Below are 72,089 nucleotides of genomic sequence, written 5' to 3' on the forward strand. Positions count from 1 at the left end.
CACAGTACACAGTACACAGTACACAGTACACACCCCCCCTTTTCACTCAATCAAACCCAACCCCCCCCCAAAAAAAAAAGAGATTTTGGCACTTTATATATAGTACATTTACAATGGGCCACTTGCCAAAATGGACAAAGTGGACTTTCTAATTTTGCTGATTACAACCTCTGTATAGAGTACAAATTTGGACTATTACAATATAGCTCAAAATTACATCAATTGTGAAGCATTACAATGAAAAACAAGACCTATCTCTAAAAATTATACTTTTGTCCAAATAAGACTACAATTTGACTACAGATTTGAAAACTAGATGAAAAAATATTCACTTTAAAAAAAATAGAACCTGAAAAGGAGTTCAGATGAGCCCATACGATGCGTTTGGAGTTGCAAAACACAGGATTAGGCAGGCACCCTCACGAAAAATTATGATTTATGACCAATCCAAGCACCAAAACCATAAAAAAACTACACCACTGAAAAATTTAAATTTTTTAACCTAAAAAAAAAAAAAATTGTACCTGATTTGGAGTCTGTATGACCAAGATATGGCTGTTTGAAGTCAGGCTGCCAAATAAAAAATGCATCTGAAGAGGGGTCTGCAGAGGAAACCACTATGTTAAATTTGGCGTCCAAATGGCCATCTCATCAATTGAAGAATGCCTTGGTATGACGGTTAAACGACCATCAAATTTAGGCTATGAGACTGATGACGTCAGTGTCTGCTTGAGCCGATGATAATGTCACTATGTACGGCTGATGATGTGTTCTGGTAGGGATCCATACAGATAGTACAAATTTTGCAGACATGGCACGTTGCGTGGCGGCTAACTCAACAGGTGACTAGGATCCACTGTGGCAGTTGACTGTATAGGGGTACCCAGTTTGAGGTGTCCGCGTGTGTGCTATCTACTGTGCAGAGTCCTATCTGTGTGCCACATGTTGTGGCCTAATGAGGCCATGTGTCAATGTAAATTCAGGGGTGGCGTGGGCCTTACACGTCGAATTCATGCTGAAAGACGAAATAGCGATGGTCAAAATCTACTATTTGTGCCAGAGACTTTATGCAATATAGTCCCACATGGATAGTGCGCTGGGTTCTGAGGGTATTTAAAAGCCAATGCGTAGACATTTGAAAGCAAAAGCCATGGAGTTCCCAGTGGTTGGGAAGAGGTCTCCACAGGGTAGGTGTGGTTGTGCTGGTGGATTGTGGTCGCCAGTTATGCTATGTAGCCATAAATTTGTTGCCGACTGCAAGGTAGTTGCTAGTGTAGGCTTTGTGGAGCTGAAAAATACTGTGGCCCTCAAAAACCTGCGAAAGAAAAAGAGAATATTCCTTGCGAAATATTCAGCGGGCAGGCTTCAAGCTTGCGTGCAAAAAAAAAAAATCTCTGCCTTTCTCTGTACGCCCAATTGGGCAGAAAATAATTTCAAAAAAAAATATTTTGAAAAATACAGACAAATTGTAAAAAATTAATAGATCTGAAAATCAATTAATCAGATTGAAAAAGACCATACCCAGATTTGTAGATCGGGCCTTCGAGTTCCGATTTGCAAATTTTTTTTGCCTCCCGGTTGACTATGGCCTAAAATAGGCACATTTATAGTCAATCTTCGCTCCGAACACAATGGCGAGGTTCGCTTTAGCTCTAAACGCTCCCAATTGCAGCTAATGCTCTGGATTTGAATCGGGTCTCTTAGAGAGATGAAGCAACAAGGTCTCCAGTGGCTATGTGACGAGTATCTCCCTCAGCTCTGATACAATGTAAGAATCTTCCTTAGGGCAAAATTTACCCAAGACCAAGGAACTCAAAACACAAGCACAAATTAGACTAGAGTATGATCAGAATAATTGTATAGTATTCAATTCTATGTACAAGTACACTAGGAGTGCCTCAATATAAAGGCCTCTGAGATGCCACAGAATCAGCATCATGATAAGTCCAACAACCAGGCACATGTCCACCAAATATGGGTTATCCTCCATTATGCACGAAAGTAAGTGCGATGATGTGAGGATAAGCCTACAAAGGTGAAACACACACATCAGTGTTGTAGACAGCATGTGCTAAATTAGGAGTGCGAAAAACTGTGTTGTCTACATAACAACTCAGTGAATGATGCAAACTCCTGTGGTGTAGACACCATGTGCATAATTAGAGTTGCATACTTCTATGTTGTCTACATGACAACTGTAGAAGATGCACAAACTCCTCAGTGTCTCATAAAGAGAAATAATAAAATAATGCAAAATAATAAAATAATGCACTAACCTAAGTAAACTTAAGTAAAGTGTAAATAGTAAATATCTATTTACACCAACAATATTATATACAATATGAAAATCAAAGAGTACCAAGAGACACACTAATGTACTATGGTGAATATATAAATTTATCTTAATAAACTCATAGCTATCATGGTGAAAGTATTATGTGTATGCTAGTGCAATTAATCTAGTTAGATACTTGAAACCATGCAACTTTCTGAAGGTAGACAAAAAATATAGGAAAATATTGAATTGAGAAGTAATAGTAGTGGAATACATCCAAAGGATCTTAGAAGATAAAGAGAATGAAAACTTACCTTGGAGATACATATGAGCTACCATATACTCATTTTACTAAAAGTCATTTTAGGATTATTTCAAGATTCTTAGTCATAATCAAAAGTATCATTTGAGAACATATAGCTCATTATATACATTTACAAGATGTAGATTGCATATTTTAATTCATCAAACTCTTTGTTAAAGTGACTGTATCTAAAGCAATCGATGTTTAAAAAAAATCTAATCATTGTAAATGCAAAATACATGTGAAAAGAACATAAATATACACCTTCACCATCACAATATTATACACTTAAACTAAATCATTACATCAAAAAATTTACATGAATAAAGCTAATCTTAATATTAATAATAATTTAATAATTTAATAGTAATTTTTCATCAATTGAAAAAGACTATTATTTACTTCTTTTATGTATAGATACTAAAATTTTCATCTTAACAGATGATGTCAAGATAGTACCTTGAACGAGTCTCAATCTATATCTCTTAAGAGATGATGTCAAAATAGTACCTCAAATGAGCCTAAGTCCATATTATTTATATCTCTTAAGAGATGATGTCAAAATAGTACTTCAAATGAGCCTAAGTCCATATTATTTACATCTCTTAAGAGATGATGTAAAATAGTACCTTAAATGAACCTAAGTCCATATTATTTATATCTCTTACTCCGATAAATTCCAGCCTAAAGATTTATGCTCATATATTAAATAGCTACACAACTTTATGAGATTTCACCTCAACTATTAATCTTAAATAATGTGGTTAATAATAATATATTCCAACTTTGAAGATGGTTCATATTTTACTATTAATTACTAACCTTTTGTAGAAAAGGCACACCATTTTCTTTGCTTGGTAGGAAGTTATCCATCAGAATAAGCTTGTTCAACAAAATCAGGAATCACTTTCCCTTTGTTCATCTTACATGCATTTGGATTATTAGAGGGAAAAAACATTGAATATCAAAATTTGTACCTTCTCCATGTAATGTGTGGACGTCTCTCTCGTACCTAAAAAAGAATGCATAATTCCACTGTATTTGGCAACGATGATAAATTCTTTGGGAAGCCATTTTGCTCAGAGAGATCTGAGTGATGGTGATGGGAGGATTAGAAAAAGAAACATAACAACATGAGCTAGAAAAAAGAAGAAAAGAAAGAAAAATTAAGGTGTTTGTTGCAGCAGAAGAAATACAACCACTTGTGTTGTTTTCACATAGGTAGGTTGGGATGGAGATCTGCCTTCCTTTAATGGTTGAGAAATCGCCTTCAAACATGGCTGATGCTTATATAACTATAAAAAAGTGGCTGCCTGCTACAGCACGCTTAGAAGGACTCATTTTCATTCTTTTAGAGAGTTAGTTTAGCAGACCCAACAACCCTTCAAGCCTCTACTTCACAGAGCTTAGAACAAATCATAAGAATTGATCTTGTTTTATATATATATATATATATATATATAGTAGGATGTGAAATTTCTATTGAATATTTGACTATTTGTTACTTGAAAATTAAACTATAATTAAATGAGACTGAAAACTTTGCGTATAACTGACACAACCACAATTGTTTTTAGTAAATAGAAAATTATTAAAGCATTGGTCTATTCTTTTGTCAATTTCATAATCTACTTTGATCTTGGGAATATTACTATTGATTATTTGGTCGTTAATCTATTAATCAATATTGGGAATACAGAATAAAGAAAACTAATGGGTCTAAATGAAAAGCTTTGACTAGAACTACATACTGTCATTAAGTACTGATACAATCACAATTTTTTAATAAATTGAGAACTAGCAAACAAATTAGTGTCTTGAACATTGGCTTTTTTGTTGTGACTTTTGATTTCTTTTGATTTCAATATTCGCTTTGATCTTGTAAACATTATTAAAATGATGTATTCATTCTATCAAAATTAGTTCAACTCTTCAGATAGAAGGGAAACAATAGAAATGATATACAGCTCAGTAGAAGAAAACTTTCTGTCTGTCCAAGAAAACCACCTATAATCATAATAACAATCTCTCTCAGACACCATAATGGCTGAAGAGCGAGGTCAAGTTAAAGAAAACAATGGCCATGGAAAAGGAGAAGTAATTGTGGGCAGTTTTCTGAACTTCGGGAGTATCAGAAATGGACATATGGTTGACAATCATGGTAGAAAGGAGGGCAAAATAAAGAAGGTGCAATATATTTAGTAATCTCATTTGTAATTTTTTTGTAGTATTTTAGTATTTTCTTTATTTCTAAAAATATATGATTTGCATGATAAGTTTGTAGAAGTTTTTGAATGTAAGACTTCTATATAATAAACAAGGCAATTATAAGTCATTCATCATCAGTTAATCTGATGTTTCATCATCACGATCAAGAAATTCTTACAATCTCTTGAACAGATGAAACAATTTTTATATTTCTTTTCAGAAAGAAGAATCAATTTCTGTTTCAGCTGAGAGAAGAGCAATGGCATGTGTCAAATTGGAGAGAAAATTGAAAGAAATTTCAATGGAGGATGAAGAAACTTTGGTGGATATTGAGGAGTTTCTTTACTGTTATTCTCTTCTTACATCTCCTCTATTCATCGACATTGTTGACAGGTTTTTGGCGGAGCTTTTTGTTTAGTCTTTGTACTGGTAGATTCCTCGCATGATGTTTGATCTTTTTCCATGCAATCCAAAAAACAACTAAATCAATGTGAGCTATTAGAGCAAATGTTAGGCTAGACTATAATTAAAATGTCTATTGTTAATTGATTTTACATTGGGTCGCTGTCAACAATGTATTTGGTTTGAATTAATGGAGTGTGGAAATGTACAATGTAAGAGTAGACTTCAGGGGCATGATCGTGCACTTATTAGCTGTATCCAGTGAGAAATTTAATACGTTGTGGTATGGGAATAAAAAGTAGATTTTGGATTGATGAGGTGTAAAATTAGATCTATAAGTGTTTTTAGGCAATAGTGGGGTTTTTTTTCCCACAAAAGATTATAACAATTTGAATAACTATATATTTAAATTATCGTATATCTAGGAGTTTGAATCTTGGTAGACGACTTGTATACAATATACCCTCATTCTTATGAATTGTTCTCAATAATTAGACATCAATTTATATGACAGATTATTGCAATTTGAATAAGTATATATTTAAATCAAATGTGTACATCTAGGAGTTTGAATCTTTGTAGACGACTTGTATACAATATACCTTCATCCTCATGAATTGTTCTCAACTAGCTGGACTATAACCTTTTATTTTGAATAGTGATAGTCAATAGAATACATGTATATAAGCTTATAAACACCTCGATAAATAAATGACATCATTGGATATGTATATTTTGAAATAAATGTTAAATTTGAAAAAGAAATGTCAGGAGAGATCTACTTAGTCGTCTGATAAAATAGTGAATGTTTTAGATAAAGACTTTAGATTGTGATAAGTTCATACTTTGTCTTAGTTCATATTACCACAAAACTAAAATTCATATCTTCTTCACTCCAGAAATGCTTATGTACTTTATTCTATTTTATTATTGATCTTGCTACTAGTTTCTCAATAGAAAATTCAAAGCACATGCTTAATAATCTTATCACTATTGAACCATAATCTTATCTAGTCTTCATTATAGCCTGCCACTTGTTAGTTCATTGGTCCACTCATCTTGGCTTTTGTTATGCTTGTTACAACTTAATGTTTATGCCTTCCCCATTATTCACATCTAGGTGCAATCTCATTCTGCCAAATTAATAAAGCATAATCTCAATTGTTCTCCCTACTTTTGTAGTTTGACCATAGTCCAATGTTCATTTGATCATCTTGTCACTCTATTCCCATCCAATCTCTCTTGACATGCTTAATAGACTTTATCAATGATGACATCTTTTCTACATGCAAAATACTCCTATTATTTCACATGTGCAACTGCGACAACCAAGATATGATTGGCATTGTACATGGTCCAATCATGTGTAGTGCTACATGACATATGCGTGATATTCATATGAAGCCTAAGTGATCTTGTTTGTGGTGCTTAATTATTACATGATAGTTGTAATGACTGAGTTGAAATGAAAAACCATTTCCCACCATATTTCACCATTAATATGGTAAAAACAATCATAGCAATATAGACATTCCTCTTTTATGAAAACAAATCATTTTATGCCATATCTCTAATTTCAATCGCACCTTGCTCATTGATATCATGCATAAATTTCAATGACCTTTTGAGTCCTATGTGAGCCACATAACTCATTTTTATTTAAATAGCACACTGAAGTCCTCTAGCATCTAAAATTTATAGTGTTTATTTTTCTTTATGTACCATGTACCCATTATTAATTAAATTTTATGGATGACAAGAATTGTTTATCTCCAAGTTCTAAAATTTTAAGTGTACCCTTAGATCACATGGTCAAATTTAACCTATTACATAGGTCGTACTAAGGGTTTTCTTTGGCCATGAATATTGTAATGGGTTTACCTACACATACATTTTTCAAAAGGTTTAATTATACCTTTAACACATGGTAAATTCTTAACTTTTACACATACCACTATTAAGGATTCTTCATCTCATGATAATGCACTAAATTCTAATATATATACTAGTCTCCAAACATTATACTCTAACCATCTCTCTCTCTCTCTCTCACACACACACACACACACACACACATCTCATATTGCTATATCAATCTCTACACTCAAAGCCCTAATCTCTCAAACCCAAACCGTAATCCCTAAATCCTATACTAGTATCTTAACACTATATCATAAGTCCTAATCTCTTCACCATCTCCCCCAATTCTCTCTCTCAACCCTAAAACCATTTTGCTTATCTCATTCTTCTACTTTATCACTCTCTATTCTTAAATCCCTAATCCCTCAACCCTAATACCTAAAACTTTTACTAGTCTCTAAACATTATATCATAATCCCTATTACCTTAACCACCTCTCTCTCTCTCTCTCTCTCTCTCTCTCTCTCTCTCTCTCTCTCTCTCTCTCTCTCTCTCTCTCTCTCTCTCTCTCTCTCTCTCTCTCTCCTTATCCCCTTTATCTCTCTCTAAACCCTAAAAACTAGTTCATAAACCCTAAATCCTAAGTCTTAATCCTTAAACCATGTACCTTAAGCCCCATAATAGTATCTAGACCTTAAATCCAAAGCCCTAATCCATTAGGAGGAGATACACAAGGTTCGGGAACAAGGGATCACTATAGGTTTTAAGACTTATAGATTAGTGTTTGGGGAGTGGTGGAGAGAGAAAAATTGAGAGATGCAAAAAGAGAGATACTTAAAGGAAGAGAGGGGAGAGATGATGAGACATCTAGTTTCTTCAAATATTATGTCTATTTGTTTGGTAAAAACCAATTTATAGCATTTGGTCATAGATTTTGGCTAGTTAATCAAATTTTGAAACAAATTAGATTCTTAGAAACTAGACCCCATTTCACATACCATATAATAGGTATGTGTAGGATCATGGTGGGCCAAACTTTATAAACCCTTAAGTGGCAATGTAAAATCAACAAATCAAGTTTATGACAACTTAACATACAATTTTGAACTAGTTATGAAGTTTAAATTAAAAAGTTGTAACAATTGATAGAATTTGTAGGAAATTGAATGTAGTTTTTGAGCTATTAGGTCTTATCCAAAAATAATGTAATTTGATTAGTCAAAAAGAAATATTTTAATGCAGTAGTACAAAACTTTAGGGATTAACATAAGAGGTGGGTGCATTTCTAACCACACTAATCACAATCAAATAATAATATGTCTATAAGATTATAGATATAAGAAGTGGAATCATGCCTGCATGTGACTCATATTTTTGCAAATTTTTATTCAAAGAAAATACTTAATTATGAATTTTATGCTACAAAGTTTTTAGAAAAAGGCTTGTGTCTAACTAGCCTAACTATTTCAAAAAATTACTAAATTTAATTTTGTTTCCATTGTAGTAGATGAAACATAGAATGTGACACATCTTTAAGATTTCAAAAATATTTTAAGATTTAAAACTTATATCTATTTTTTAATCAATATTTCAAACAACACTATCTTTGTTTAAAAATAAGTAATAATTACTTATCGAACTCATATTTTGATAGCAATTATATCATTGGAAAGTTGATAACATCCTCAAGAAACCCTTTTCATTTTAGAAAATTTGAAAAGATTAAAAATTATTAGATACCTCCTCGAAGCCTAGAAATCACCCAAATGCTGCAAAATCACATTTTTAGAGTTGACCATATAGGCTTGGTGATTATCAAGCCTAATTAGATACCTAATGCATCAGGTATTCGAAATATATGATACTTGATACCTTAGTGCCCAAACTTGTGAAAAGGAGAGACATGGAATTGGAGTGTGTGGATTCAAATTTAATGTGAGGTCTAGATCCTCTTATGCATGAACCTTGTGATTTTAATTCTATTGGTCAATTTTGTGTCTCTTTGATTGTTATAAATGAGACAAATCAACATTACTATATAGTCTTTTAATTCTCTTTAATTACAAAATATAGAGTTTATATGATATTTTATATTACATTACATTACATTATGTTGAATATTATATTACATAATATAATATAATATAATATAACATTATATTATATAACTTATATTATCATGGAATTGGTCGAAAGGGGTCATGGGGTATCCTATGACCCTTTTCAACCCATTGCATGATAATGTATGTTCGTAGTGGTCCTAGGACCCCTAGGGGCTCATAATGGGTCAAAACCTTTTCACCCATTCTATGATAACATATGTCCTTACATGTCGTATGAACCCTAGGGACATATTACATTTATAATTGGTTAAAAGGGGTCATAGTGCATCCTACAACACCTTTCAACTAACTCTATGATAACATATGACCCTAGGGGTCCACCCTATGACCCCTTTTGACCCTTAGAACCTCATTGGTCAAAAAGGGTCATAGGGTATCATATGGCCCCTTTTGACCTATTCCAGGATAATAAATGCTCCTAGTGGTCCTACGACCCCTAAGAATTCATATGTTATTATGGAATGGGCCGAAAAGGGTCATAGGGTATGACCCCTTTCAACCCATTCTATGATAACATATGTCCATAGTGGTCCTATGACTCTTACAAGTTTATATGTTTTCTTCAAATGGGTCAAAAGGGGCCATGAGATACCCTATGACCCCTAGGAGTTCAAGAGTTGCCATCAAATGTGTCAAAAGGGACCATAGGGTATCATATGACCCCTTTTGACACATTCTATGATAACATATGTCCCAGGTTCATACGTGTATGCACCCAAAAATTGTCGCCTAGACTATGGGCCCCCATTATTCAATTTATCAATTTATCAAATTTTCTGAATCAATGGTTTGTAATATTTTATTAAATCAATTCAAATCAATTTCCTTGATCAAATTCAATTTATTCCATTTCTAAGATTGATCATCTTACTACAAGTCTTATTTAATTAAAAGAAAATCTTCTCTTTTAATTAAATAAAAATTATGAACTTCTTCTCTTGCGCGAGTTATGAATTTCTTTTTATTTTTCATAAAAAGCCATTTTTGATTGCAAATCAGCGTATTTTTTGGAAAAATTTATATTTTAAGAAAGATTTTTGAATTCTAAGGGGGGTTCTTTCTTTGTGTTTTGAATTTTGAGGCCGTATTAAGGATCAAAAACTCGATTTGATGAATCTGGCCTATTTTGAAAAATTGGTTCCCTAGGGTACAAATGAAGAGATTTTTTTGAATTTCTTACATTTTTGGAAAGCTCTTTAGTTTTTAGCAGGGGTCTCTTCTTTTCATTTCTATTTTTGGGTTTGAAATCATAGCAAAAAAAAAAGGTCTAATCATGTTGACTAGGTTATTCGTATTTTTTTTTGCAGGGATTTTCGTGTTTTTTTGGTTTTTTCTGCTAACTGCTCACTGTTTTGGGTTTTTCTGTGTTTTCTAATTTTTTTGGAACATCATAGCAGCAAGTTGTGATTTCATTGGAAAAACGTGCTAAAGTTGTTAAAAATAGGTAAGATCTACTAAGCGCGTTGCAAGGACTTCAGGTATTCTTCTTTGGCTAATAACACTTTGATTTGGAACCTTAAAATGAACCTCTCATGTGTCTAGCTTGTGTGTTTTGCTTATGCTTTTATTTTTCAAACACATGCATAATTGATACTAGGTTGTAATCTCCATTGATTTTTATTTAGCAAGCTTGATTATTAGTGATAGATTTAGATAGCTATATTGGGTTATTGGACTCGCTAAATCCGTTGGCCCCTCATTCCACCCCGTGGTTGCAAGATCAACGCCACATTAAAGGGGAGGGGTCTACAGGATAGAAGCGTTAAGTGCTCCACTTGGCAACCCTCTTGTGCTTTCTAGAACTCACTAATCTTTGAGTTGTGGACTCATTTTGGCTTGTGTGAGGGGTTAAGTGTTCCACATCTTTGGACTCACCTTGCATTAGTTAAAGCGTTAAGTGTACCACCTTGTGCTTTTTGATTATTCGTGGATAGATTTTCTTTTGGGGAATTAACATCTATACACACATAGTAATTAGGCCCCATGAATAATATTCATGGATCTTGAGGGAGTGAGTTCCTAGTGAAACTCCTCTCAAAGACGGATTCCTTGTAGGTGGGGAGGATACTTTGAGAATCTCTTAGATAGATGGATCTTCAAATTGGTGATTGAGGCATCCTTTCTCTAGAGAGGTTGATAGATCACTAGGGGTTGATATCATAGATCTTGAGATAATCTTAGTTAGCGTGTCGGATTAATCTGCTTGCTTTGATTGGGCTAAAAGTGAAAAGGTGTCAAAACCTTGGATCTAAAAGCTAAGTCCCCTTGTGGTCCACTATTGTGAGTCAGTCACCTTTAGAGAGGGTTAACCATAGTAGACAATCCCTATACAGGGAAAACTGTGGACGGAACCTCAAGCGGTAATAGCCACTTCTGCCGTGGTTGCAACAATCGCTATATAAATGTCCTCGTGGAAGAAATCTTCATGGGGTATGGTTCATTGTGGGTTGTCAGATCTCCCTAGCAGCTCTTGAAGATTAAGTTCTCAGACTGTGTCAAAACCTCGGTGCGCTGGGATTGGAGGTCACCCCTGTGAATCATAAAAGTTGCAGAGTCAAACCATTACTAAAAACCTTAAAGAGGCCAACTTTTATTTTCTAGGGATGTATGCAATGATTGTGAAACTCTTTGAGAACATACACAATTAGCTCTCCTAGGGATTAGCATAAACTAAGTCACTTGATTGCTCATGCACAAGTTTGCTTTTGCCCTTGCTCATTGTTTGAAAACTGCTTGCTTGAACTCCTTGATTGCTGTCTTATGTGCCTATTCAATGATGAAAACCTATTGATGTGCTTACTTGATATTTTAAAATAAATATGGGTTCCTGAGTTGATACTTCACGATCAAATAACTTTGTTGTCCCATTATTTTGAGTCTTCCTAGGTTGATCCTATTTGGATTAGGCTACTTAACCCATTGTTAGAAGCCTTTTTTCACCATGGGTTATTGTGCTTTGACCTCTTGAATTAGTAATCATTGATTTCACAAGAGACCTTGTTTGGAGTTGGTAAGTTAGAAACTGTCCTTATTGAGAAAGATATACACTTGGATCCTTTGATATTACACTTGGAGAGTCTTAGTAATCTCTTGTCCATTTACTTTCATAAAAATTCAATTTTAATTATTTATAATTTGGGTAAATCATCCTCCTGGTCCATATGTGCTAGGGTATTCACCCAAATTTGTGAGCACCTCTGTGGCAGTGTTGGTTTATGCCTATTGCAAAATTCTATCTTATCACATCTCTTTTGGACAAGTGAGAGCTTTTACTATCCTAGTTTGGTACCAACGTTTCTTAGGGTTATCCTATCAACTAGTGCCTTTTCTTTCATGTTGATTACAAGTGCTATTACATGTTGCTCAACATTCAAATGATCTCAAATGGTATCAAATTTTCCAAAATGACTCTTGGTCTTCTTTCTTCTTTATCTTCCATGTCTTTCTAATCTGTCATTTCCACTCTTCCTCTTCTTCATGTCTTCTTTATTCTTTTCCTCCTATTATCATATAGTCTACCTTCTTCTATTCATTCTTTCTCTTCTTCCATACTTGATTCTTCTTCTTCTAGAACCATGGATCTTGGATATCTTTTTAGGGATTCTCATTTGAGCTCAGATGAAATCCACCTCCTTCTTGAATTTGAAAAGTGTTGTCACTCCAATAGATGCATGGATGCTAACGTTGCAACAAAAATGATTAAAAAAATGGATAAATCAGACACTTTTGCTAGGATCATGTGCAAGATTAAATCACAATATCCTTCTTCCAAATATTTTCCATCTTCCAAGTCCTATCATGATTCTTCTAAATATCATACAGATTCTTCATCCTCCAAGTCTTATCATGATTCTTCTAAATATTGTTCAAATTCCTTATCTTCCAAGTCTTATCATGATTCTTCTAAATATCCTTCATATTCTTCATCTTCTAAGTCTTATGATAATTCTTCTAAATATCATTCACATACTTCATCTTCTAAATCTTACCATGATTCTTCTAGATATCATCCATCCAGGTCTTCACCTACCTCTTTTTCACGATATCATTCTTCTTCTACTTCTACCAAGAGTCTTATTCCTCTTATTAAGACATATGATAATGAACAATATGAAAAGTCTTGTGATATGCCTATCTATAATTCTTCTAGTGACAATGATTATGATAGCGATGATTATTACATTCCAAAAGTTCCTAAAAGTCCTCCTACTCCTATGCTTGTGCTTAAAGGGAATGAGTCATGAAAAGATATTGATGGTAATTCACATGAATCAAATCTTGAAAACAACATTGATAAATTTTTTTGAACAATACCTAAATGATAAATCTGCATTTTTTGATGAAGAGAAAGTATTTTTGTGTGCTGAAATACAACATCAATGGGATAAGAGTTCCTCTTCTAAGAACCCTCATGCTGAAAATAAAGATTACACTCTTGAGAAAGATCATGTTAATGTTGAACCTTTGTCTTCTGATGCTCCCCTTCCATCTTCTACTTCCTCCACTATCCATACATTCCCTAAAGATTCTAAGACTCTCAAATCTTCTACCAATCATTCATCCAACAAAGATCCTAATGCGTTTCATGCATTTCCTTATAGTTATCCTCAAGGGCTACCTCTTAAAGAAACTCAAGCTAACCTTCACTTGGCTACAAATACCTTTGACAATGCTAAACCTAAAGAGCCTAAGCCTTCATGCACTATAATGCCTACTTCAGCTAGTCCTTCATCATCTATTCCAAAGTCTTCCATACAATTCCAACATGCTTCCTTCTCCTTAGGAGTGGTTTCATGTCAAGAGGACTCTAAAAATGATAAAGAAAAGAATATAAAGAAAGATCAAGATCAAGAACCTTCAATGTCATCCAATTATTTTCACGATGTCTCTGATACGTTTCATGGTTCTTTTGATCCCTTACGCCCTTTCTCATTCAGTCCACCATGTCTTAAGTCTTCTCCTAAGAAAGATCAAGATACTATTTGCACCACTGAGCTTATTGACAATAAAAATGACCTTGGTACACTTGCTCCTTCCAAAGATGATACTTCCATTAAGGTTATTAAAAATGATGTTACTTCCAATGTTGAGCCTATTGAAAATCAAGAGAACAATTCTATGCTTATGTTATCCAAAGATCCTTGTCAAGATCAAAGTCTTCCATCTTCTTGTTCTACCACTCCATGTTCCCTTCCACTTTCTACTCTTCCTAAGTCTTCTCAAGCTATAAGTTCTCCTATCAACGAAGTTGCTCCTATTAAAGATGTTTATGTTCCTATTGAAAATCCTGATGCTCACTCTAAAGATGCTGATGTCCTTGATTGTCATATAGATGTTAATGAACTTATTGATTATCCTTTTGCATCTTCCGCATCCATCCTTGGACCTCCCCCACCAATACTAAATCCTTCACATTTTACTTCCATCTTGGGTCCTTATGTCCCTTCACTTTCCCCTCCCAATTCTCCTAGTTCTTCATCCATTTTGGGTCCTTATGTCCCTCCCTCTCCTATCTTTCCTCAAGATCAACGTAGATGCATATCCTTGAATCCTTTTCATCCACCCACTCACCTAAACTAGTCATATCATCCTTCTTCTTCCACAAGTCCCAAGTCTTTTGGAAGTAACTTGAATGTTCAATACAAGAAAAAGAAGCAATTCAAGAATCCATATAAAAAAGAAGACCAACATGTCTCTTCTAATCGACATGGGGGCATTAAGTCAAAAGAGATATCTAAGAAAAAAATTACAACACAAGTATGGGTTCCAAAATCCATCATTGAAGATATTATCTCTAAATCATCAAAAAGAAATGAAAAGAAGCCTAAGGCTATATGGATTCCAAAATCTCTCTTGAGAGAGTCTGATGTTGAGCAACAATTAAATTTGACATTCAAGCTTCCAAAGAATTCCACTTCATCTTCTTCCAAAAGCATTCTTCCATTCCATGTGCCTAAACTGCAACCTTTTCTATCCACTCACCATATTCCTTCATTCACATTTTCTCCATCCTTTCGCCACCCTTCAAGGTGTGTGTTGACGTTGATCTTGCCTTCATTTCCATTTTTCAATCTCACTCACTTCACATAAAGCCATATCCTCCATTTTTGTCTCCCATCTTCCTTTCCCTATTAGCATCTTTGCGCATATCATTTGAATTCCTTTGTATATCATGGTTTAAACATTCAAAGAGCATTATCTCAAAAGCTTGACTTCTTCCAAAAAAAAATTGAAAAAGATTGAGAAAAAAAAAAGAAAGAAAAAAAATGAAAAATTTGAAAATGTGCCTTGGTGAAAACCTGGTAATCAGGCACCTTGGTAGCAAAAGTAAAGAGAAATAAATTCACCCTATGGTGAAAACCACTCCCTTGTGGTGCCTTGGATAAGTACCATGATGAAAACCTAACAAATAGGCATCATGCGTAGTTCTTCTACATCTTTCATTCATTTCGTCTTCTCTCTTTGATCTTGACAATGTTGACCTATAGACAAACATTTGGCTATCTTGTGAGATATCTTATGATGATCTTGTTTTCATTCCTTTCATGTTTAGCCTTCATATCTATTTTCCTCCATTCATTCTAGTCTTTTGCTACCCTTTTCCCATTTACCCTTTTGGTCTTGATCTAATAAAATAGAGTAAAATATGATGCTATAAAGTCTCTTGACATGTCTACTTCTTTGGATTGCATCTTTCCCACTTTTACATTATGCTTTCTTGAATTATCCTATACTGGCCTTTCATTTCTTGTCCAAATGTTCTTTACATGACAAATTTTCCCTAGCTTGGGTACTCTTGAGGAGTCAACCTTTGAAGATCACTTTCACTTGCTTCATACACTCCTTGCTTATCCATAATATCCATTAGCTTATTGCTTCATCATGTCCTCCACCTTGTTAGACATTGGGGCTGCACGATGTGATCTTGCTTAAGAGTTTAATGCCCATTCTGTCTAGGGGTATCTTTGTACATATTTATTGATCCTGAAAAAAATCCAAAAAAATTGATATATTTTAAAAAATCCAAAAAAATGATATATTGTAAAAATTCTAAAAATTGAAAAATGTCTTGAAAAAATGATCATCTTAGTGACAACCTAGCAAAAGGCACTTTGATGTATCTTCAAAAAAATTATATATTCCAAAAATACAAAAAAAAAAAAAAATTCAAAAACTCAAAAAAATAGAAAAAGTGCCTTGGTGAAAACCTGGAAACAGGCGCCTTGGTAGCAAAAATACAAAATTTTTTTTTATTATAAAAAGTCCTGAAAAAAAAAAATAAATAAAAAAAATTAAAATAAAATCCAAGTGGTGAAAACCTGGAAACGTGCGCTACTTGAGGCCTTTGCACCCCTGTTTCTTAGCACATGTCCTCAACACTTGACCTTTTTCCACCATGCCTTGTCCTTGTTACCTTGGTTTGGAATTGGTCTTTGTCTAGGGGGCATAACTATGTTAGCTTTGGTTTCTTAGATGTGTGAGTCTTTAGGACACCTCGCAAATGGTGTTTTTGAAGACCCATTGACATCGAGTGTTTTTCAACACTTATTGGTTTGGTCTTACCTAGTATCATCATGTGATCTTACCTTCCTGCAAGCATTTGATCCTTGTCCTCAGAACTCAGTATCAGTTAACACACTTAAATTTTTAAACGCAACACTTAATGCTTGACTTATGTCATGATTTTTTTTCTCTGTGTACTAACTGTTATTGATTTTTGTTGAGTGTCTTTGTCTGATAAGTCTCTCCATGATGCATCGCTAGAAGACTTGGGGCATGAGACATGTTTTTATTTGTTCATTTATTTTTTGCTTGTGGGTGTGGTCTTGAACTCTAGAGTGTCTTTTGTTGTCCCCTTGAAACACTTAGGAGATTTGAGACATCATCCTTGATTGTTTTTGCACAACCATTCTTATAGTCATCTTGGCATCTATGCCTTGATGCAGGCATAGTTTTTCTATATTAAATTGGGTAAGCTAACATCGAAGTCATCTTGACCTTTATGTCTTTGATGCTTATGTTAGAATCTTTCCACATTTCAATCCAATATAAATCACATTCATATCTTCATAGTTGCATTTGTAACTAGTGATGATTGTGTGATTTTTCGATGTCCGTTAATAATGGCCCAATGATGAAAATAAGTTCTTTTACATTCTCTAATAAATGATGAACACAAAATCCTATGTTACAGTTGCTCTTTTGAAAGTACACCATTGCATTTCATGTAGCTTGCATTATTAGACTTCATGTTAGTTTGCATTTTTAGGCTGCATTATGAGTTTGAGAGGGTTCTCCTTTCATCTTTATTGTGGACATTTAATCAATTGTGGTCACATTTTGATCTTCATTTCCTTATTTTCTTTCATGATCTCAATCGAAATTTCTATCTTAAACAATTGATTGATTTTTGGAGCATTTTCTTTTCTTATTTCTATTTCTTTCCATATCTTTCAAACTTCTATCTTCCATTTTCTTTTTCCCCACTTCTTTTCTTCTAAATCACCTTTGGGGCATAATATTTCATGCTTGATGATCTACCTTGGTTCTATGATTCTTATATCTTTCATCTTACATCAAGAACCTTATCTTTTGTTCGATTTGATCAAATTTATCAATTTTTTGTTTCTCCTCTATCTCATTTTGATTTTGATCACGAGGGGGCAATAATTATCAATTTCAATCCTTGATTCAGTTTTATCAATTTTATCCTCGACTTTTTCAAGTTAAAATTTATTTGTATTCTTTGTCCTGATGTGTTCCCGAGTCGACCACACATCTAGGTTGTTTTGTGATCCCAAATTGACCTCACACTTCAATTTCTTTCTTTGACTACATGTGTTCCCGAATCGATCACACATTAGTCAAAGAGGGGCAAATGAATGCACCCAAAAATGGTCGCCTAGACTATGGGCCCCCATTATTCAATTTATCAAATTTTCTGAATTAATGGTTTGTAATATTTTATTAAATCAATTCAAATCAATTTCCTTGATCAAATTCGATTTATTTCATTTCTAAGATTGATCATCTTATTCCAAGTCTTATTTAATTAAAAGAAAATCTTCTCTTTTAATTAAATAAAATAAAATCCCCATTTAATTAAAAGAAAACCTCTCTTTTAATTAAACAGTTCATCCACATTTAATTAATTAAGAGAAAAACCTCTCTTTTAATTTGATTAAATATCTTCTATTTAATTAAAAAGAACTTGCTCCCTTTTAATTAAATAAAAATCCCACTTAAATATCTCTTTTTGAAAAAAGGAAATAAAATAAATTCTTTTTATGAAATTTCTCTACACTTAAAAATGTGATCTAAGTGAGATTTATCTTTCCACTTTCTCCTCAACCACTCCTCTTTTCTAATTGGTGGAATCTTGTCTCACATGGATCACCACTTTCTTCTCAACCACTCCTCTTTTCTCATTGGTGGAATTTTGTCTCACATGGATCAAGCTCTATTATCCCATATTGGTTGTGAGAAACCTCTCACCTCCATAATTTCCTTTATAAGGGAGAGCCTTCTCCTCATGTTAGACACCCATGATTATGCTATCGTTATGCTGCAGGTTTGAAGACCAATTTTTGAAGGAGTTTGAATACAAAAGCTTTTTGTGGAGAACTTCTATTTTCTTGTCTTTTTCTCTCTTGCACCCATCATGGGCTTTTAGCTTAGATCTTGCATTTATAGATTAGATTTTGCTTTCATAGATTAGATCTTATTTTCATGCATATTTGAAGATCATGGAGACTAGCATTCTTGCTTTTCCTCTTTGAATCTCTCATCTCATGGTGTACTTGCATGGGCACAAAAATAGGTCAAACTGAGGGCCTCCATTGCAAACCCTTGCACTCTATGAGTAGAGAGCTATGGATTGATTTGTGAGGGCTAATTTTTGAATTTTCTTACATGTAATGATTCATAGAACTGTGACAACATTTTAGCAGACAATACGTTTTCATTGAATGTGTCAAAAGGGGTCATAGGGTGTCATGTGATCCCTTTCAACCCATTTTATGATAGCATACGTCCCTATTATTTCTAGAACCTTAAGAGTTCATATTACATTATTGAATGTGTCAAAAAGGGACATATGATATCCTATGACCCCTTTTGACCCATTCCATGACAACATATATCTCTAGTGGTCCCAAGACCTCTAGGAGTTCATATGTTGTCATGAAAATGGGCCAAAAGAAGCCATAAGATATCTTATGACCCATTATATAATTATGATAATATAAGTTCCTAGGGATCATAGGACCTCTAAGAATACATTATATTTATTCTATTATTGGGTATCTTATGACCCCTTTTGATCCATTTCATAACAACATACGTTCTAGGGGTCTTAGGACCCCTAGAGTTATATTATAGTTGTTCTAAAGGGTAAAAGGGGGGCATAGGGTATCCTATGATCGCTTTTGACCCATTCCATAATATCATACATTTATATGGGTCCTAGAACCCCTAAGGATATATTACATTTGTTCAAAAGGGTAGAAAGGGGTCATAGGGTATCCTATGACCCCTTTCGACCCATTCCATATCCTATGACCCCTTTTGACCCATTCCATGATAATGTATGTCCCTAGGAGTCCTAGAACCACTTGGAACATATTACATTTGTTCTAAAGGGTCCCTATGACCCCTTTCAATCCATTCTATGATAACATATGTCCCTAGTAGTCCCAGGACCCTAGGAGTTCATATGATGTCATCAAATAGGTCTAAAAGCACCATAAGATACCCTATCACCCTTTTTGACCCATTATATGATAAAATATGTCCCTAAGGGTCATAGGGCCCCTAGGTACATATTATATTTATTCTAATCAATCAAAAGGGGTCATGTAGGGTATCCTATGATCCCTTTCGACTCATTCCATGATAACATATGACCCTAAGACCCCTAGGGACATATTATATTTACTTTAATTGGTCAAAAGTGCTCATAAGGTATCCTATGACCCTTTCAACCCATTCCATGATAACATATGTCCCTAAGGGTCCTAGGACCCCTATAGACATATTACATTTGTTCTAATGGGTCAAAAGTAGTCATAGGTTATCCTATGACCCCTTTCAACCCAATTACACATGACAACATATGATTATTATATTATAATATATACTATTATAAACAATAATATATATTTTATATAATATAATACAACATAACATATCCTGTTAACTATATATATATATAAATTTCTAACTAAAAAGGCACATACTTGACCAATAGAATTAAAATCACATGGATCATGGAGGGGAGAATCTAAACATTTTATTAAGTTTGAAACAATACCCTCCAATTTCTATGTGATTTCTTTCACTAGTTTGGGTGGAAAATAATCGGGTGCTTGATCTTTCGCATACCTGATACAACAAGTATCTAATTTATTGGGTACCTAATACATCAAGGTTTAATGCAAAAATTTGTATAAAACATATCATTGCAAGCATCGCCATTTCTATTTTCCTACGTTGAGTTAATTTACTTAATTGCATCATTTCTATTTTCCTACACTGAGTTAATTTACTTTTAGTGGGTTAATTTTAGTTCAATGGTGGATCTATTGATTACAGGTGCATGTCAACTATACAACTCAAGCACACTCAAAATATGTGTTAATATAACATACTTTTGAATCTGGGTTTTCTATGGAAGATGAAGAAACATATATATATATGGTTCGAAATATGTGTCAAGAGTTTTGATGCAAAAGTGTGCAGTAAACCCAATCTTTGTACCCATGTACTCCATCATAATGGATTTATGAGATTGCTTATCTAGTTCATCCAATACCAACATTCAACCTCCCTATTATAAGAGAATTCATATGCCTGCCTATTATATATAACATCTATATTGTACCTCATATTCATATGAATTTCTTAATACCCATTGCATTACCTCCTCCTCATCCTCCTTAATTCCTATGACCTTAGACATGCTAATAATTCCTTAGCCAATATACAACAAAGAATGAAATTTATTTATTGTGGTTGGGGAATGAGAGGAGGCAGATTAGTTTGGGCTAAGTAAACCAGAACCACAACTTAGAAATGAGCATGCTTGTGGTTTCCAATTTAGATATCACTATATACACACACACTTTAATCTTCTACTTTCAATGATATGATATGTTTGGGAGACATTTCCTTCATATGCAAAAGTTTAACAATAAGTTTGGCTCTTGTGATGTTCATCAATGTGTTAATTGAATGTTAGTGTTGTTCTATTTTCTTAATCACTTCATAATTATATTTTTTTAAAAATTGTGAGAGAATTAAAACAACATGGGTTAGATTCAATGTAATTGGTTTGGTTGTTTCAAGAGCTATGAAGGAAGTATGAAAATCTCCTTTAAACAATCAGTTCACGTTTATAAAGTTCTTCAATATGAGAGATGCCTATCGAGCCTAGGAGGCATTGGACAAGAGACAAATTTGGTCCAAGCCTACAAAAAGCCTCTTTAGTCATCTAGGTAATTGAGCACTCAAAGGCATCATTAATTCATAGAGTCAACCACAAAACAAGTATAGGAAAAAAAAGGCACTTTAAATTTTACTTGGTTTGGGAAAAGAAAAGACAACATAAAGAAAATGATCTTCAAGCCTCTCCTACTTCGTTTTGCGCATGTTGGTGAGAAAAATATGTGGAATAGATTCAAGGTTTTGTTGGGTATAAATGGGAATGGAAAAGGAAAGACGATGACTTTTGTCACTTCAGTGACCGATCACTAAATAGAATATGGCACAAGTACTAGAAGTCGTGCATGTATAGATGGAAGGAGGGAAAACAAGGTTTGTGCATTTTGCGTATGCTGATTTGGGGGATGATTACTATAACTAAATATATATTATATGTACTATTTATACTAAATAATAACTACATATAGTATATTTGAAACTACATATAGTATATTTAATTTACACTATATAATTAATACATATTATAATATTTACTATATTATATATACTAATATAGTAATATATAAAAGAATACTATCTTATATAATATAATATACCTTATAAATTATATATTAAAGGAAAGAGGCTACAACCACTTTTCTTACTTGGGTGGGTAATCCTTGATATATCAGATTGTACCTAATAAGGTTTTGTAATGATTTTTTTTGCATTGGTATTGGGATTGGGGGCAAAAAGTCAACACAAATTTCAAAATGCTTTAGGAAGATTTTAGACAATTTTTTTTTCACATTGCCAAGTGTTGTTCCACCATGATCCTGCACATACCCTAATGATAAATTTTTGTTAGTTTTCACCAATTTCTAGAGGGAGCATGTGTTGAAGTGGATTAAAGATTAACTCTAGAGCTCCCAAGGATCACCTGCATGCAAACACCTATCACAGAAAGACAGAAGAAAAAGCTATGGAGGCTAGAATTCCCAGATCCATACACGAGACATTCTTGATGACAAAAATGAGAAATTACTATAATCAAATGTGCATGAATGTTTACAATGAGAGATCATCCTTATAAAGGAGATCGAAACCCTAAAAAGGTCTAACCTATCTTGCATCATAATAACTAATAAAAGAATTAATTATTAGATGCCTAAAGTTTATCTTAAGAAAATTAGAGTTAATTAGGAAATATCTAATTACTCTAACAAAATGTTGAAATTTCATGTTTCTATGATGTGTCTATTAGAAATAGAGGTTTACTTAGTATTTGAATGTATTTTTTATGTGTTGCATAGAGGATAGGTTTTGTCACATCATGTGTTTATTTGATAATGACATACATATATTTTGTATATTGCAAGGTGATTATTGGAAGAACAAAGTTGGCATATAAAAGCATAGGCTATGTGAGCTTAGATTTTTTTAAGAAGGATGAATATAGATATCATATCTAGGTTTGTTGGATTATATATTAAGGTCTAGATAAGTTATAGTTTAGTTGGTGAAGACTAGCAACAAAATAGTGTGTAGGAAATCATGACAAAGAATTACATTGGTTTATTTGATATATCTTATCAATGAGGTATAATTAATGTCAATGAGCTTGGATCATGGTAAAAGAATTGTTTGTACAAATATGTTCATAATAGAAAGATTTTTATTGGAAACTGACTAGATTGAGGAAATGTGTTGATTATCATTGTAAAATATATTATACCATGTGGGAACCTAAATGTAATCATTGTAAAGATTCTTATGAAGGTGTGTATGCCTTAGTGTGGTTCTATGTTATGTACACAAGGGAAGCTTTAATAGATTGATCTGATTAGTTATTTGTTAAGGGTATAAAGGAAAAATGTTTTCCTTGATTGTAAATCATCACATGTATTGTGAATGTGGTCAGTTGATGCAAGCCTTTAGGAGGATAATCAAAGTAGAGAAGAGATTTATTTGGTTGATTGTGCATGAGATTCAAAGGAACTACTATTGTAGGTAAGTTGCAGATCAATTAGTTCACTTGATTTGGATAAGTTATCCTAAAGTTTGATCTTCACAGGTTGTTGGAGCCTTTTGATAGTGGGCCTACTTGTTTCTTTATTAATCTTTAATAAGTTTAGAACTTTCTAACAAGGTTTCAATATCTCCTAACATGGACTGTTGTACTAAATGCATTGTAACTAGTTCCTAACAAGGTCACATCCTTTCACAAGGAACATTCCCACCATGGTTTTTCCTTTGAAAAAGGGTTTCCCTAATAATTTTTATTATTATTTTATGTTGTATTTTTTAAATCTCTTGTTTTTTTAATTATTGAAATTGATATTTATAAGTTTGGATTTATGTATAATTTCTCACAATTGATTCACACCCTCCCTAACTTAACAATTGGTTGCAAATCATCAAGTCCTCTTTGAGAAGAAATCTTTATAGCTTGAGGAGATCCATAGCTTATTGGAAGGAAAGTCTAAATTTTGATGGAGATAACTATATTAACTGTAAGGATAAGACACAAACACACTTGATCTATATAGGAATTAACTATTGGTTGATTACAAAGATATAATTCAAAGTTAAGATAAAAAGAGATCTAACTTCATGCATAGCTAAAGAAAATAATATTTTCCAATGTAACATGATTGTAAGACTCTAATTAGTACACTTTTAGAATCTAAATTCATTGAGGTAAAAGGTCTTGATCTTGCATTGGATATTTGGACAAGGTTAGAAATATTATATGAAGGAGATGAACATACAAAGAAAGTGAAGCTGCATGCTTGGAAGTCTAAGTTAGAGAATGCCAAAATGCAAGAAGATGAAACTATTAGGTCATATGTGTAGAGAATTACTGAGATTAATATGGTATAAAAAGCTCTAGCAAAACTATATCAAAAGATGGAATCTATTCAAAGATTCAAATAGATCCTTGTATCATGCAAGATGGCAATAAGGTAAATTTTATTAAAGAGCTTATTCCTCTTATAAAATTTTTTAATAGAGAAACATTGATTGGGAAATTATAACCTACTAAAATTGGTAGATTGACAAAAGTTTTGCCTAGAGTTGAGACTACTTTCAGAACAAGTACACATAGGGATGAGATAGTATTAAAATAAAGTGCAAGAACCAGTGGAAGCTATGTAGATTATGCAAGTGATTGGGAAGATATTCGGGAAGAAGAGAAGAAGATTGATGAAATTGTATTAGTGATAAAATAATAGAACCTAAAAGTAAGGGCATTTTTAGAAACAAAGCTCCTTTTGTTTCTTGGAATTACAAGCTAATTGGTTACTTTCTTAAAAATTTCCAAAAAGAGAACCTAAGGTGAAAACTAGACCTTACAAATCAAATATTTGTAAGGAATGTATGTAAGTGGTGATGAAATTCAAGTTAATGAGATCAATTTTCTAGATAGTGATGATGAATGTGAAATTTGATTTATTTCTATCAAGGAAGAGAGTCCTGTTAAAGAAGAAAAGGAACTTATTTCACATGTTATGAATAAGAAATTAGAATAGATTATAGATAGTAGATGCTTACATCACACAATAGCTGATAGAAATAAATTTGTTGAGTTGAGAAGTTATGATGGAGGTGTAGTTAGAGTTTGTAACAATGCACCTTGTCCTTTAAAGGGAAAATGGTCTATTACTCTTGATGGTAAAAATAACACTAAAGATGTATATTTTGTTGATGGTTTGAAACATAACTTGTTAAGTGTTGGATGAATTTTTGATAAGAGATATTATCTGTAGTTCATTGATAACCAATGTAAATCAAGGATACGTATTGAAAATTGATTGGTATAGGTGCAAGAACAAGAGCTATTGTATTTCAATTGAACCCTATTGAGATCAGTTGTTTGGTTACACAAATTGATGACAATTGGCTATGTCATAAAATATTTTGTCACATGAACTTTGATAATATAGTTAAGGAGAGTAATTATAATGTAGTGAGAGATCTAACAAATATTATAAAATCTGCTAACATAACATGTAAGGAGTGTGTGATGGCTAAATAGAAGAAAATCACTTTTCCTAGCAAGATATTTACAACTTCAAAAAGTTGGAAATTGTTCATATAGATCTATGTGGTCCTTCAAAGACTAAAATTTTCTATGGTGAGAGGTATGCCATTCTTTTCATTGATGATTTCACTAGAATGATGTGGGTTACATTATATGAGAGAAAAATATGAGGATTTTGATAAGTTTAAGATATTTAAGGCAAAAGTCGAGAATGAATCTAGTTTAAGGATAAAATATTTGAGGTCTTATAGAGTTGGAGAGTTTACTTCTAATATGTTCAATGCATTTTGTGAGGATAATGGTATTTGCATGCAAGCTTCAATCTAAAAGATTGCAACAAAATGGTATAGCATAAAGAAGGAACATAATAGTTCATGATGAAGCTAGAGTGATGTTTATTGAGGATAAGGTATCACATGTAAATTAGAGAGAAGTAATTAATACTCTAGTATTAATTACTATGAACAATGTTTGGAGCAAGAAAGGAATAAGTAAAACCCCTTATGAATTATGGTTTGGTCATACACCTATTATTAAATACTTCATAATGTTTAGAAGAAAATGTTATATCAAAAGAGAATATTATACAGGAAATTTTATCATAGAAGCGATGAAGGTATATTTCTTGGCTATTCTACTAAGAGTAAGGCATAAAGATGTTAAAATAAGAGATTAAAGAAGATTGTTGAGAGTGCAAATGTTAGGATTAATGAAATACTTTAGACCTATAGGAAAGAACACACGAGTATCAATTTGATGATGATTCAAATTAGGATAGTACAAGTCAAAGACTAGTGTTAAGTAATAAACGTAAAGAAACAAAAATTCTTTGAATTTGATGATTTGAATACAAGTACAAATTAAAGAGCCTAGAGAAGAGAAAATAACACCTAAATATGTTGCAAGAAACCATCCTTATAATTAGATCATTTGTAATGGTAGAAGATGGGTAATTAGAAGAGGCTATGCAAGAGAATAAATTTGTTTAATTTCAAAGGTTGAACCTAATAATACTGATGAAGTGCATGTTAGGAAGAATTTTGGATAAATGTAATGAAATAAGAACTTGAAAAAATATAAAAGAACAACACATGGGAATTGGTCCCTAGACCTAAAGTTAAGAATATTATCGGTCCCTAGACTTACATAGTTTGTGCATGCAAGTTTAGAAGTATAATGGATAATTTGAGTTGTCATATGTTTCATCCTTGTTCTTGAATTCTTATAAGGAGTCATGGAAAGACTTTGATCTCTCATGAGTTTGTTGTTTTACTTAGATAAAGTATATTCAAGAGATTTGTGAAAAGAGAGAAACATGTACTTTGAAGTAAGATAACACAAACCAAGACAAATATCTATTTTGAAAGAATAGATTATAGTAAATGTAATGTCATTCTGACTCACTTAGTCTATATAATCTTAAGTGTCAAATTTAGTATAAGTTTATTATCAATAGTAGATAGGGGGAGCCTTCTTGTAATTAGGAATAATAATTGATCCTTAAAATTGTTGGTTGCAAAATACTCACCCAACAATACACATGGGTTACATATCTTGGATCAATAGAAATAATAATGTTGTGCATCTCTAAACCTATGTTGAATAGAAGCTACATGAAAATAATAGCTAAAATATAGTGAGAATAAATCAATGCACAATAGCAAGATATTGTAAAAATAACATAGTAGAGGTATACTATCAAAATGGAAAGAATACAAGACAATAGCAATGATAATTTTGGAACAACTATAATATATACTACTACCACAATGAAAACTAGGTACAAAGAAATAAAATAAAGAATACATGATATTTCAAAAATGTATAAAATGGTCTTTCGTGTGTGGGTACATGGAAGTAATGCTAGGTGTTAAAAGTAATAGGTCAATGTAGAGATCACCAAATATATGAGTAACAAACCCTTTTATTAATAAGTGTAGAGCATATATACAACTATAAAGAAATATCAAACTATCATATGACACTACAATTATATTCAAGAAGGACTTCAAATGGGAAGGATCCTGATGGATTGGTTCTTGGGGGAATCTAATTGCTGGAGCTGGAGGGCCAGGTGTTGTGAGTAGGAAAGGAGTTCAAATTTTAAACGAGAATGGTAGTGGTCTAGGCCCATCTAGAGAAGGAGATCAATGAGATAAGTCTTTGGATACTACAAATGGGAAGGATCCTAATGGAGGTGGGACTATTGGGGACCTGGGGGGGTCCCAGACAGGTGGTCTCTGCAAATATTCTTGCCTAAAAGTGGTCAAGATTGTTTGGTTTCAAGCTGACAAGTAAGTCCTCTTTTCCTTTGGTTAAGAATATTTCTCCATCTGAGCTAGGTATGATTATTCTAGAGATACTAGATCAAATTATAGATAATAATATTTCTAGAATGAATTTGACTCTTGTGGGAAGGTTTTTAGGAGCCAGAACAAATATAGACATGGTTTGGGTGGAGGACATTTTTCAAGGTATTGCTAACGCTTTTGGTAAACTTCTATCCAAGGACCCAATTATAGTTGCTAGAAGGAGACTAACCTATGCCATAATCTATGTAGGGGGTTTTCAAGGAGTTGATATGTCAGAGGTTATTTCACTCAAATCCAAACTGAGAGTATGGTAGTAGAAGACTATGTATGAATCCATCCCCTTTGCCTACTTTCATTGTAAAAAAATGGGTTATTGGGCAAAGAAATGCTCGACTTTAATTTGCTCCCAGAAAAAATCTAAGAAAATAAGGGTTCACAAAGGAACTAAGGATATGGTGGGTGTTGAGAAAATTAGTTATGTGGAAGGGCCTCTTCAATAGAGTTTGAGCAATAAAAAGGTGACTTCATAGTCCACAGTTTGTGTTTAGGCAATTACTTCATAGTTGGCTACTATTGAAGAGATGAAGAATCAAGAATAGGCACCTTTTGATCACATTCAGGTTGAGGAGGTTGTATCTTTAGTGCTAGAGGATAGCCTTGTGGATGAGGGTAGGATCATTAATGGGGGTCAAGCAAAGGATGGTGAGATTCAAATTGAAGAGGTCTTAGAAGATTGTAGTATAGTAGGGAATTTGACTCTGATGAAACTCAGGATTGTACTATTCTTGGAAAGGAAACTCATGTCAAGAATAAGCCTCTTACATAAGTATTATCTATAGATGGAAACCAAAAGTGGGGGGATTCTAAAAATATTTCTAAAGCCTTGATGGTTGAGGAGGAAGATTCTGAAGCAACCCAGATTGCAGTGGGGGCTAAAAGCTCTTAAGACTAAAAATGAAGGAGGAGACCTCTTTTAAAAAGAACAAAGAGAATGCTTTGGAGATAAAAAATGAGGAGCAATAAGACAAAGGATATTAAACATATCAGTGCCCCAACTAGAAAGAGTACCAAAAAAGGAGATATCAAGAGTAGCAAAGCCAGAGATAGTTGTCTACCTTTCACTTTAGCTGGGAAGGGTATCAAATCCGAGGATGTTGGCCTAACCACTACACTTGTAGGATGACCTTCTAATGTGTAGAAAAGAATTGTGGAGACAAACAAAAGTATTGCGGATGGTAGTTAGAGGACTATCTTAGATTCAAAATCTTTCCATAAGAAATGAAGTTTATATCATGGAATATCATAGGATTAAATAATCCTTGCAAGAAAGATATGGTGAAGAATATGATTAGGGATAATAAGTAAGATATGGTTCTCCTACAAGAAACTAACATGTTAAAAGATAAAGTTGAAGGTCTTGTGGTGTTTAAAAGTGGCAAGGTACTTGGGAGTGACTTTGATGGGGCCTCAAGTGGCATGGCATTTTTTTTGGAATGATAGATATATTTATGGGGAACTTATCTCTTAGAATAGGAATATGATGAATTTAGATTCTCTAATGTAAAGGATGACACCTCTTGGGGTTTAACTAACATTTATGCTTCCAATTCTAAATGGGGTAGGAAAGTGCTTTGGGATGCTCTATCTAACCAAAGAAATAATTTTGTGGATGAAAATTGGATTATTATGGGTGATTTCAATACACCTATGAAAGAGAATGAGAAGATGGGAGGCAGTCATACTAATTTGGATAGCGGATTGGAGTTGATGGAGTTTATTGATAGTCATATTTTGTACAACATGGACTTGCATGGGGTGGATTATACTTGGACTAACAGAAGGTTAGGGAAGGACCTGATCCAAGTAAGGTTGGATAGAGCCCTTATTAGTAATGACTAATTTTTGAAGTATAAATGCTCCCTCTCTATGCAAGTGAGAGTGGGCTTGGATCACTACCCCATCTTTCTTTTGGCTAACCCTATTACTAGTAAGAAGAACTATAACTTTAGATTTGAGAAGACTCCATCTTGGGCTGAAAGACCTCATTAAAGAATGGAGGGACATTCATGTCGAGGGAACAACTATGTTTAAAGTTGCTATAAAGTTGAGAAATGTTAAAAAATATCAAAAGATGGAATAAGGAAACCTTTGGGAACATCTTTGACAACAAAAGGAGGATTCTTGAGGAATTAAAAGAGATTCAAGATAGCATCCAAGCTAAGGGCTATGAGAATGTGCCTAGGAAGGAAGAAGAGTTGAAAATGATTGAAATTCATGATATAATTACTAAGGAGGAGATGTATTGGAGACAACTGTCTAGAAATTTTTTTTTGAGTGAGGGGGATTAGAATTCTAAATATTTTCATATGATTACTTTGAAGCATAGAATGGTTAATAAGATATCTAGGCTTAATGTTTAGGGATTTCCTACTGATGATGATGAAGCTATTAAAAGGGAAGCCATCAACTTTTTTAGTAACTTACTAGAGGGTGATCCCAATCAAGATAAGGACAAGCAAAAGGTGTTTCTAGATTGTATCACAAAATGCATTTTTGATTAATAGAATAAAAAACTTACTGCTATCCCCAACAATGAAGAAATTACTAGTGTGATTTTTTCCTTTGAAGGAGACAAAGCTCTTGGACTGGATGGGTTCCATTTCCTCTTTTTTCATAAGTACTGGCATATCATTCAAGATGATACTTTTAATGGCGTGAAATATTTCTTTGGGTCTAGGAAACTCTTGAAGGAATTGAATGGTACCTTTCTACCTTTAATTCCCAAAAAACTTGGGGTTGATTGGATGGATCATTTTAGACCAAGTAGTCTTTATAACTCTTTTTACAAGGTTATCTCCAAAGTTGTTACTTTCAGAATTTTATCTATTCTTCCAAATTTGATTTATAGACAACAACATGGATTTGTTCCTGGCAGGAAGATTTTGGATTCTATCAATATAGTGCACGAAAATATCCACTCCTTTACTAAATCTAAGAAAGAGGGGTTCCTTCTTAAGCTTGACTTATCAAAAGCCTATAATAGGGTGGACTGGAAGTTTTTAAAATGTGGGTTGGCAGCTTTTGGGTTTAATAAAAGATTTTTGGAGATGGTCCTCTTGCTAGTTTCCTCTGCCACCTTCTTTGTTCTTGTTAATGATTCTCCAACACCTTTCTTTTGGGCCTCTCATGGGTTAAGGCAAGGAGATTCACTATCTCCTATCCTATTCATTCTTATGGCTAAATGTTTAGGTAGATATGTGGAAAAAATGGTTACTTTGGAGGAATTTGTTGGACTCAGACCTTCCTCTAAGAATCTTACTTGCTCTCATCAACAATTTGTGGATGACTCAATTATTATGGGAGAAGCTTCTGTGAGAAATGTGACAAACATTAAGAAAGTTCTCGAGGATTATGGGTAGGCTTCTAGTCAGATAATAAACTAGAATAAGAGTCTGATATATTTTATATATGTTAATGAGAATAGACAAAATAAAATTAAAAGAATCATTGGTTGTGAGATTAGTACCCTTCCAGGCTCATAGCTTGGCTTACCCCTCTATCTTGACCCTCTTAAGACTTTATGGAGTTCTTTGATTGAAAAAATCCACTCAAAATTAGCTGGCTAGAAAGGATCCCTCCTTAGCCAGACTGGTAAGGGTATTGTCCTTAAATTCACTTTATAGAATTTGCCTTTGTATGCTTTGAGTATTTTAAAGATTACTAGGAAGTTTGCTTTGGAAATTGAGAAAATTCATAAATAATTCTTATGGATGGGTATGGAAAAGAAGAAAAGAATGGCTTTAATTGCTTGGGATAAAGTTTGCATGCCAATCAACAAAGGAGGTCTTGGCCTTAGAAGAGTGATATCTATGAATGATTCTCTACTTGCTAAGCTTATTTGGAGATGGCATCAAGAGGAGGGAGAATGGAGAGACATTTGGAATGATAAATATAATAGGGAGAATCAAGGGTTTAACCTCTTCCTTAGTAATGAGGCTTCCCAAGGGGGTCATGTAATCTAAAAACATGTTTAGGAAAATAAGCAAATTATAAATAAAAGGGGTCAAATGGAAGGCTAGAAATGGTAGGAATATTCATTTTTGGGATGATATTTGGATTCTTGATCATACCCTCAGTTTTGATCAAAGGTGGAATGGATTTATGGATTAATGCAAGAACCTGTTTGGAATCTTTGTTGTTGATTATTGGGAAAAGGAAAAATGGGTTAACCTCAATAGAGTGGATAACAATCAAAATCTTGAATGTTGTCTTTTTAGTTCAAGAGGAGGATGCTTTAATATAGAAATATAACTCCAATGGGTTGTTTGTTATTTCTTCTTTGTATGCCAATGCTTTTGAGGAATATCAGTTGCCTTGCTGGACTAAAGCTTGGTATAAAGAAATGACCCCTAAAGTTAATATTTTTTTCTGGATTCTTTTGTAGGATAAAATTCTAACCATTGATAATTTGATGAAGGGAGGTGTGAATTTTGTCAACAGGTGCTATCTTTACAAGGAAGAGGAAGAGTTAGTTAATCATCTGACTATTCATTGTTCTTATACTAGAAGGTTATGGGAAAGGATGTGTGATTTGATGGATTTGGTTTGGGTCTCCCCCCTTACTATTCAAGAATTCTTTAAAGGATAAAAATTTCCCTCTCATAATATGTTGAATATGAAGCCATGAGATTTCATCCTCCCTTTCCTTTGCTAGGGTGTGTGGAAGGAAAGAAATGATAGGGTGTTCAGGGGTAAGGAGACTTATTCTATCTAGTTGTTCTATAAGATTAAGCATCTGGTGAGATAGAATATTAAGACTATTGTGAAAGGGTATCGACCTCAGAATGAATGGGAAGAAAAGTTTTTTAGAAATGGAACTTGGAAGGGTTAAGTGTTTTTCAAAATGGGAATAACCTTAGGAATTTAGCTAGGTGGGATTTCCCACCTCAGGGTTGGTGTAAGATTAATTTTGATGAGGCCTCAAAGGGCAACCTAGGGATGGCGGGTTGTGGTGTCATCATCAGAAATATACATGGGGACAATTTGGGCGTGATGGCCATCCCTATTGGGGAGAAAATGAATCACGTGGTGGAAGCTAGTGCTGCTCTCTGTGGTCTTAGCTATGCCAAGAGTATGAATTTGGACAATATTTGGCTAGAGGGGGACTCCCTCAATATTATTAATTATCTTAGTAAATTAACAACCCTTCTTGAATAATTTATAATATTATTTGTAAGGCCATTTGTTTAATTAATTCATTTGAGACTTATGTTATCACTCATAACTATAGAGAAACCAACCATGTTGTTAATAGGGCTACAAACATGGCTTGCAAAAGTGATGAAAAGTTGATTTGGAATCAAGATGATAATATCCCTATCGAGGGGTTATCCTTGATTGAGTATGACAAGGTGAGAAGTAGGAAAAACAAATTAATTAATGATGAATAAGGTAATAAGGATTAATTGTGATTTGGGAAGATTTGGGGTGTGTTAGATTATGATTAGATTGGTAGGGACTTTTCATTCATTGCCACATAGATTATGGGCATGTCTATTTATCAATTTTCTTTGCTTTGATATTAACACTGGGATTTTCTTTCTAAAAGTTTATTATGAGATTATGAGGATCCACAACATATTGAAGAAGATGGGAGAAAGGAGAAAGAGGATCGAACTAGCTGGCTATAAGGACCGGAAGAAGAAGACAAAAATTTGAAAAATTTTGGAACAAGGGAAGCTTATAGGTTTTATGGAGAAGCTTAAAGGTAGCAACCCTTCTATTACCTACCAATTCATTAAGACTTGGAAGGATGGGAGCATTTTGGTGGGCAATCAAAGAATGGATGTTACTGAGGACATCATTATGGAAGCTATGAGCCTTGACACAGAGGGAATCAATTTTTACAGAGATAGGAAGCTTTCAAATTTGGTAGTGGAAGAATTTGCAAAAATGGTTAAAGAGCGTAGCACATTGGTTAAAATTGGTAATTCCTATTTTATCCCTAGTTCTATATCTTGCCCTTGGAGGTTTGTCATGTTCATTGTTATTGAATACTTAACTTTGGATGACCACTTTACTAAGTTATTTTGGTAACCATTATAAGCATAGAATTAGGCTTAAGCTTCCCTTCTACCTTAGGAAATCATTAGGTAATACAATATTAGCTATTCAAAATGATCCTAAGGGTGACCCTACTTGTCATGCATATTTAATGGTGTTGATTATGAATATCTTCAAATCAAAAAAAGTGGATAGACCTCATTATAGTAAGAAAAATCTAGAGTGTGAGACTGAGGGGAGTAAACATGATGAGGATACAGAGGATGAGGTTGTGGAGATAGAGGTTAAGAAGAGGAAAAAGCTTGATTGTGGAAGCTCGCTTGGGAAGAAAAGGAAGATTAAGGAGGCTAATTTTGAAATGGATATAGATTTTGAAGAGGAGTTGGAAGAGGGTAATGGGAAAAGTGGCATTTCTTGTAGGGTTTATAGAAACAAGGGGATGAATTTGGATAGGGTTTCAAGCATACCTTCTGATGATGAACCTCTAATTAAGAGGATGGAACAAAAAGGAAAAAATGCACTTTCTCAAGGGAAGGTGGATGTTAAAGGGCTTGAGGAGATTGATTATGAAAGAAATAATGTAGGCGGGGATGAGGATGACCTTACTCATAACAAGGTCAATGATGACCAAGGGTTTTTGAAAGGGATCTTTGGTAATCTGGAGCTTATGAAGAAGTACATTATTAGTTTACAACAATAGATGTAGGACATTTTGAGAGAATTTGACCAGCTCAACAAAACCACTAGAGGGGAAAGAACTTTGGGACAACATATTGATAGACTTTCTGAGGTGATTAGTAACATTGAAGGGGTTAAGAATCTTATGAAACATGTTCCACCCCTAGAAGGAAAGAACATAGCTTTGGATCAGCTAATTAAAGATTTCTAGAAAAAGTTGGATGGTCTAGATAACAGAGTGGTTAATATGGAAAAGATGGTTAATAAAGTGGCTGATCAAAATTGTTCTATTTTGAAGACTGTGGTAGACAACATTAATACTCTCCTGAATAAATTTGAACAAAGGAAAGGTCAAGGTTCCAAGGAAGTGAAAGATGACCAAGGACCCAACAAGCACACCCAGGCCAGCTCAAAAAAGATAGAGGTTGTCAAAGCCAAAGAAATGGATGATCTGAAGGCCTCTGCAAAAAACATGAATATCCTTGTAGACCAGGAAATAGATTTATTGAAGACACTATATTTGGTTTTTTGCTATCTTTTCCTACTGGTTATTTTTGGCTACTTGTTTTAGCTAGTTCTATTCTTTGGTGTTGATGCACAGTTCTTTTGGGTTCTTCAACTTTTGTTATCTCATTCCTATGTAAAAGGTCTCGGGTCCTTTAAAACCTATTTTTACTTAATAAATACAATTATATTCAAGAATGAAATAAAGATGTAAATATCTTCAACAAAGCAACTATTTTATGACTTAAGGTAAGATAATACAATGCTTTACATTGCTATTACAAGATAACATCAAAATATCTTTAAAAAAAAATGCAAAGGTAGAAAAAATGCAATAACAATAATTTGTAATTGTTGTGATCTCCAAGGTATGTAAGATAGTGACAAAGATAAACCAAGCATGAAATAGAATATCCTCATGTGAGAAGGAAACCATCTCATGCATAATGAATTAAGAAAAAAATCATTAAATATAAAAGAGTCTCTATAGTATATATAACAAGGTCAATATAGTAAATACACAATAGCATAGACCATGATGTCAAAGATTCTAATACTAAAATAATGAGATAGCTTCCATTAACATATTGCTAACAATGAAATATGCATAAAATTATAATTAAAGAAAATATATATGTATGAAGTAAATAGTCAAATGTATTCCATTATCAAGGAGGTACAATGATAGTGAAACTTTAAGCATATGACAAAGATATAGAGTACTTAAAAGCCGCACTATTTCATGAAGTACACACACAAATAATAAAGGAAAGAAGATTTTTCAAAAAAAAAAAAAAAATCTTGCAAAAATAAGGCTCAAATTTTAAGTTTTGTAAAAATTAGATTGAAAATGAAGCATTTCAAGTGATTTATACTAGAAACACAATCAAGGGTATGTGTAGGGTCATGGTGTGCCAAAAAGTGGCGATCTAAAACATATGTAGTTCTAAAATGCCTCAAAGCATTTCAAAATCTATTCCAATTTATTTCCCAACCATCCTGATACTAAACCCAAAAATTAATACCTTTATAAGGCCTAGTATATCTTTGGATACCAACCCTAAATGGTCAACGTTAAAAATGTCCCAAAAATGTTATTTCTGTCTGCTCTTGTCTATCTCTTACTTCAAACATGTATCTAAGGACTTTTTTTCACCCAAATTTGATGAAACAAAAAGATTTTCATAAGAATGTTCTTGGATTTCCATAAAAGTAATGTGTTTTAACTTACAATTTCAGTAGGTAATTTTTACTTATTTTCTAATGGAGTTACATATAAAGTGTTGATTGACATAGTGATTGGAAAACAACTATAACTTTCAAATGATACAACATTTTTAAAATTCAAAAGATGCATCACATTCTATGATTCTTCTACTATAAGGGAAAAAAAATAAAAATAAAAATTTGCAAATTTTTGAATTAGTTAAGGTAGTCAGACATGAGAGATTTTTTATTCAAAAAATACTATAGTAAAAAATTCATAATTAATTAATTATTGAGAATAAATATACCCAAAAATATCTGTAACATTTAGGAATGAGTCTACTTCTTATGTCCAGAATCTTATTAAAAAATATTATCATTTGGTTTTGATTAAGGTGGTTAGACATTCATCTACTTCTTATTTTTGTCTTGAAATTTTTGTACTATTGCATTAAAATTAAAATTTTTGACCAATCAATTTTTTTTTTTTTAAAGATAAGGCCTAGTATTTTAGAAACTAAATTCAATTTCCTAAAGATTATTTTCTCTCAACATTTTGACATAAAGTTCATATCAAGTTGAAAATTGCACGTCAAGTTGACATAACCGTGATTTGCTAATTTTTCATTTCCACTTAAGGGTATAGCTTGTTTTACCATGATCCTACACATACCCTCAAAATGAAGTTAGAAAGCAATATTTCGTTATATTTTACAAATTATTAGAGACTTACCTAGGACTATAAAAGTTTTGGCAAATGAAAAACTCTAGAAACCCTTCTAGAAAATACCTTAAATGTATAGGAAACCCTTAACAATGTTCTCAACAACGAGCATACAAATATGAAACAAAATGAAGGTATGTAGTTTAGGGTGGGGTTTTCTTACCCTATAGATCACCACTAGTCTAAGGATTTTTAGCCTTTGGATCTATCTATTAATTTTCATGCCTTTCTAATAACCGGTGGCTTATATTAGTATAGGTTAAATATTTATTATGTGGTTTTAATTTGTTAGTTAGTAAATATTATTGTTTCACATAGTGGTGAATTATAGTCATTAAATAAATATTAATTGTGATGCAAAATTAGATAACATGTGTTGGAATAATTAGTCAAAGGTATGTAATTATAAACCTTATGATAAGGCCAAGTCATAGAGATCTAGTTGAAAATTTATGAGAAAATGAATAAAATATAGTGAGGTTAGAAGGAGTCTTGAAACATTTGGAGGGTATCTAAGAGTGGTTTTGACTTAGTTTAGGGGTATTTTAATGCATTTTAAGGACTTTTGTGAAGCATGATGATGTTGATTGACTTTTTCTTCTTGCACATGCCATTAGTAGAGGGTGCAAACCTTATTGGTAAAATTCCAAACAAAAATCAACTAGGTCTAAGATTAGTCACTCTTCAATCATAAAGATAAGTACATTGTTTTCACATTTGAATGCTACAAAATTTACAAAACAAACACCTAGTCAAATTACTATATCATCTTCTAGGAAGTCCATTTTTCTTTACAAATATGTACCTTAGAATTTAATTTCTTTTTAAATAGAAAGACATGCTTTTGTAATATAACTATTATATCACAAATTTGAAAATATTGATGACTAATATTTTAAAGGTTAGGGGAGACAGAATACTAGTAGTTATTAGAAATATCTTCAAGAACACATGAACACCTATTTTTTAGAAATGCCATATTGATCTCTTAATTATACATAACTAAGATTTGGAAGTCCGCCTCATTATACAACTTCTCATATTGATATATCTAGTGAAAGGTGTCCAAAATAGAATTTTAAACTTTTGACAAAAACTTAATCATGATATTTGTAATAGTTGAGAAAAATAATATCATTTTTTGTTATAACAATATCATATTCTTATATATAAATATAACTTATGTGCAACCTAAATGATGTCAATACTTTTGATAATCATAGATCTTGACATCTTTAATCTTTATATCAAACATAGTTGGACCAATAATTTAATATGAAAAACTATTTTTTGTTTATGGAAATAACACAATAAACTTCGCCTTTTGTTGTATGGTGAAACTCTCTTTGTTCATGTAGACCCTCCTCCAACTACAACCCCTAATCTGCTCTAGATTTGCTCTAACCTTTGGTTGATGATGTGAAAAATCACTAGAACTTTGCTCCTTGTACTGAGAGTCTCAAAAAGAGTGTTCCACCACTACCTTCCACTTGTGGTGAGGACCCTAGTGAAAGATGTGTATCATTGCTAGCACTTTTCTCTTTTTACTAAGGCGCTCACAAAGAGGGTTCCACCACCACCTCTCACTTGTGGTGGGGACCCTAGTGAAAGTATCCCTTGGACACAATTTATAAGTGAGGAATTTTTTCTCTTTAGTCTCCCATTCTCCTCCCAACACTGTGGGTAAGTTGTCTACCCACATTGATGCAAATTACTAGTTGTTCCACTAATGTCCTATTAATGGTTTATATTTTCCTTGCTGTAAATAGCCTTTTTGGTCTATCTTTGTAAGGGCCAATACACATGTTTTATTTCATGTTCACATTTTACTCCCCTCATCACAAGTGATTTTACTAACCACTCTTGATGTTGGTTACTAGTTTTTTCGCTAGTATTTTATCAACGGTATATTCTTGATCTTGTTGGTATGTGAATTTTACACCCTTGGGTTGTAGTTTTGTAAGGCGTAATACTCTTATTTTACTATTGTTAATATAAACAATACATAATTATTTAAAATATAACTCATATTTGTCAATGAACCTTTGTTGTTACTAGGAAGTTGAATAACTCCAAATGAGCTCACTAAGAAGTGAAAGACTCTAACATCATAAGAAACGAGGTCTACATTGTGCCCTAGGAAAATTTGGCAGAATGAATACCCCTCATTCCATGGCTCTTAGACAAAGAGGTTTTAATGCATACATTGTGCTCTCGTATCAAGTAGCTAAAATTACTTTGTGGAGGCCCTCATTAGGTTAGTGTTCTCATAGGCTTTGAGTCCTTCTTGGAATGTCATTCTCATGATTTGAACCTCCATACAAAAAACACTTCAACTTACATTCAGTTTTAAATGATAATAAATTTTTGGAAAGTCCTTCACACTACATGAGAAAATACAAGGTATCTATTATGGTAATCTATAGTTGTGATAAGACATCCTACTAATATGAAGTACTCTGTTGCATATATATTATCACCCTCCTAGTTGTGCACAAAAGAATAATATTTTTTTTTCACTTTGATAATAATACCTCTTTAAATGAGCACCTTATTTTATGAATGCCACACTTATAAAGGACAATTATAATATTTTATATGGAACAAAAAGATATATATTTCACTTGTTAGTGAATATATATATGCACTTTATATAACACTCATAGGTTCTCATGTCTTATGTATTAGTCCATCTTGATCGAGGACTAATTCTTTTTTTATTTACATGTGGACTAATTATTGCTAATGCATAGTTTAAATATATTACAAGACAAAATTTTATAACCACAAGTACCATACCAATAATTAGACCTCCCACTTATTCGCGCTTCCTAACTCGCTATAGAAGTTTTTAGCTCATGGAATCTTTGATATAACCATTTTATACATGACATATTTATAGTAAATGGGCACCTTCTTCTATTAATGCCACATTTATAGTTTATGGTTAGGTTATTTTATATGGAAAAATATATTTATTTAACTTGTTAATGAGTGTATCTATGCATTTTTATATAGTATTCATAGGTTCTCATGTCTCAAGTATGGGTCCATCTTGATAAACATTTAATTAATTTTAATTTACAACATAGACTACTTATTGATAATGTATTATACTAATATATTACAATGCTAAATCTTATGACTACAAGTACTATACCAAGAATTGAACCCATTGCAACTACTGACCCCTCCTAACATATGTCTATAAGTTTTTAGTTCAATGAAAAGTTTATACAAACAAACTTAGATGTCCACTACACTAAATCTTATGACTACACGTATTATACCAAAATTTGAACCATGATCAACTATTGACCTTCTAGCAAAATAGCTAATTTTTTTTACCTCAATGAAAGGTAGATACAAACTTAATTTATTTCTATATCACATCACTAAATCTTATAAATGCAAGTAATATATGAAAATTTGTACACTGTCCAACTACTACCCAATCTAACACATCTAAAAGTTTTTAGTTCAATAAAAGGTCAATAGTAAATCTTTTAACCACAAAAATTATACCAAAAATTAAACTCCGCCTAACTATTTAACCAACCTAACAAATCTAAAGGTTTTAGTTCATTAAAAAAAAATTAGTTGATCAAAAATTTTATACATATTAACCAAGTGATATATTACAACGCAAAATCTTAAATAATCGAAGTACTATATTGAAAATTGAACCCTTACCATCGTTGATCCCTCCTAAAACACATCAATATTTCCTTTTTAAGCTTAATGGAAGATTTATACAAACTAAGAGTTTAAATGAAATCCATGAGTAAGGTAAATGAAAATAGATTCCACTCTGAAAGACTCTTCATTTTAACAGCACGTCACAGCCTTTTTTTTGCAGCAAATTCATGAAAAGAGATGCCTGCTATCATTAAAAGTATGCTGGATCCACAAATCAGGTTTTTCTTTCCATTTGCTTTCATTACAGCTTGCATGCATTTAAGTATAACTGTCAAATTGATTCTAATTTTCATGGTTCTTCAGTGAGAGCACAATTCTACTCTTATATCAACCATAGGTAAATCTTGGATTATTGTTTTTTGGCAGAGAGATGGATTTGAGTGATGATGATGTTTTCCTTCTTTTTCTTTTTTAAAATAGACAATCTTTATTTTTAATCCTTCAAATCCACTGAATTAGAGTCTTTTGAAGGAGAGTTGCTACCTCGGATGTTACAGAAGGACCCACAAAAGCATGCTTGAAAGAAAAAGCAATGGGGACAATCAAGTCATCATGTAGACAGAAATAAAAGGAGGAGGATTGAAAGTGTTTGGTGCAGCAGAAAAAATAAAGCTGAAATCCAACCACTTGTGTTATTTTCATATGGGTAGGTTGGATTGAGATCTTTGTTCCTTCCACAGTTGGAGAATCGCCTTCAACAAGAGTGATTTAGGTTCAAAGAAACATGTCTTCCTGCTAGAGCACGCTTTGGGGGAACTTAGTTTTCATTCTTTTCTTGGGAGTTAGTTAAGCAGACACAGGATAGTGTTTAGGGCACCCATTTAAGCTTCTGCATGAGAGAAGTTACAACAAATCAGGAAGTTCTATTTGCCCTACCCAATACCTTTGTTTTGAATTTGCAAAGAATCCATTTGGGTTTTATTATGATTAAGCAGAGGATGTAATATGATGTTGTCCATAGCTTCTGGTATCTTCTGTGTGAGTTTGTATCCATTATCAGCAAGAAGAGAGCAAGATCCATCATCGGGATGAATATGATCAAATCAGTTTTTCTTTTGGGTTGCCGAATCTTATCAATTGCATGAGCTTATATCCATCATCAAAAGAGAGCAAGGCAAGAGAATATAATTCCTCATCAGGATGAATATGATCAAATCTGTTTTTCTTTCAGGTCGCTGAATCTAATCGGCTGCATGAGTTTAAACATTATATCTATCATCAGAAAGAAGAGAGCAAGACCAGAGAAAAGGATTCATCATTAGGATGAATATGATCAAATCAGGCTTTCTTTCAGGTAGCTGAATCTTATCAGTTGCACGAGTTTATATCCATCATCAGAAAGAAGAGAGCAAGACGAGAATAGAATTCATCATCCGGATGAATATGATCAAATTGGTTTTTCTTTCAGGTCACTGAATCATACCAGTTGCACGAGTTTATATCCATCAACAGCAAGAAGAGTGCAAGACAAGAGAGCATAATCCATCATGAGGATGAATATAATCAAATTGGTTTTTCTTTCAGGTCGCTGAGTCTTATCAGTTGCACAAGTTTATATCCATCATCAGAAAGAAGAAAGCAAGACAAGAGAACATAATCTTTCATCCAAATGTGTAATATGATCAAATTGATTTTCATTATGGGTTGCTGAATCTTGCTCAATTGACCCATGTTACAAGGCTGAATACTGGGGACAATCATTAGGATTGGCACAATCACAGATGATCTTTTGGCAGGTGACTCTACAAATCAGGGATTATATCAATTTGGGGTTGGAATTTGTTGAGTTCTACAAAAGATAAGGTACCCAATAATCTCAGGGATTATGTCAAATTGAGGTTGGAATTAGTACAGTTCTACAGAAAGTAAAGTGCCCAATAGTCCCAGCATTTCAATGGAGGGTTGGCCCAATCTGAAGTGTAGAGTACTAATAGAAATGCAACTTCATACATATTGTGGATCTGAATACATGGGATTCCATTAAAGGCTTTTTGTTCCTTGACTAGCAAGGGATTCCATTCATCCCAAAACTCTCTCTTTCTTGATAACTTTCTCTTTTGAGACCGATTGTGTGATAGTTTTTTGCATTGCCGTTTTTGATCATTGTCTCTTTCTTTCTTGACATTACAAGTAGGAAGGCCAAGATACAGGCAAGCTTGAGGGGAAAACTCCATAAGAGTAACATTTGTTTTTCTGAGGAGAGCATTATGCATGAAGAACAGGCACAAGTTAGAGGAAAGAGGGGAGATGGGGATGGGGAAAAGGAAGAAGTAATTGTTGGCAGCTTTCTGAACTTTGGTAAAATAAGAAATGGACGCGTGGTTGAAGAGAAGAGTGAAATAAAGGCAGAAGAATCGGCCCCTGTTTCTACTGAGAGAAAAGCAGAGGCATGCATTAAATTGGAGAAGAAATTGAAGGAAATTGTAATGGAGGATGAAGAAAGTTTGGTGGATATTCAGGAGTTTCTCTTCTATTATTCCCGACTAAGCACTCCTATCTTCATCGACATTGTTGACATGTTTTTTGCACAACTTTTTGATTAGTCGGTTTCTTGACGATTGTTCATTGTTGGCCCCCATATCTGATCATTTTCCTGTTTTTTTTCAGTGCTGTAATCCAAATAAAACAGAGCCTTTTGAGGCATCCAAGGTGGCACGATAGAGTTCTGTCAAGCTTATGATTAGAAAGGAGAGTTTACCGTTGATGTTTTTTTAAAATAATATTAACTTGTCAACAAGGGGTAGATGATAAAGGATTTTCACCAGAGTTGGCAGGTCGTACTCAAGTAAGTTGGATTCCACTAGAAATAGCATTGTACTTGTTGCCTGTTATAAAATGCACTACCTATGGTACTTCAGATTGTCTTCAGTGTAAATATTGATAAACAAATTTGTCTTTTATTTCAAAAGTTCTAAAATAGATTATATTTCCTTTGAATGTGAGTTCTTTTTTTAATGATAAAAAGTGTTTTTAATTTATTAATATAAATTTATATACAATTATTTGCAAAAAAATGTAGGTGGATACATGGTCATTTTTCATAGTTACATGTATTGTTTGGAAAGCTAAAATACATAGGCAATATCACCATGAATACAATTGGAAAGCATAAAGGAAAAAAAGTTGGTTAAGTGATAAGAGCAACACCAATGTATAACAAAGGTAGGTCTTTTTCATTTGGCTTCCCTGGTACATCAACAAGATTAAGTGTGATGTCAAGGAGTAACCTCCCCTCATCAACACTAGTCCTCTATTATCTTTATTATTTTGAGCAAGTGAGATTCCCAATGCTAGCATATGGAACCTTTTGGAAGAGTTCACCATTGATGTCGGAAGCTAGCAAATCAATGTCACTACTAGTTGATGAACCCAACACCCCGAGCCCCACCCATAGGCAAAGCCTCCACATGGAGGAGAAGCAAAATGCCACTTGGCAACTACTCCCATCACCATATAGGTGGTGAGGAACCTAAGATTGTAGGGTCAAAGAGTGCCAAGTAGATGAACTTTGACTACATTGGTTGTTGCGAGCAATTTAGATCAAACATTGTATGCAAATTTGTCTAGGGGAACTGTGAGACCTATATAAGGGTATTGAGCTTTTTAATGAAAAGAAAAGAAAGTAAATGACAATAGCAGGACAAAGACAGAGCAGCCAAAAACAAAGTTAAATACAACAGATATGAATACTGAGAAACCTATAACTTTATTAATAGATCACTACAACTTTTTGTTCCATACATATGTGAGGGAAGGATAATGTATTTATATATCTATGCAGCCTTCTGGAGAATTCTGAAGATGCTACGATAGGGAAAGCTTTTGGAGTCTTCTTTGTAATTGGATGTTTCCAGAAGTTATAATAAATGCTCAACTACTACACTATTAAATAAATATTATTCTAATACCCTCCCTTAATTTGTACCATTCATGGATCTACATGTGGGAGAAATTAATAGAAAATCAAATAGGATGGGTCCCGACATTAAGTCTTTTTAGGTACCCATTTACAACATAAAATTTTGGTTCCCCCTATCACTATCACTTTGTTTCTCTTGTTATTATACTTTGGGTTTTTAACCGGTTTACCCTCAACCATTTGGGATTTTCCAACCAATACAATTTCTTTTTTCTTTAGGTTTTTACCCAAGTAAGTGGTTTTGGATTACCATAAACCCTTCAAAGACTTGGCACAAATATCATCTCAATAGTGGGTAAATGATCTCTGGGCTTTTCTCCTTTATGAAATCTCACTTTTCATGGATGTTATTGGACAATGATTCTGATTTGCTCAAACCATTTGTAACCCTTCTTGAGAATTCACACTTTGATGGATTTTTATTATTGCTCACACTTGAACATTTGTACTTAAACAAACCTTTAATCATAACGACGATCTTTTGCCAACTTGATCCATAGCTCCATCCCAAGTCCATTTTAAAGCACTTTTCCATAGAACTTTTTTTACACTCTCTATTCCAATACGTCCTTTCACTATGAATTTTTAAACCACAAACGTTACATGGATGTAGATCCCAACACTTGTTTTTCATGTGTCTTTTCCTATTACAATTTGAACATTGCATATATTTATTTTGAACAAATTTAGTTGAAATAACAACATCATTTCTTTTATCTGATGTATATCCTAGTCCTTCATACTTTGGTCTTATTGTTGGTAGAATAGGTTCTATGATTCCTTGTTCATGTTTTCCCAATCCTTTACATTTGCAACCCATTTCCTTCATGATATTCCAACCAACATTCTTATTATCACAACTAGTATTATTTGTGAACACATTATCCTTTTCTTTTTTACATTCTTTATCATCTTTAAAAACACATTTATCAAGTAATGATTCCAAATCTTCCAAATCTTCTGTACTACATGAAATATCACATACTAATTTTGTCTCCAAGCATACATTCCTCAAAGTAAGTAATTAATTTAATTCATCTTTTAAAAAGTCATTCTCTTCTTTGAGTCTCTTCATTTTGTTCTCTAGTTCATCATTTATTTTCTTAATATCATCAAACATCATTATTTTTTTTTCTAATTCTCCATTTGCTTCTATATAAACATTAATCTGATATAGAAAGTTACATCTTTCTACACTTAGTTTGTTTATTAGCTTTGTCAGTTCTCTTTTCAAAACATCGTTTTCACATATTGCTCTTGCATTTTCTTTCTTTACCTTCATTAATTCTTCTTCTAAATGATTGGCTTTCTCCTTTTTAACTCTTCTAGCTTTTCCCATTGAGATTAAACTCTCTCTCTTCAATTTCTTTACAGTATCTCAAATCTTAAAAAACACATTTACCAAACACTTATTGTTTTATATAACTGTAACCTTTCAATCCAAACTAACCCTTATACTACACTCTTCTCTTTCTAATTTTGATTATTGTGAAATATGCAATTCTTAACACCCTTTGTTAACATCAACAATTGCCATCATTTATCACTCTTTCTAGCTAAAAATATTTAACCTTTTCTTTAACCTTGATTAATTATCTACCTTCTCCTTGAGGCAATCTAGAAGCTTCATCACTTTTACACATAATTTGTTTTGGACTCCTTCCACCTAATCAAATGCTTAACTATAGTCCTTGTTGACAACAAACTCCAATTCAGTTTTCTTGGCAAAGTTGGCTTGATCTTCTTTAGTGGACATGCTTCTTCATAGTAAAAGCAGCAACAATTATTTTCTATAGACCTTGCAATGATTTTTAACCATGGCTGAATTTTTATAAGCTTCACTTTGTAAACAAAACTTCTCAATTCACTTATGCAGATGTCTCCACAGCTAGTGAGTAGCACTTCAAACTCTTCTTCATACCATGATAAAAACACAAAAGAATAGAAAGAAGAACAACTTTAAATTAACTGAGAAATTAGAGCTTCTCACACACAAAAAACATATCACAACCCAAGAATTTATTTTTTCTCTGCTACCATATTGAGCTTTTTAATGAAAATAAAACAAAGTAAATGACAACAACAGGACAAAGATAGAGCAACCAAAAACACAGTTAAATATAGTAGATATGAACATTGAGAAATCTATAACTTTATTAACAGAACACTACAACTTTTTGTTGCATAGATATGTGAGGGAAGGATGATGTATTTATAGATCTATGTAGTCTTCTGGAGAATCCTAAAGAGGCTATAGTAGGGAAAGCTTCTAGAGTCTTCTTTGTAACTTCTTTGTAACTAGATGTTTCTAGATATTATAATAAATGATCCACTCTACACTATTAAATAAATATTATTCTAACAAAAGGGCATTTCCCTAATGATTTAGAAGTCCCTAGAGCCAGGCTACCTCTAACACCACTTTCTTGGCCTAGGCTTGGATCAAAAAAATTACATTATTATAGATGCATGCTTTAGTAAAAATTGAAACATCTATATCAATAGAGTCATGTGAAAACAAAATAACATTCCTATCTTACATAAAAAGAAGAGGATCTCCACCTTGAAAGGATGCTAAACTTGGGTAGAGTCGAAGAGGATACAAGACCAATCCCCCAAAAGTGGTGAAAGAAATCATGAATCCAACTCCACAAATTTTGAGCACAATGAAAAAACTAAAAAGAGTGTTTGAAAGACTTTGGTTAGCCACAACAAAGACAACAAGGATTTGGAATACCCATATGTTGATGTGATGTAGGAGTATCCTTGGCTTGCTTGCAATTGTGTAGGGTGGTGTGGTTTGACTTTGGAGTTGGAGGACTCAGTCAAAGGAGTGTTACTCAGTCATCATTGGGTATAGATTAGGCCAAGGAGCTAGGTCATTGAAGGGGTTCGGTTGCCGAAGGAGCTCAATAGATACAAGGAGCTTGACATTCACTCAGAGCTTAACATGCTCTAGGAGCTTGACAATGCTTGTTGTTTGGCTGATGCTCAACTTGGTCTCTTTGACACTAAACTTTGTCTTGGTTCTTGTAGGTGCTGATTGTTAGTAGGCCGACTTTGATTATTTAATTTGTGTTGTAGTTGACTTTGGGTATTTAATTTGTAGACTTGTGGCTCAACATATATTTAATGTAAGGGTTTTAATTTAATTTTTAATGAACTGGGCCAACCTATGGCTTAGTTGGGTATAAGGGGTATTTTGTGGAGTCTTAAGGAGGTTTTTGGGAGATTCATTCCAGCTTGGAGATGAGGATGAAGTGTAGGAGCGAACTTTGAAGGTCTAGTGGTTGTGGCTTGAAAAAACTAGGAGATTGCTTGGTGGGCTTGCAAGCACAAGTTTAGATCTTCCTTGGAGGTTTCTTCTAGAGTGTGGATATGAACTAGCTAGGGTTTGGATTAAATCTTGAGGGATCTTGTAGAATTGTTTTGTGATTGTTGTTGTAATTGGCCCCAACCCAGAAGGCCTTACAGTTAGGCATATTGCATGTAAATAGTTATATTTATGAATTAGATCTTTCTTTGTTGTTGCATTTTTGCTGTGTGGTTATTTGTTGGGGGCTAGGACATCTCCTTTTGGGATTCTCTTGCCTTGTACAATGTTAGGTGGTATTAGAGAGAAGGTTGTTCCTAAGCTCGTAGATAGATCATTGAAGTTGAGGCAGTTGTGCCACGATTTGGGTTTGAGAAGATCTTGGAGATGCTTCCAAGAAGATTGGACCCTAGGGTGATTGATGATCTTAGTGATGTTGTGGAAGAAAAGGATCTCAGAGAAGGTTAAAGCATATTTTAGATTTGAGATGGAGGAGGTTAAAGTCAATTTCAGATCTCATATGGCATTGAGGAAGAGTGACATGATTGCTGAAATTGTGAGTGCTATAGGTGATGTACCTTGGCATGTGGGCATTGAAGGTAGTTATGAGGAAGTTGCTAAAGATTTTCAATTGTTGGATTGAGTGGTGAGGACATAATAGGTCATGTTGAGAGACCTATTGGAACTAGGGCTAGTCAATTTGCTAGACCTGGATCTTAGTTGAAGCTAAAGCATAAGATGGAGGTTTCTAATTTCTCAAGTACTTTGAATCTTGAAGACATGATTGTTTGGATTGGTGAATTAGAAGACAACTTTGAGCTTGAGGATATTGAGGATCCACTCAGACTAAGGTTGGCACAAACTAAGTTGAAAGGACATGCTGCTCTTTGGTGGAAAGAACTGCAAAGAGATAGAGAGGAGGAAGGTGAAATGAAGATCACTAGATGGAGATTGATGGTAACTAAGTTGAAGGCTAAGTTCATTCCTACTGATTATGAACTTGAGTTGTTCAAGAGGTTGCATAATTTGAAATAAAATGATATGTCTAAGAAAGATTATGAATATTATGTAAATGTTGAAAAGAAGTAGATGTGTGAAATATGCTTCTCATGCTAATCTATGAGAGGAGAGATGTGAAAAAGTTAAAATAATTATAAAATTAAAAGTAAACAAATTGAAAACATATTCTATAATACAATGATTTAATTGGGAAAACTCTTTTTGGAAAGAGAACTCCACTTTTTTTTGAGATGCCTTGGTTTTAGTATTGCTTTTTACTATGCATCAAGAGATGCACATGTCATTCTTTTTACTTGTTTACTTAAGTGTTATGCATTTAGACCACTCAAGTACTTTGAGATGTTATTCCTCATATATCAATTATTAGTGTTTTCTTGCATTTTATTGCATGTAAGGTAGTATGTTCTATCCTTTGTAAGGAATTGATGTGCTTTGTTGTTGTTATGTTTCTTAACGTGCTTGTATTATACTTATATGATAGAATCACATATATTGTGAATTGATCATATCTAGTGTTTTAATTGATTATGTTGAGATGACCCTAGCTATAAAGGTCACTAAATCCCAATATTGTACTGTGGCAATTCGTCAAATAATTTGCAAACACTAAAATAACCCCGACCAAAATACTAAACTTCAAGGGTTTGACATTTCGTCAAACAGTTATCAACCAAGGTTGTTCAACGGACTGATGTCAAAGTCTATTCTTGTAATCAGAGTTGTACTAATACCCTATGAGATGAATGGAGTAATTTCTCACATAATTCACCAAGACATATCAAATGCAATATATAAACATACCTTCAATGTTCAAGGAGAAATTCTTATTTCAATCAAATGTTACAATGCTTGACCATAATCCAATTATCAAACCATAGACCTGACTGTATAGGAATAACACCTGAGATTGCCGGCTCCGCAAATCATTATGAAAGTTGTTGATTTTATACCAAATCTGCCTAATTGATGCCGCAGTCCTACAGTTCGTACCCCCTTTTTAAGTCTTTGCCCACCAAAGCTTAATCTCCACACACTTTCATGAAATATTTAAGAAATACTCTGAACACTGCTCTAGGTAATGCGAAAGCCGCCAACGGAATATGAAACCCGCGTGAAACTCGCAGTCGCAGGCAGTGGGCTTGTATTGCTGAGATGGCGGTTACTTACTGATGAATGCTGGCGTGATGGCCTGAACTCGCACAAGTCTCTAATACTTCCGTCCAGGCCCTAAACTCGTCTTTGACCTTCCGCAAAGAATTAATAAACAACTCACCCTTTTTCATTTCCACGATGTCCACTGGACGCGTTTCGGGGGTCGCAATTTTTAATCCGCTGATTATGAAAATTGCTCCAAAAAATCTCTGCGTTTCGAAAATGCTCCTGCAACTCACAATTTTTGTTAAGGAAACCTCAAGTCTCCCGCCTGCGACGTTATTGACAAAAAGCTCGCTGATACTCATGAAACTCTGGATATTACGAGCGAGTTAGATTTGCGATTGGAGCCTGACAGTTAAGTTTCGATCCACCGAGTTAAGTGATCTTTGCAACTTGCCTTCGGCCCAGATTTCGGTCCTAACGATATATGAAAGTGCGGTTGGAAGGATGGCTCTGAAACTCGTTCCCAGATCTGTTCACACTGCAACCTTCTATATAGACTGTTGAAGAAGACTCCTCACTCCTTGTGCCAACTGAAATGATAAACTCCAACCTTGCAAATAGCTTAATCTTCCAAAGTCAATTTCTTAGAATGATCCTCCAAAGTTCGGCCTTAGACCACCCGATTCTGCCCCTGATGAAATGACTGAATGTCACCTCCAATCTGCAATAATTCAGATGATATTTCACACCCTCAAAATTGCGCACCGATTGAGAGTTATCGTTCTCAATGGCCAACTGTGACAATTGCGAAAACCCTAGGTTCCACAATGCACCTGTGATTGAATCACAATCTGAAAATCAAAGAGAGATAATCAACTGCCTGATTCGAATGGAGCCCCGGGGTGCCTATTTATTCTTTTCCCTCCATCCTCTCCAGAGACTTCTAGAACCTTTTTGATCTTATCCCTCAAGTGACTTTATTAAATATTTTTATAATCCAAGTCACTTTATTAAATATAAAGTTATCTTTTAATAACTATTTATTTAATTAAAATAATTAATTAGTCGTCCTTGGACAACCATTAATTAAATTAATTAAATCAAACTGTCACCAAAAATTGGGGACATGACAGTCCGCCCTTCCTGAAATTGCTTGTCCCCAAGCAATGGCTGAACCATAAACCAATTAGTATGCCTGGGTCCCAAATGTAAATCTGTATGTCATCCCAATCCTCATCATACTCCCGTGGAGAAATCATCAATACCAGTATCTGAGAAACTGTACTCAACAACTCTGATGAAATTATCTGAAAACCAACTGTAAATGTCGGTAGAGAAAACCATTCTGCGGAACTCAAACCAACTGAAACATCAATTCTACCAAAACTCAAGCCCCTGTCAAAAAGACACCTGCACCCAACTGCACTGTAAATATGACAACAGCCATAGGTACTTGAATTACTGCCATCAAATCCGATCTCTGAAAAACTGCTCCGGGTGTGTCGATGCTGCAGGCTGAGTAACTTGCTACTACCAACTTTATTTTCAAAGGATGGTGCCAATCTATCCCCTAATGGATGGTAAGAAACTGGAGCCAATCTACATCTGCGTGAAATAAAATCTTCTATCTCTGTGTCAAAAGAAAAATGATGAGCGTACCCTACCATATAATGCCGGTAAGAACCTCCAAACTCTGCTGCTGGCTCATCATCACTGAACTGGGAATCAACAGATGGCTCCATTTTCTGACTCCAAGTGACTGTAGGCTGGCTAGGATCCCGTGCATTCTGCTCAACAAACCCTTCCTCGAGATCCCTGTGAGGTAGCATAGTAGAAAGGACCCCTATAATCTTCTCAACTAGTCTACAAATAACACTAGTATCTTGGATGAGAACACCTTCTGTCACTTTATGCGAGTCTAACTGAACACATGCACTATCCAAAAAATATTTCATGAATGGTTCAGTGCAGTAAAAATTATATAAGGAAACATTTACATACTCCCCTTTACACCACAACTGGTCCTCCTGAAAGGGTGGCATACTCAGCTGTACCATACTATCAACTATCTGAGAAGAATCAATCTGGAAACTTGACTCTACCAGTATCCCAAACTCATTAAGACCAACTTCTTCCAAACCCTGAACATGTGTGTCAATCTCAACAATAAGCTCCTCAAAAGCAACTGTAGGAGTGTACTTACCGTCATCTACCTCAATAGACAAATGAACTGGGTTTGGGGCTGGTTTTGACCGCAAATGCTCCAACTCCACGGTCACCTCCTTTAACTGAAACTGTGACTTTTGTAGATCTCGCTGTGTGTCCTCTAACGCCTCAGTAGTCGCTATGAGCTCTTGGGAGAGCTCACTCACCTCCTCTTCATGATCCAAGAGTGCCTCATATGCTGTACTCCCCCACTCAACCAAGTGATCACGGTCGGCTACCAATCGTAAATAATCTTGCTTCAATATCCGAACAGCTTCACGCAAGGCATGAATCTCTGCCAAAGAAAAGTAACCACCACTGGACTCATCTGTCATAGAAGAACCCCAACCAGTAACAGCCAACAACTGACGAGCAGTATCAAAATGCTCACAAGCAATAGCAATGTCTCGCTCACTAACTTTCAACTGGCTAACCACATGATGGCTCTAGCTAGACTATCTTCTATAAACTCCCTCTGACACATTGTCTAGAGGAGTGTCTTCAGAGATACTGGTCTCTGGATTATTACCATCCATATTTTTCGAATCAACTTCAAAACTCATATCAACATCCAAAGTGTCAAAATTTGTAGTTCTGCTATCAAGCTCTTCTGTACCTAAAGAAACTGTCAAGGAAGCTGAATCTTCAAAACTATTCACTTCATTCTCCCGGATGTCATCAAGGCCAAAACGATCCTGGGACTCATCTGTACATGCTTCCAAGCATGAAAAATCTTCAACACCCTTCAGCAAGAACGGTCGTCTACATATATAAACCAAACCTAACACCGGTGTATAAAAACTAATACCAACATCGGATGTTTTGCTGGCACAAGGAAAGACAACACCGTATATTCTGCTGATCAAATCCATGATAGTATCCAAATAATCATGGCTACCATAAAGTGCTCTCCAGTCAACTAAATCCCAAATGCTGCTAAAACATTCTCGAGTCCATATCTGTGAACAAGGAACAACTGGTAACTCAAGCAAACTCCTTACCTGAGTAATGTGACCAACTGGCTCTATGACCCTGTCTGACCTTGTACTTGTATCCTGGATGTGAATGCAAGATGAACTCGTAACATTATCAGCTACCATATATGATCCGTCTGCTGCAAGGAGCTGAATGTCAGGCATGTAAGATGAAACTAAGCCCAGCTCCATGCCATGCTTATTTCCATGTCTCTCCCAATCCTGTAATGCCAAAGTTGCTCGAGTGTCCTCAAGCTCGCAAGAAAGCTTGACAACTTCCTCCTCCTTCCTCCTCAAGGCATCTGAATAATCTTTGGTAAGGCTAAGAAGATGGTCACGGTCTGATAGAAGATGTAAATAGTTCAACTTCGTCTTTCCCATTCCTTCACCAATTGCGTGTAAGTCACAGCAAGAAGAATTTTCCTGAACTTCCTTATGTCTTCCTTGTAACTGAATCATCTGGATGTGCTCTTCTATCATCTCTCGCATCCTGTCATGATGAGATAAAGAAGCCACAATACTATCTTTGCTTACCTTCAGCTGGCTGGACAAATCATGTGAAGTACTGCCATTCTCATCCTCATGTGACGAAGCATCTAACTGAGCCTGGTACTCTCTCTCAACAAAATCATGAATACGCAGGGTTTGCTCATCTCTACCTGGTACCTCACCATCAACATCCTTATCATCATCTGAACTCACTTCACTGTAAACATTGACTGTCGAAACCAAACTACTTTGAGTATCTGAGACATCACCCTTGGGAAACCTGTATACAACTGTCTCAATTGAAGTATCAAGTTGACAGTTACTATCCATCAGCGTAATATCCTTCACCACTTCCTCCTGTGACCGAACTGAAACCTCTGACCGGTTGCACACTTGTTTCTCGAACTCCTCATTAAGGTTCCTAGTAACATCTCTCATTGTATCAGTCAACGCTTTGTGAGAAGATTTTCCAAAATGAAATCCAGTTGATTTATTCGCCTTAGCTGGGACGGATAGCCTGTCAATCATATGGTGGTGCTTAACCAACAGTTCAGACATGTTATGTCTGATTTTTCTGAGCTCATTCTGAATGTCTGAATAGTCCTCCTTTCCACAATTCCGACTCTGAATACTATGTCTATTACTTGTCCAAGATTGTGTCCTCGGAGACTTTGTGCTGTACCTGTCCATCTTGGTTGAAGTAGAGTGCTGATCACTCATGTAATTCGGTTTTCACCCCACAGGATGGCAAGAAAACCGCTCTGATACCACTGAGATGACCCTAGCTATAAAGGTCACTAAATCCCAATATTGTACTGTGGCAATTCGTCAAATAATTTGCAAACACTGAAATAACCCCGACCAAAATACTAAACTTCAAGGGTTTGACATTTCGTCAAACAGTTATCAACCAAGGTTGTTCAACGGACTGATGTCAAAGTCTATTCTTGTAATCAGAGTTGTACTAATACCCTATGAGATGAATGGAGTAATTTCTCACATAATTCACCAAGACATATCAAATGCAATATATAAACATACCTTCAATGTTCAAGGAGAAATTCTTATTTCAATCAAATGTTACAATGCTTGACCATAATCCAATTATCAAACCATAGACCTGACTGTATAGGAATAACACCTGAGATTGCCGGCTCCGCAAATCATTATGAAAGTTGTTGATTTTATACCAAATCTGCCTAATTGATGCCGCAGTCCTACAGTTCATACCCCCTTTTTAAGTCTCTGCCCACCAAAGCTTAATCTCCACACACTTTCATGAAATATTTAAGAAATACTCTGAACACTGCTCTAGGTAATGCGAAAGCCACCAACGGAATATGAAACCCGCGTGAAACTCGTAGTCGCAGGCAGTGGGCTTGTATTGTTGAGACAGCGGTTACTTACTGACGCATGCTGGCGTGATGGCCTGAACTCGCACAAGTCTCTAATACTTCCGTCCAGGCCCTAAACTCGTCTTTGACGTTTTGCAAAGAATTAATAAACAACTCGCCCTTTTTCGTTTCCACGATGTCCACTGGACGCGTTTTGGGGGTCGCGATTTTTAATCCACTGATTATGAAAATTGCTCCAAAAAATCTCTGCATTTCGAAAATGCTCCTGCAACTCACAATTTTTGTTAAGGAAACCTCAAGTCTCCCGCCTGCGACATTATTGACAAAAAGCTCGCTGATACTCATGAAACTCTGGATATTACGAGCGAGTTAGATTTGCGATTGGAGCTCGATGGTTAAGTTTCGATCCACCGAGTTAAGTGATCTTTGCAACTTGCCTTCGGCCCAGATTTCGGTCCTAACGATATATGAAAGTGCGGTTGGAAGGATGGCTCTGAAACTCGTTCCCAGATCTGTTCACACTGCAGCCTTCTATATAGACTGTTGAAGAAGACTCCTCACTCCTTGTGCCAACTGAAATGATAAACTCCGACCTTGCAAATAGCTTAATCTTCCAAAGTCAATTTCTTAGAATGATCCTCCAAAGTTCGGCCTTAGACCACCCGATTCTGCCCCTGATGAAATGACTGAATGTCACCTCCAATCTGCAATAATTCAGATGATATTTCACACCCTCAAAATTGCGCACCGATTGAGAGTTATCGTTCTCAATGGCCAACTATGACAATTGCGAAAACCCTAGGTTCCACAATGCACCTGTGATTGAATCACAATCTGAAAATCAAAGAGAGATAATCAACTGCCTGATTCGAATGGAGCCCCGGGGTGCCTATTTATTCTTTTCCCTCCATCCTCTCCAGAGACTTCTAGAACCTTTTTGATCTTATCCCTCAAGTGACTTTATTAAATATTTTTATAATCCAAGTCACTTTATTAAATATAAAGTTATCTTTTAATAACTATTTATTTAATTAAAATAATTAATTAGTCGTCCTTGGACAACCATTAATTAAATTAATTAAATCGAACTGTCACCAAAAATTGGGGACATGACATATGCTAATTTTCATGATTATATGATATGTTGATGTTGAACCTCATTGGATTATTTCCATGTGATTTGTCTATTATATATATTGAGAAAGTATGCTTGACATGTGTATTAAGTAGTTAAAGTTACATGTTATTTGTCCACCTTTAATGTAGGTCCAAATTACATGTTGATCTTGACTTTTGTATTTGTTGCTAATATACATTTGGTCAAGTGTGATACAAGTCTTTCTTTTCTTATGATTTTGGTTCTTGATTAGAGGTGATTTAGGTATTTATTTGTTAAAGAAAACTTGCAAATACAACATTTTGATGTGATTATTTATACTTTTGGCATGTAATTGTAGTTTTAAAGATGAAGTATTGTATTAAAAAGTGTCTAATGTGTTGAATAAGGAAATTGGAAAAATAAAAGGAAACAAAACTATAATTTGATATTAATTAAAAGTGATATTTAAATCGTTACAATTAGTTAAAATTGTTATTCAAAAATATTCCTTAAATAAATTATTTTTAAGTGTTTGAATTGCAAAAAAATAAATTAAATTCCATATCTTTGAAGAATAAAATGATTTAAGTATTTTTAAATGACAAATTGTCAAGTTTCATTTTAATAGGAAAAAAAAGTTAGCAATGAAAGGGGAAAAAAAAGTATCATTTTATTCTTGCAATGGTCTACATGGATAGAAATTTAATTGGATTCTTACCATGAGAGGTTAAAGGAGTTTATGTATTGAATTTAAGATATTCTTCTTAATTTGAAAACATTGGAAGAAGCTATTATTGTTAAGATTAATTATTATTGTATGTTAATTTTAGGTAAATTCGAACCCAAGACCTCCTCGATGAGAGGCTCACAATTTACCAATTCATTATAGGCTCTTGCCTAGCTTTCAACTATGTTTTCTATGTCCATCTTAGTGGTTGAATAAATTGTAGGTTGTTTTTCATTATTAAAATTGAATATGAAAAATCTTGATTTTGTATCTTTAATATATTTTATAAAAAAATCTATGAAATGTGAATTTTACATAAAAGTGTGATGTCATGCAGTTTTTGGAACTAAAGAGTAATTTTAAAATTGTAATGTTAAATGTTGAATCTTTTAATCATGCATTTAAAAAATAATAATGGTTATTTAATATATAATTTTAAATTTTGAAATTATGAATAATTTTGAACAAATCTTAAAACAACAACATGAATTCCATTACTATTTTTAGATTAATAATCTTTTAAGACTATATTTCTTTTATCTTACAAAATTCTACATTGATTTGTGACATTTCCATACAATGTCAAGATGTGATGACCTAGAATTTGAGGTGTAGGGTATAAGAAAAGAGTATCCCTTGATATCAACTAGGCTCCAATGTGCAATAATGATATGATAAGAAAATATTTTTTAGATAAATTTCGATAACTAAAAATAGTAGGAAAATTAAAATAACCAAGATAGCATTTCCTAGGGCATAAAACTTCGAACACTCATTTTGGCCTAGTAAGTATGAGCGTAGAAGGCATATCCACTTAGAGAGTGATAATTCTTCCTAATTGGGTTCTTTGAATGAGTGAGTTGATGTACTTGAATCTCCTTGGTCATTCTCTTCGAGCTATTGTGATGACAATCCTCCACTATGTCTCATGGTTCCTTATCCTTTATGTCACTTGACTTAGTCTCTAATAAGAGACATGTCTCTAACCATGTTGTGATTGGAAGGGACAATGATTTGACCCCTTTTTAAATTATAATGTTAGTTTTTTATTGATATCATTTTTAAAAACTATATAATTTTAAGAGTTCAATGATTTTATAACCCTCTTGTTTTAATTGACGCCTTTTTTTCAATATTTTATAGGGGTTAAAAATAACCTCTATAACACTACAACATATATTTTTATATTATATTACTTTTTTTTTGGTTATATCACATAAAAATCTACATCTTTTGGCTCTTAAAATTAGGATGCTTGTTTGAAAAATCTTTACTAGAAGTTTGCACTTGGGAGTTTGGTTGGGCAATACTAGTGTCCATCATATCTAGTTCATGGTTGTATCATGCAACCCTTCATGTTTTATTGTGTTTAGTTTATCATCTTGTTGTATGGCTCTTGGAGTTTCATCGTATGATACTAGCAAGGAAAACTTATACCACAAATAGTGAGAATTTCCTGACTTATTTAGGGGATGCAATTGGTGGTTTTAGATACCCTTTTTGGAGTTGCATCTCCCTAGTCCCAAAAAAAATGCCTATCAAACATTTTGGGTTTGATTGGTATGATGTCTCACCCTAGTTGTGTTTTAGCCCAAATAATGAGCTTATATGACTCAACCATTTAGGAAATTGTAATTTGTCTTTAAAATGAACATCGTATCAAATTTTTACATATTAAATGGAATGGAAAATGATTGGTTAATTCATCTAGGTGGAAAGTACACATTGGTAGGTAGTGGACACCTCAGGATCTTTGGTTGGTTGGTTATGTCTTCTATTGTGGTCTTATGATTGTTGTATGCATGTTATTATGTATTTCTTAACACAAAAATCATAAGTTGGTCTATATTTATCCTTGTTTCCAAGGATCTATAGGCATGGCATTACATCAATAGATAATGATTGATGTGTAGTGAATAGTCCATAAGAGAAAGTTTACTCAAATTTTGATGTACCAATGGAAAGGATTGTGTAAAACTATGGGTATACTAATTAAATTGATACCTTTTACTTATCTTTAGAATTTTATTCAAAGTATAACAATAACCCAAACTAGTAGTATAGGCTCCAATGTATATTTATCATTTAAACTAAACAACTTCTGTTATAACAAAGTAACACACCATCTTTGCATGACGTTTGAAATATTTTTTTGTTTTTCCACCTCATAAAAATAAGTATGAGAGAGGTAAGAGCCTACAACACAATATATGGGAGGCCTTTGTTTCGAGTCTACTTAAGTGTAACACATAATAATAATTAGTCTCAAAAAGTAATACTAATAAACAATCTAGGCTTTGACCCATTGCCTATAAAGAAAACACGTAAGAGAGAGGTCCATAATATTGAATTGAAAATTTTAAAATCAATATTTAACGTTAAAATTCATTCATGCATTTAAGTGATTAAATATAAAATCCTTGTAAATACAAAGAATGATGATAACAAAAACAAATGATGCAAAGTGTCATAGTTCCTTCCTAATGCTTAATGGTTATAGAAGTGCAGTGGAGTAGAAATATATATAAAGTTAAGGTGAAGAGAATTGTTTTAGTAATTTAGAAGGATTGAAATAAGGTTAAACTCTTTTAAATTAGGATTATGAGTACATTGAAGCAACAAATTTGGATAGATGCAAATACAACATCTCATACTAAGAAGTTACAAAACTATAAATTAAATTTACAAGGAAATATTATTTCCAAGGCACCTAATTCAATATTTGTACTCTAAAGGATAAATCAAAGTTGCCAAAAGAATTAAAAATAACAATGTGAATTATTTAAATTTTAATGTCATGATAAATAATCATTGTTTAATATGTGTAATGGCAAACAAGAAGAAATTTTAGCAAGCATACATGTTTTGTTTTCATCTTTTGAATTCATAATAAGATGATTTTTTTTTTTTTTTGTATAACAAGTGATTTCAATGCCATTTTCAGTTTTAGGGCTCCCATTTTTATCTTTTCCAACCAAAGTCTAGAAATGAATTTGAAAAATAAAAATAAGATTATAAAAACGAGGCATTTCTCAAGTATCAGATTCTTTTGAGTTTTTCATGGGCTTCCTTACTAAAGTCTACTACATGTGCCTTAGATAACTTCCCTAGTGAATCAGTCTTCAATCTTGAATAAGGACAAACAATGCATTGCAAGGAATGAATTAGTAATATTAGCGGAGGAGATTGACATTATAGTCAGGAGTCTACCTATATATAATTTTTGTGTGAGAAGCAATCAACAAGATGAATGATAATGAGGTAGCTAGAAAGAATGACAATTGCTATTGAAGTTGTATATATGCATATGGAAACCTCATATGCAACATCCTTTAAGATGAGCGACTACATATATTGACAATTTGTTATGTTTTGAAAAATATTGTTGAAACAATTGTGGGTTGCATTGCTAATGTGGATTTTTTCTCCACTAAGCTTCCATATTAGAGGGGTACCTTTTGGACAAAAATCTACAGATAGATTGTACCCAATCTCAACCTTTTTTACACAACCACAAGGAATGAATAATGGTGGGTGGTCCTACACCTAGGCTCCACCAACTACATGAAATTGTTGTACTTTATAGTTTGAGTTTAGATATGCGTGATAATATATTTGGAAAAGAAAAATATAGTACAATGAAGACACTATAAACATGGTCCTTAAACTATTTCATGATTTCTAATGTCATCTTTAGCCCTAAGTTCTATTAAGATTTTTTAAGAATCTTTGTTGTACTTTTGTTTCCTTGTCACATATACACATTATTCTATTTTATACGAAATGTTTAGTTAGATGTCATGATTAGATAATAGTGGAAAAATTAAGCATAAAAATGTCCATGATCAAATCCCAAAGCTTTCATTTGCAATATCATAAGTTATGATCAAATGTCAAAGCTTTGATTCACAATATCGCAAGTAATCTTGAATGTATATTTGCATTATCATATGTAATGATGAATTTTTTCTTCTTCTTAAACTAAATAATCACAAATGTGTGTAAAATGTCTCTTAAATCCAAAGATCTAGTAATGCCAAAAAATACAAATTAAAAATAAATCTTAGGATATGTTCAATTGAAACCTAGCTTTCTTGAAGATAGTTTCTATAACTAATATGCAACTGATAGCTTTGTGTCACCATGTGGCTATAAATTAATTTAAAAATAGAACATATGACATTTTTCACATGTGCACATTTCTTATTTGTGATTGGACGTCTTGGAATCTTCTAAATCTGACATTGAGTCTTTTACGGATGGCTTAAACATCACACACTAACACCATGATCCTATGTGGCTGCTTAACTATGTTTTATGCTTAAATTTAAGAAGTAAAGTGTTCTTATGGAGATTTAGAATTGTGGAAAACAGATAATATTGGGGGAAATTGATTGGAAAAGGTGATCAAACTAGAAGTAATCTATTTTATCTTGATATAGATGATGCTACTTGTCTAATTGGAAAATCTAATATTTTTATGGAGCAACTATTATTTAGAGAATGAAAGTAAGCTATGAAGAAAAAGAGGGGGCTCAAATAAACAATGATTTCTTATTGAAAAAGCTCCATTTGTCATCATAATTTTACTTCCCTCCATTTTTTGTTTCTAAATTTTATTTTAGTTTTTTAATCACTAAATTAATTTCCATCCAAATTTTATTTTAAAAAAATATTAAAAGGAATAGCAACAATATTAGCAGCTACATGGGACCATAAGCTACCCAAAAAACTCCTCAAAATACTAAGGAATGGCTACAAAGGGAAATTAAGCCTAGTAGTTGCATGAGGCCTTGCTCTAAGGTTTGATTCCTAGGCTAGAAGTGTTAAATAGTCAAAGTTGACTTATTTTTTCAACCTTAATTTTCAATTAGTGTGTGATGTTTAAGGGAAATATTTTATACAAGTGGATTTCTTAGACAATAGACTCAAGCAAATTGAAAGTAAAAAGTTTGATGACATATACAACATGATCAAAATCAGGTACTGAGATCTTGACTTTCAATAAAGAGAAAATTTCCTTGACACTACTTGGTTTTTTAGTTTGGCAACACCAAGAGACTATGATATGTTCATTTTTTTTTTGACATTGCCAATGGCCACTAACTATGTAGGTCATTCAAAAATTGTGGTTCTAAGAGAAATTATTTGTTTAATCCCATCTTATGATCACAAGATCCCAGTGGGGTTTCCAAGTTTATGAATAGGGCAGAGGAAGACAAAATGTATGTTGTCTTCATGAAATAAACATAGGAATCTTTGCAAGCATTTTCTCCATTCCAACATCTATTCCTCTGCCTATTCCTACTGACACCGCCAATATAGTTTTGAAGTTTTTAATGCATTTATCTACAACTGAAAAAGATTTTAGGTTGTGCTGACATTTAATGATGGCTTTACAAGAACTAAAATATAGCAAAGCATTATTAATATTTTTTGAAAAAATTGATTGATGAATTGTGTATATGATTTTGTTGAAATGTTTAATTATGTGGATGTTTACTTAATAGATCTCTCAAAAGCTAGAGCTTTTGATAAAAACTGGTAAAAAAATATGTGTTATGCATTTTGATGAGCTAGATTTTATTTTGCATTGTGTCTATGGATTTTTTTAATATTTGGATTTTAATAAAGATAGGGGTTATTGAGCTTTTTTCCTAAATACTTTGAAGATTTTAGCATACTTTATAGGATTTCAGAATAATATGAAAGTTGTTTTAGTAGATGGAAAATGATAGAATGGAACATAGTTGGATTTATAATGAATTGCATCAAAATCCAATCTACAAACTACAATTAGAGAAATTGTAAAGAAAAATCTAAGGAATTTCGCATGGCTTTCAAATTACCAGGGCATGCAATGCGAAGAACAAATATTGCATGAAAAAGATGGATGATTGGCATGAATGAAAGCCGAAACTAGATGATACAGAGTTAATCCCAACACATATACACCTTGCACAATGCAATCAAATAAATAGTCTTTTCTCTAAAAAATGTAGAAATTATCAGCATAAGCAAATTTGTAAAGAATTTTTCAGAATTGTTTGAGCCAATGTTTTAATTTTCTTATTGTCCAAATGTTCATAAATTTGTGTTTTTCTCCATTAGAAAAAAATACTTTCCTTCCGTTCTTACAACTAGGGTTTATGATTTTCGTCACTCCCATGATGTGAGCCAATATGAGCGATTGGGTGTTGAAGATCTATGCAAAGGGAAGTATGAGAATCAAAAGGTGAATGGAGTTTTTGGTAATGCATCTAACAGTGGTCCTCATGCAAAAGGTAATGATAGCCACCTACAACCCTGTAATGGGTCTGCACTATTCATGTCCCTCTCCCAACACTTTGTGGGTGAGTGTAGCCAACAAAATGGGGTTGCAAGTGATAAACAAAATCATGGGTTGTCATTTTTTGATGGGGGAAAGACAACCATGGATGCCATTATTAGATATCCATGCATGGAGAAAGTGCAAAGTACTATAGGGCCTCAATTGTAGATAGGCAGAAGTAAAAAACTAGTGAGGGTTACGATGGTGGAGTTGGATGGTGAGGTAAATGTTCACCAAAAGACAAGGGTATCAAAGATGGAATTCATGATTGTAGGGGGTGTTGGAGATTCAATTAGATCTCAGAAAACAAGTTTTATAATGATGGAGATAGCAAATGAAACGGAGGAGGTAAATTACAATGTTGAAGTTTTTTCTGGTTTAGGTTTGATAGGGCACTCTAGAAGCCTTTGGCCAAGTCTTAGTAAGCTCCACAAATGAATATCAGAAAACTAGGAACCTCTTTTGGAAGGCTATGTCTAGATTTACCCATGTATAGGAGGGTTCTTTATTGTAGTTTTTGAACATGCATATGATAGAACCAAAATTCTTTGTGACAACATTTGGAGTTTGGAGCAAATGTACCCCTTAATGTTGAAACCATGGCACCCTACTTTCTGTCCCACTACATAAACTTTTGACTTGATTCCTCTATGGGTATGGCTCCCTAATCTTCCTCTACATTACTAGTTTGATTCTTATCTTGAAGCTATTGGCAATTCTCTGGGAAGCCTTTTAATGAATGATGAAGGGTCTTCCAATCTTCTCCATTCTACTTATGCACACATTTTATTGGAGATGGATATTTCTAATGGTCTTCTAGAAGAAATTCTACTTAAAACAACAAAAGGGTGTTGGACACAACCTGTATATTATGAAGGGGTGCCTTTTCGTTGTAGGCAGTGCTTTCAAATAGGACATAGTGTTGATCATTACTCTAGGAAGAGATTGACTAAGTCAGTCTCATGGTGGAAAAATGTTGCACACCATCACTATATAGCGGAGAAAAAAGGGAAACAACAAAAGAGTTTTTCTCAAGTTGTGTTGGATGCAACTTCACAACATAAATCTGGAACTCAACATCCAGATGCTCATTTGGTTATGAAGAAAGCCACCATTGCTATGGAGGAGAATGTAAGGCTTCTACTACATTAGAAGCTAAGGAAAAGAAAAGATTGGTAGGATCTCGTGTAAAGGTGCATGAGAAACTAGACAAAAATTTGCAACAACAAGACGGGGGTCATTTGGATGAATGTTGCCCTAACAATAATCTACAGAAGCATGATAACAATCATTTGGATAATGGTTGTTAACCTAACAAAAACCAAATGGCAAGGCATGAGGAGGCAACTAGGTTGGAAGAGGGTTGGGAGAATGTGAGAGGGAGAAAAGAGAAACGTGACAACAAATCATTTGATATGGTCCTCCAATCTTAGAAGAAGGGAGGAGTTGAGGGTATTTTGTAATGGTTGGCCAAATTTTAATTCTATTAGATTGATAAATTCATACCTATTACCGATCAAAAAAATAAAATTTAGAGTCTAAATAAAATTTAATACAAATAAAACAAAATAAATTTATTTACCAATTGTCATCCAAAAATATGTCAAACTATACATTAATTAATATGAAAGAAACAACTACACAAGAAGTAATAACACAATAGTAACTTGTAAACCTCTCATATGTATAAGATCTATAATAATTTATATAAACTTTGACATATTACCTATCAAAAAAAGAAACAAATTAATCACCTTAATTTAAAATATATAAATATATAATTTTCATCATTATAAAATCACAATTATAAAAATATACATTAATCACCATCCAACTCTATGAAAACAAACATCTAAATATGTGCTTAAATCTAGCTCTCATCCATTATTCCACAACTTACAAACCATCATATCTTAAAAAATAATAAAAAACACTGTCTCCTTGTCATGATTTCCTTAAGTAAAATGGTCTCAATTTCCAAGGAGTTTGCGAACCAAAAGTCTCAAAATTTATATATTTTTTACATTACAGTTAATTTGTGAGGAGACACCCTCCCTCTAATTTTTCATTAAAAGATTATGCATTTAAGTTAAAGTACATAGTCAAAATCATGTTTTAAAGTGATTGATAAGGTTTGGAAAGCAAGCGGCCTCTATAACTGAGAATAATTAGACAAGAAAAACAATACCCCGCCAAAAAAAAAATCAATTGTCAAATCATCAATTCAAAATACATAATAAAAAGGAACTTTTCATATTTGATACACAAATTCAAATTGATGATGAGAATTCGAAGGAATAGTTGTAAACCTGTCTAGTGTCTAATATGATTTGATTGTAATTTGATTTTTGCAACAAAATAGAGAACTGAAAAGAAAACAATCAAATCAAGTAAAAAGTTTGCTTTAAAACCTGCCAACAATGTCCTCGAAAAGAATAGATAGTAGAGAAACTACTGAACATTTCCCAAAGTTATGAGATTGATGACATTTTTTATAATAATGAATATGAAGTTTTTATTTTATTTTCTGACATGGGTCCCTATGTTGACATGAAGAAAAAGAGAGATTGAAACAATAAAGGAGTTGTATTTTAATGAATCAATCTTAGGGTATGGTGGGGATTTTGTAGTAATCCATTTTATCATAGTAGAATTCTATAGTAAACAATTTTAACAAGAAAGAATTAAAATTATTGAAGATTTAGTAATATTTTGTTATATGTTTAAAATTTTATTTTATTTTATTTCAAAGAATTTAGATGGTTAAAACTATTTATCTATGAGTCAAATAATTAATCAATGAGTGTTTCATATAGATTGTAATAATAGATATTTCTTTTGTATCTTATTAACAATAAAAGAGGGATTAAAGTTTATTCAAGATCCACCAAGTGCTTAAAATGACGAGACAAACTCAAAGATAAATGTCTTCTATCCACAATATTCCAATTTTGCATGTGATCAATAGTTCATTTAGCAAGACAATCAACAACGTTCTATTCCACTCTTTAGGAATGTGAGTAAAAGTAACAGAATTCAAAGAAGCACACAAACTAAGAATCTAAGTAACAAAAAGAGCTAATTGGAACGTAAAGATAATTTTATGTCTTCACATCAATTTATTAATTTAAAGATTAAATATATGATTTTAGTTGTTCTTGACTACAATGCTTCTTTAATTGTTATGGGTTTTCAACATATCACATATGTTTGCAATGATAGAAGCCTATTATTACCATCACAATAGGCCATTTGTGATAGTGGGCTAAATTAATAAGAAAAACACTTCTACCATTAAAAGACCTACATTGAGTGAATAATTATTTACAGTTTATAAGTGAATTTTGTGCTAAAACTAACGAGCCAACTATCATGGCTAAGGACCAACAATATTAATGGAAGAGAGATTTTTTAATCTCAACAATTGGTTCTAATCCTATATCTTCTACATATAAAATTGTCTTAACCAATCACCATATTCTTTTTGGTAATAGAAACTTGTTAGGCACTCTATAAACTCATCAAGTACCAAAGATTCATCAAGAGTAGAAGTGAGGAAAAAGAGATCCTATTATTATTTTTATTATTACCATCACCATCATCTTGTGTCCTTTACTAATATTCAACTCGAGGCAATAAGTTTGTGGTGTTTACAAATACCAATAGACAAATAACGATCTATGCATAAGATCTCTCCATATAAATGTGTAGCCTTACAAAAGCTTATGAAAATCTTGCCTTTTTTGATATTAATGCACATGTAAATTTGCAATTTTTAGTTTTTTTTCAAAACCAGAGATCAAAGTTTGTATAGTTTTTTTTGTTATAAGCTCTTTAAAAAAATCTAGTCTCATAGCACACACCTAACCACCTTGCATGGAGATGGACACATAGAAATTAATGTTTTAATATAATTCTATTAAGTCCATCCAGTATTTGGGAGCATCAAAATTGTCATGATGTATGACTTACTCTTGATCTATTGATGACAACTTGATTGACAAATGTTATTTATGTTTAAATGCATTCATGACACAAAATATGGTTCTCAATTTATAATAACTAATCTTTTAGATTATATGCAATCAATTTGGCATGGTGGATTTGGCAAAGGATAAATAAGGCCCGTGCTTTTTATACATTTATATGTTGGGTGGTCAGAACCCTAGTCCTATTTTAAAAACTAATAGAGAACCATAAGTTGGTTGTAAAATATCACATTATGATCTAGAGTAGTCAATAGATCAAGAAAATATGAAAAATCTAGTTTTTCAATATTTGTAGATTTGAAAAATGCATGTTTTTAGAGGCCCTTAGAGAAAAATTTGGACTTTAACCTAGCCTGGGTTCCTTCGAGCCATTTCCATAGGCAAGTACTAAATAAATTAAACTATTTCCTTGAGATATTTTTATTGATGTAAATAATTTTTTTTACCATTACACTGGGAGTTATAACTTTGTCAAGTTGGGGTAGTTAAATACACTTTTTTTTATTTATAATTTTAGTTTTGTTTGAATTTTTTCCCCTTCCAAATATTCATTGTGAATTCCATATGATGTGGCAAATCTTTGAATTGAGTTTTAAAGGTGCATAACTCATTTCACCATTTTTTCCAATTTATTGTTTGTATTTTGAATTCATAGTTGAAATAGATCACATGAAACTCATGGTTATGCGTTCTAGCATTTATATTACTAGCTTCAAGTATTCTCTTCAATATTTCAATTATGTTATGGTTAACTGTGAACTTCATGTCCTTTGTGGCATTTTTTGTTAAAGTAGATATTGAACATTTTAACAACAACACTTGTAATTTATGTTGTTGGATTACTTTTTTATATTGTATGTATGCTAGAGGTAGTTTGGTTAATATTGATCTTAAGAAGTGCCTTGCTATGTTGTTAATCATTAAGATATTTTTGATGTCTAGAAAAGGTATTGGTTAGATAGTAGGGGGTAACTATCGGTTGTTCTCTAACATTTTGTACTATGGGGTCAAACCCCCTTCTTTTGGTTGCTATCTAATACATCAAAAACATGTACCCATTTAATCTTTATATCATCTCAACAAATATGCACCTAAATATTTTTCTTATTGACTATAACCTTATAATGCTTATGCCTTCTAGGATAATTGTACTTTGGAAATATTTGGTGATAAATGTTTAAAATGTCACTCCTTTCTCACATTGAGATTCTACACCTCATTACTCACATTTGGGATATGGAGCCACCTCTAATAATATTAGCAAGATATATTTAATCATAGATCTATGAAACAAATTTAGCTATCGCCTTCCTATATAATAAAGGTTTTACAATGAAATTGGTTAGAGTTTTAAAACATAATGAAGTTATGGAGGACTTTGTGCAAGTTTTTTTTAATCTAGAGAATAACCATTTTGATTCTCATATGCATTATCATGTTGCTCAAATCAAGATTGAGATTACATAGAGTCATCATGCAAAAGGTGCTTAAATATTTACTTTCATTCATTAGATTTGAGTTAAAGGTAACTAAAGTAAAGGATCTTTTATAGTCCACAATACTGACCATCTAATTATGGGCCTATATCAGACATTTAAATTTAAGAAACCCCCACTTGAAAAAATGTGTAAAATCATGGCAAGTCCAACATTAGTTTAGTGGAAAAATATTATTTTGTATTGACATTTTTTTTCAAAATAGGGAAAAAAAAATTATTGGTGATTTTTTTCCCATCGTATGAGAATTTTGTAATTTACCATGGTGAGTTTTTAATCATTTCATAAAATCATGACCAAAAGTACAAATACATAGAAACCATAAGTTTATATCATCCAAATATAATAACATTTTTTAATAATCGTTAGATGATCCTAAATCAATGATATAAATCCTATTTCAGGCTAAACTATTAAAGAAAAACAAGTTTCAAAGAAAGTTTCCAGAATAATGACACTTGTCCACAATAAAATATATATTTCATGCCAAAGATTATAATCATAAAAAGTTCCTTGGAAAGTCTCTGAAATAGAGATGCTTGTCAAGTCTTTGTACTTTACATATAACTTGACTTAAATTTTTACCTTAGATTGGAAAATGTGACCATCGAATAAGACATGCCTCAGAAATTGTAGGTGAAAATATTTAATTTATTACATGGAAAGATTAGATTACATTGGCGAAGTTTTCATCAAAAAAAATAAATTATGTATCATTATTAGCATTTGGCCTAAGAATAGGACCAAATTGTCATAAAGTGCGGGCAACATGGCCACCCCAAAAGTGAAATTTGTTTTGCCAAATTCAAGGTCCTCGATGAATGAAATTCGCCATTTGGCAAATATTTGCCACTAAAGTTATCCCTGGTCTATAGATCTAGTGATAGTAATATAGGACTACTTGGTAATCCTTATAGGAGACAACTATGATAGAAACATAAATTTGCATACCTCACTCCCACATGATTCAAACTCATGACCTTTGTCCAAGGAGCATAAAGTTTACATGATTAGGCCAACTAAAATCATTTACATGTCCTTCAAGAGTACACATGCTCAAGGATAAATAATATAATAATTTTCAAATCCCTCACATCAAGAAAGAAAAATTCTCTAGATTATGGCTATTAAATATTTATGTGGTTGGTTTACAACCTCCTTGATACGTCTATTGTCTTCTTATTCCACCATAATCTTATCTTTAGAAATAATAAGAGATCTTAGAACAAGATAAACGTTTGTAACAAAAATCTATAGAGATAGTCAATTGCAAACTTATTTATTCTATCTAACTTACTTTATATATTATTATGTAAGATTTATTAAAACCCACATGTTCTAACTTACTAGTATTTACTCTCTCTAAGTTTACCAAGAAGTTCTTTACAATCAATTTTGAATCTTAATATCAACAAAAACAAAGTAAGCTCATCACCTAGGCTCAATATTTGGGGATTTTCACTAGTTTGAAACCAATCACATTGCTCAAAATAGTTCATAAAATGCTTTTAGATTCTTGGTGTACCACTTACATTACCTCTTTTCCTTCATTTTTCACCTTGAACATACATACTTCATTACTATTTATTTACTATATTTAAAATAATAAATATAATTTCATATACGAAGCCATGGAGTGTGTCAAGGCCTATGAAAAATACATTCCATTGATAAATTATATTTCAAATAAAGTTTATTAATAGATTGGGAGCAATTTTATCCTATCCACATTATTAGCCTCTAAATTTGGTAAACTTTTGTGAGACTTAGACAAACTGTCTTGTCTAAATATTTGTATTTTCATTTAATAAATAGTAAAGTTTGACTTAAACTATTTATTTAGTCAATAGACTACATGTGGGAACTTTGCTCCCATAAAATTTATTTTTTCGCTAGAAAATTATCAGCTTTCCCCAAAAGCGTGCATTAAATATTTAGCTATTTTTATATAATATTTCATTAATTAATTAATTTCAAGATCAAGAAAATATTTAATTCATCTTTAAATTGATTATAGATTTTTAGAGACTAAGTAGTAAAATTTGAAATTACTAGCTAAATGTTTAATTTTCTTTAAATCAATCTATAATATATAACATAATATAATATTATAATAATTAATGTAATATGAAGATTTTATTTTCAAGATTATTTATAATTTTATTTTAAATCAATATGATAATATAATGCAATATTATATAATATTATTGAAGGTTAGGTTTATTTAAATTTATTTTAATCTTTAAATATTTAAAAGACTATTAAATATAATTTTAATATTTAATATATTCTATATATTACACCTTACTATAAAAAATTATCAAATTACTTATAATATGATTATAACATATTTAATTTCTTTGATGATTTAATATATTTTAGATATATAAATATTTATTTTAAATAAATTTATATAATAATAATTATTTAATTTAATTTTAATATTTAATATATACTCTATACATTACAACACATTATTAAACATATTATAGAATCACTTATAATACATTTTAATTCTTTAATAATTTAATATATTTTAAATATATATTATACCTATTTAAAAATAAAACTATCTATTTTTAGAATTGTTGTTTGTTTAATTTTTATTTTAAATGTATATGATAATCATTTTCTTAAAACATAATAAAAAAATCAAATCAAATATAATATTTTAATTTTTTTTTATAAAAACAAAATTGTTTTTCCATTTTATCTTTTTTATTCTTTTCTATCTCAATTTTTTTAAGACCAGACCTTCATTTCGTATGTGAGAAATAATATCTCAAAATACTTGAGAAAAACCTCGAGGCTTAAAGTTTGCCTTCCTATGGTTATCTCTGAGGAACAAGGGGGTTTTATGGCAGGAAAACAAATTTTGGATGGAGTGGTTATTGCTTCTAAAGCTATTCACTCTATGTGTACTTCCAGGGAACGTGCTATGTTTATTAAGCTTGATATGGCTAAGGCTTATGACAGAGTCAATTGGGATTTCTTACGGAAAGATCTTCTTGCTTTTGGCTTCAGACAAGATTGGGTTAGATGGGTTCTTAGCTATGTTACTACTCCTTCCTTCTCTCTCCTTCTTAATGGTGAACTGACAAAGCTTTTTGGGGCTTCTAGAGGTCTTCGTCAGGGGGATCCCATCTTGCCTTATTTGTTTATCATTATGGCCGAGGGACTTGGTCGACTTATCAAGTTTCATGTTTCTCAAAATTTGATTTAAGGATGGCAATGGGGAAATGGTTTGCCTT

The 72,089-nt window shown here is 33.0% G+C and overlaps 2 protein-coding genes across 2 annotated transcripts; both read left to right on the forward strand.

The window, feature by feature from the left end:
- Positions 1–4,398: 4,398 nt before the first annotated feature.
- LOC149551448 (uncharacterized) lies at positions 4,399–5,501 on the forward strand. Its single transcript, XM_089789690.1, has 2 exons — positions 4,399–4,766; positions 5,008–5,501. The coding sequence occupies exons 1-2, from the start codon at positions 4,623–4,625 to the stop codon at positions 5,203–5,205; spliced, it is 342 nt and encodes a 113-aa protein (XP_089645816.1). The 5' UTR covers positions 4,399–4,622; the 3' UTR covers positions 5,206–5,501.
- Positions 5,502–41,141: 35,640 nt separating this feature from the next.
- Positions 41,142–43,731, forward strand: LOC149551449 (uncharacterized). The gene has a single exon (XM_089786941.1). The coding sequence runs from the start codon at positions 43,031–43,033 to the stop codon at positions 43,364–43,366; it is 336 nt and encodes a 111-aa protein (XP_089643067.1). The 5' UTR covers positions 41,142–43,030; the 3' UTR covers positions 43,367–43,731.
- The last annotated feature ends 28,358 nt before the right edge of the window (positions 43,732–72,089 follow it).

Source organism: Cupressus sempervirens, chromosome 6, assembly GCF_028749045.1.
Source record: "Cupressus sempervirens isolate cs-2001-9-10 chromosome 6, ASM2874904v1, whole genome shotgun sequence".
NCBI classification, from domain to species: Eukaryota; Viridiplantae; Streptophyta; class Pinopsida; order Cupressales; family Cupressaceae; genus Cupressus; species Cupressus sempervirens.

Excerpts from the sequence above, each read along its gene's own strand:
- LOC149551449 (XM_089786941.1), top strand. The coding sequence starts at position 43,031 with ATGCATGAAGAACAGGCACAAGTTAGAGGAAAGAGGGGAGATGGGGAT.
- LOC149551448 (XM_089789690.1), top strand. The coding sequence starts at position 4,623 with ATGGCTGAAGAGCGAGGTCAAGTTAAAGAAAACAATGGCCATGGAAAA. Across the intron at positions 4,767-5,007 it reads AGGAGGGCAAAATAAAGAAG|AAAGAAGAATCAATTTCTGT; the intron begins GTGCAATATATT and ends ATTTCTTTTCAG.